The sequence below is a fragment of the Schistocerca nitens genome, chromosome 1 (assembly GCF_023898315.1).
Source record: "Schistocerca nitens isolate TAMUIC-IGC-003100 chromosome 1, iqSchNite1.1, whole genome shotgun sequence".
In the NCBI taxonomy this organism is placed as follows: Eukaryota; Metazoa; Arthropoda; class Insecta; order Orthoptera; family Acrididae; genus Schistocerca; species Schistocerca nitens.
Genome location: NC_064614.1, coordinates 1160253584 through 1160325672, shown reverse-complemented (window position 1 = coordinate 1160325672; position 72089 = coordinate 1160253584).

Genomic DNA, 72089 nt, shown 5'->3' with positions numbered 1-72089 from the left:
CAGGTCAGTCCATACATCGAATATCCTGTCAAGAGCTCCTCCAACTACGCTCTTCGGACTGATCGCGCATTGTCATCCATAAAAATGAAGTCAGGGCAGGTGCACCCTGGGGAAGGAGTACAGTGACGCCATAATGTTGCCCGGTGAGTGTACCGTCTTCCAAAGTTAGTAAGTCAGTACCCTCACACAACATTAATGCTCCCCGAATCAAAACACTTGTATCACCAAAACGATTATGTTCCCACATGTGGGATTACGTGATTACTCAGCCTGTATCTGCTTTCGTCCAAGAAGAGCACATGACCCCATTCTTCGGTAGTCTAGTTCCTAAACTACTGACGGCCTCTCAGGCGTATTGTTGCCGACGGGACACCACCATGTAGTCTTCGAGACAATGTGAAGCGTGAGATTGCCTGCCCTGCAGTCCTGTTCGATGTGCTTGCAACTACACCCGCTATATGACGTCGGTCCCTTCTAGTCTGATTCACAATTAATTTCCACCTGTTAATTAACATATTATATTACTTTATCTATCGCGTCCTTAGTTTTTCCATTTCCATTCTTGTCAGTTTGCGGAGATCGGTCAGTGGGTCGCGCTGCCGTGTATGCGACACGAATTCTGTTCCCGGTCCTGTCTGGAATATTTTCCTCTCTCTGAGGACGAAATGGTTGCGCTCAGCCTCATGAAGCGAACTGATTGGGAAACAGGGCTCAAAGTAGGGGAAATAAGACAGTTACTGAATATACAAATGCTGTCCCCCTCCACACTGCATCCAAATAACGTCATTTGGCAGAGAAAGACGCAGCGGGTGGTCAGCGCCGTGTGGTGCCCTCGGTCTTGCCTGAGATGTTACGTCCCCTTGTCCGCTTCTGTCTATTCGTACACGGGGTCAAATTATCTCCGTATGTCTGTGCATACACTCTAATTTGTTTAATTTTCTTTCCTGTGGACATACTATGAGATTTCAATTGTATGCTGTAATTCTTGACCCGCATTGGGATATGAGCCCTAGTTTTTCGCAGAGTTGGCTTCTGTCAGATGCAAACCACTTTTCTTGAAGCGTCTTCGTAGCAGTATGTTGAGGACTTTTGCGACGCCCTCAGGTTGCCTAAACAAATAGGTTCAGCATCTTTGAATGCTGCCCTTCACAACGTAGCGTCTCGCAGATTTCTGTGCTCGAGTATGTTTCTCGCAAAGAGGAGGAAGTATTCCATCCGCACAGTGATGAATCTGGGATTTTACATTTCCTGCACACTCCCATGAAATAAACATGTTTATAGCGCCTCAAGAGGAATACATTCGTCGTTCTATAAAATGTATAATAGTGCAGAGTGTATCAAAAACAGTCATCTCATTCCTCAACACTAATTATTCTACATTAATGAAGACGGAGTCGCTGGATTTTAATTTAAGTATAGGAGTACAAAGCTTTATTTTCATAAGAAACATCCTATTTGATAAGGGTTTGTCTTTTACACGCATGTACATTCAAACTTGAAGTGATATTTAAATTTACGTTAAGGGTATAAATTTTCATTTTACCTTAACAAATATTCAGTGTGCCCTCCACAGGACGCTAGACAAACATACAGAGATAGTCAAACTCTTCCCATAGAGTCTTCATCTAAAGTTATTGGCTTTTCTCCCGTTGCAACAGATATTAGTGGTCCGCCTAATGTTGCTGGATGTGGACGCACTAAGAGTCTTTCACAAATCATCAAATAAAAATTCACTTACGTTGAATGTGATCTTGGAGGCCAGTGGTGTGTGAGTTTCGCACGCTGTAAAGGTAGATACATCTTTGAGGCTACTCACTGTTTACAAATTGTCCTGCACACAGATGTAGTACCTGCAGCTGTTGAAACTCAGAAGGTACTTGGTCGCTGTGTTGCCGCCGTCTCGACAACCACTTCAAGCGGCAGCTTAAAACTGGCGCCAGAGCGGGTTTTCAGTAAGAATTTATAGCTAGTTTCTGGCTTCATTTACTCAGAAGATATTTTATTGTGACAGCAGATTAACTTTTCTGATACACCTTGTATTAATTCGAAATATATTCTCTGAGTACGAATTCTTTTGACATCATCTGTGTTAGGTATAAATGTACTACCTTTAGTGACATACGGGTAGACTATCAGGGACACAGCACCTCGTCTTCCTGTTGCTAATAAGGCGAGTACACCGTTCGTTTGCTACAAATTTTTACGAGCAGGAGAGACTTATTTACAGATACCTGTGTAGTTACTAGAGTATTTGTGTGAGTCTTGTGTGTTCGAGCCCTTACTAGGTACTAGCTTTTATTTTAATAACAGCGTAACGTACAGTGCCGCCGTTGTTATCGACCTTCGTGTTGGATAGGCTTTTGTTTGTTTTGGTTAGTGTAGCTTAGTGTCGTTTATATAGTTAGTGAGAGAGCAATTCCAGTTCTTGCTGCTAATAAGCCGAGTACACCGTTCGTTTGTTACATATCTTTACGAGCTTCAAATAGGACCGATTGCAGTAATGGACAGGAACTGTGAGTGCTGTGTACAGATGCGAGCTGAGTTGGCGGCCCGTCGCTCACAGCTTCAGGCTGCGTTGGCTTCTGTCACAAATCTTGAGGCTGCTGCCAGGGGGAGTCACTGTGGGGGTCGGACACGGGGATGCTCACCATCCGCCGCATTGTCGACGGAACCGACTGTGGTTCTTTGGTGCAGAGCCGAGTGGAGGGTCTGAATCAGAGGCTCAGGCGGTTCTGTGACCGTGTAGGTTGAGATTCCTTAACCTGCAGGTTTCCGGGTTTCTCTTAATAGGTCACGAGTCCTCTACACGGGTAGCGGGGACTGTGTGGACAGGGACTGGGCGGTTTTTTAGCTTAGAGGGTCTCAGGGAACCACAGAAAGGGCGTCTGTCTAAAAGCGGACAGGAAAAACATATTAATTTAGTTGTAGAAACGATAGGTAATGTAGATGTAAATTGTCGTAGCTGTACTGGGAAAGAACCAGAGCTCCAAGCCCTAACAAAAAGCACTGGCGGTCAAATAGTTATAGGTACAGAAAGCTGGCTAAAACCGGAAATAAGTTAAGCCGAATTTTTTTCAAATGATCTAACAGTGTTCAGAAAGTATAGGTTAAATATAGTTGATGGTGGAGTGTTTATTCCTGTTAGAAGTAGTTTTGCTTGTAGTGAAATTGAAGTATATAGTTCTTGCGAAATAGTGTGGGTAGAGGTTACACGTGACAATCGGACTAAACTATCAATAGGATCGTTTTATAACCTCCTCCTCACCCCCCCCCCCCCCCTGCTCAGAAGACATAGTTGTTTAACAGTTCAAAGAAAACTTGAGTCTCACTTTAAATAGGTACCCCACTCATACAGCTATAGTCGGTGGTGACTTCAATTTATCTTCGATATGCTGGAAAAATAATACGTTTAAAGCCGGCGGCAGGCATAAAAAGTCATCCGAAATTGTGCCGAGGGCTTTGTCACAAGGGAACCTCCCCATCGCACCCCCCCCCCCCCCCCTCAGATTTAGTTATAAGTTGGCACAGTGGATAGGCCTTGAAAAACTGAACACAGATCAATCGAGAAAACAGGAAGAAGTTGTGTGAAACTATGAAAAAAAGCAAAATATACAAACTCAGTAGTCCATGTGTAAGATAAGCAACATAAAGGATAGTCGAGCTAAGGGTCGCCGTGGTCCCGGGGTTAGCCTGAGCAGCTGCGGAACGAGAGGTCCTTGGTTCAAGTCTTCTCTCGAGTGAAAAGTTTACTTTCTTTATTTTCGCATAGTTATGATCTGTCCGTTCGTTCATTGACGTCTCTGTTCACTGTAATAAGTTTAGTGTCTGTGTTTTGCGACCGCACCGCAAAACCGTGCGATTAGTAGACGAAAGGACGTGCCTCTCCAATGGGAACCGAAAACATTTGATCGCAAGGTCATAGATCAACCGATTCCTCACAGGAAAACACGTCTGATATATTCTATAAGCCACTGGTGACGGCATGTGCGTCACATGACAGGAATATGTTGTCGACCCACCTAACTTGTACACTTGGCGAATGAGTAAAAGGATTCTTCTACCTTGCTCGATTTAGGTTTTCTTGTGGATGTGATAATCACTCCCAAAAAGTGATGAAAACGTAAGAGTTTGTCACGTAAACTGAAAATAAAAAATTAAACTTTTCACTCGAGGGAAAACTTGAACCAAGGACCTCTCGTTCCACAGCTGCTCACGCTAACCACGGGACCACGGCACTCCCGAGCTCACACTCCCCTTGATGTTGCCTATATTGTCCATGGACTACTTAGTTTGTATATTTTGCTTATTTTTTCATAGTTCCACACAACTTCTTCCTGTTTTCTCGATTGATCTGTGTTCAGTTTTTCAAGGCCTATCCACTGTGCCAACTTATAACTAAATTTGAGGGGGGTGCGATTTGGGATGTTCCCTTGTCAGAAAACTATTATGAACAATTAGTTCATGAGCCCACTCGAAGCGTAAATGGGTGCGAAGGCATACTTGACCTCATAGCAACAAATAATCCTGGACAAATAGTGAGTATTGTAACAAATACAGCGATCAGCGACCAGAAGGCAGTGGCTGGGCTAAATACCGGAACACATACAATGATCAAAAAGAAAGACAAAGTATATCTATTTAAAGAATCTGATAAAAATTATCTTAAGTCGTTTTAAGAGACAGTCTTCACTCCTTCCGGTAAGCGTAGAAAATTTGCGGACTGATTTCAAAAAGATAGTATCGACAATAGTAGGGAGATATATACCATACAAATTAATAAGTGACGGTACTGATACCCCATGGTACACGGGTCAGATCGCTGTTGCAGCAGCAACGAAAAAAAGCATGCCTAATTTAAAACAAAAGCAAAATCCCCCAAGAAGGGTAAAGTTTTGCAGAAGTACGAAATATAGCGCCTACTTCAATGCGAGATGCTTTTATAATTTCCATAACGAAACTCTGCCTCAAAACGTGGCAGAAAATCCAGAGATGCTGGTCATACATAAAGCACACCAGTGGCAAGACGCAATCAATACCTTCACTCCACAATAACAACGGTGAAGTCACTGATGACAGTGCCACATAAGCAGAGTTACTAAACATGGTTCTGCCGAAACTTCTTCACCAAAGAAGACGAGTAAATATTCCGGAGTTCCAATCAAGATGAGAAACATAGAAGTAGATGTCGTCGGTGTCGCAAAGCAACCTAAATCACTTAATAAATGCAAGGCTTCTGGTCCAGATTGTATATCAGTCAGGTTCCTCTCAGAATATGTTGATACAATAGCTCCATATTTAGCAGTTGCTCAAGTCACACCAATACCCAAAAATGGGAGGTAGGAGTAATCCGTTGAATTACAGGCCCATATCACTAACGTCGATTTGCAGTAGAGTTTTGTAACATATACTGTATACAAACATTATGAAGTACCTCGAAGGAAACGACACGTAGTCAGCACGGAGTCAGATAATATCGTTCTTGCGAAACACAACTAGCTCTTTATACTCATGGAGTAATGAGTGCTATCGACAGGGGATGTCAAATTGATTCCATATTTTTATAGACCGGCAATGGCAAGGAAATCGTTTCTGAAGAAGAGAAATTTGTTAACATCGAGTATAGATTTAAGTGTCAGGAAGTCGTTTCTGAAAGTATTTGTATGGAGTGTAGCCATGTATGAAAGTGAAACATGGACAATAACTAGTATGGACAAGAAGAGAATAGAAGCTTTCGAAATGTGGTGCTACAGAAGAATGCTGAAGATAAGGTGGGTAGATCACGTAACTAATGAGGAGGTATTGAATAGGATTGGGGAGAAGAGAAGTTTGTGGCACAACTTGACTAGAAGAGGGGATCGGTTGGTAGGACATGTTTTGAGGCATCAAGGGATCACAAATTTAGCATTGGAGGGCAGCGTGGAGGGTAAAAATCGTAGAAGGAGACCAAGAGATGAATAAGCAGATTCAGAAGGATGTAGGTTGCAGTAGGTACTGGGAGATGAAGAAGCTTGCACAGGATAGAGTAGCATGGAGAGCTGCATCAAACCAGTCTCATGACTGAAGACCACAACACAACAACACGTTTTTATATTTCCAGAAGACTTTCGACACCGTTCCTCACAAGCGTCTTATAACCAAACTGCATGCCTATGGAATATCGCCCCAGCTGTGTAACTGGATTCGTCATTTCCTGCCAGGAAGGTCACAGTTCGTAGTAATAATCGATGAGTCATCGAGTGAAACAGAAGTAATATCCGGAGTTCATAACGCGATGCACCTCCCAGAAGGTCCCCTCGTCAGAGAAGCACTTGCAGCCCACGTCTTCAGTTATTTGGTGGGTGTGTTCCAATTCCTGTCTTCCTCTGCAGTTTTATCCCTCTACAGTTCCCCCTAGTACCATGGATGTGATTCCCTCGTGTCTTAACAGATGTACTATCATCCTGTCCCTTTTCCTAATCAGTGTTTTCCACAAATCCCTTTCCTCTCCGAGTCTGTGCACAACCTCCTCAATCCCTATCAGTCCACCCAATTTTCAACATTCGTCTGTAGCACCACATCTCAAATGCTTTTCCCGCAGTCCATGTTTCACTACCATACAAAGCTGTACTCCAGGCGTACGTTCTTAGAAATTTCTTCCTCATATTCAGACCAATGTTCGATACCAGTCGACTTCACTTGGCTAGGAATGCCCTGATTACTATCATTTGAAATTTCGTTGTCACACTTAACACCTCCAGGAAGTCAACACTCGTTTTCAGTTGTTCTATCTGTAGCACTGTTAAGTGTGAAAATGAAATTTCAGATGGCAATAAACAGACGAAGAACAGTAGTAACAAAGGGACAAGAACACGCGTAAATTAGCATCCACGAAATATGCCACTGAAGATATCTTGCAAACAATAAAGGCGAATCGAGTACGCCTCAAGAATAGTGTTTTATTCAGTTGTGATTAGACGACACCACAGTAATGATTACCATCATACCATGACACACTGACGGAAAATAAATTCCCAATACTAAGGAGGAGTTTTGTGAGATAACGAACGTTACTGGTCGTCTTTATACATTGGGAAGATGACGTCTATTCAAATTTTGCCGCCAGTCGCGTAAGGCGTCTATGAGGAGGCAAACCAGGTTTGCTTTAAATACGCGTTGTTACAGTCTTGAGTGTTAGTTACGAATTGACGTTCGTCAAGAATGCTTTTAAGACGACGAAGACGCCATTATGAATAACTCGCTGAGATTGAACAGGGTCGTGTAATAGGACTATAAGAGGTCCTTTCGCGATGTTGCCGAGTGTATTTGTAGGAATATAGACACAGTACATGAATGCTGGCAACCGTGGTCATGGGAAGGTACCGTCGTAACAAGACCAGGTTCGGGACGACCAGTTGGCACTGCCGAGAGGGAACACCGTCGTGTTTGGCTAACAGCTGTGGCGCATCGTACTGCGTCTGCAGCAGCGATTCGAGCTGCAGGTGTCACCATCATAACACAGAGGTTACAGATCTATTATTCAAGGACAACACCGAGCAGAAGCCAAGTTGCGTGCATTCTGTTGACGGGGAATCACCACTGCTTGTGACTTCAGTGGTATCAAGCGAGGGTTCATCGGAGGACGGAGTGGAGGTCTGTCGTGTTTTCTGATGAAAGCTAGTTCTGCCTCGGTGCCAGCGATGGCCGCTTGGTGGTTGGAGGAGGCCAAATGAGCGTATGCAGCCAACCTGTCTGCGGCCTATACACACTGAACCTACATCTGCCATTATGTTATGGGGTGCAATTCCGTAATTGCAGCGGGAGCACGTTCGTGGTTACTCGACGCACCCTGACTGATGATTCGACCTGTTGTTCTGCCATTCGTGAACAGCGTTCTAGCGGGTGTTTTGCAACAGAGAAACATACCGATGTTGTAACTCAACATGGTCTACTTGTTCCCTTCGCCCGCTCGATCATCAGATCTGACTTCAATCAGGCACGTCCCTATATTGATCGACCAAGTGGAACAGACATGGAACTCCAGCCCACAAGCTGACATCTGGTAACTGTACTACACAATGATGCACATTTGTATACTTGCCTTCAACCTTCTGGCTGTTACTACAGTCATTAATGAACCAGTATTTCAGGTACTGCAATGGCTCTTCTCGAGCTCTTATGATCTTGCGTTGTTAATCACTAAAAAATATCATCTAGTACACTGCATTCCCAAAATTGCATTGCTTTAATTAACTATTTCTTGGCGTTCGGATTTTTTTTCCGTCAGTGTATACAGGGTGGTCCATTGATAGTGACCGGGCCAAATATCTCAAGAAATAGTTGAAATGGCTCTGAGCACTATGGAACTTCTAAGGTCATCAGTCCCTTAGAACTTAGAACTACTTAAACCTAACTAACCTAAGGATATCACACACATCCATGCCCGAGGCAGGATTCGAACCTGCGACCGTAGCGGTCGCGCGGTTCCAGACTGTAGCGCCTAGAACCGCTCGGCCACACATGCCGGCCCCAAATATCTCACAAAATAAGCATCAAACGAAAAAACTACAAAGAACGAAACTCGTCTAGCTTGAAGAGGGAAACCAGATGGCGCTATCGTTGGCCCGCTAGATGGCGCTGTGTAGGTCAAACGGATATCGACAGGAAACCCCATTTTTATTACATATTCGTGTAGTACGTAAAGAAATATGAATGTTATAGTTGGACCACTTTTTTCGCTTTGTGATAGATGGCGCTGTAATAGTCACAAACGTATAAGTACGTGGTATCACGTAACATTCCGCCAGTGCGGACGGTATTTGCTTCGTCATACATTACCCGTGTTAAAATGGACCGTTTACCAATTGCGGAAAAGGTCGATATCGTGTTGATATATGGCTCTTGTGATCAAAATGCCCGACTGGTGTGTACTATGTATGTTGGTCGGTATCCTGGACGACATCATCCAAGTGTCCGGACCGTTCGCCGCATAGTTACGTTATTTAAGGGAACAGGAAGTGTTCAGCCACGTGTGAAACGTTGAACACGACCTGCAACAAATGATGATGCCCAAGTAGGTGTTTTAGTTGCTGTCGCGGCCAATCCGCAAATCAGTAGCAGACAACTTGTGCGAGAATCTGGAGTCTCATAAACGTCGGTGTTGAGAATGTTACATCGATTGCACCCGTACCATATTTCTATGTACCAGGAATTGCATGGCGACGACTTGGAACGTCGTGTACAGTTCTGCCACTGGGCACAAGAGAAATTACGGGACGATGACAGATTTTTTTGCACGCGTTCTATTTAGCGACGAAGCGTCATTCACTAATAGCGGTAACGTAAACCGGAATAATATGCACTATTGAGTAACGAAAAATCCACGATGGCTGCGACAAGTGGAACATAAGCGACCTTGGCGGGTTAATGTATGGTGCAGCATTATGGGAGGAAGGATAATTATTCCCCATTTTATCGATGGCATTCTAAATGGTGCAGTGTATGCTGATTTCCTACGTAATGTTCTACCTGTGTTACTACAAGATGTTTCACTGCATGAGAGCATGGCGATGTACTTCCAACATGATGGATGTCCAGTACATAGCTCGCGTGCGGTTGAAGCGGTATTGAATAGCGTATTTCATGACAGGTGGATTGGTCGTCGAAGCACCATACCATGGCCCGCACGTTCACCGGATCTGACGTCCCCGGATTTATTACTGTGGGGAAAGTTGAAGGATATTTGCTATCGTGCTCCACCGACAACGCCTGACCACATGCGTCAGCGCATTGTCAATGCATGTGCGAACATTACGGAAGGCGATCTACTCGCTGTTGAGAGGAATGTCGTTACACGTATTGCCAAATGCATTGAGGTTGAGGGACATCATTTGGAGCAATTATTGCATTCATGTGGTATATACAGGTAATCACGCTGTAACAGCATGCGTTCTCAGAAATGATAAGTTCACAAAGGTACATGTATCACATTGGAACAACCGAAATAAAATGTTAAAACGTACCTACGTTCTGTATTTTAATTTAAAAAACCTACCTGTTATCAACTGTTCTTCTAAAATTGTGAGCCATATGTTTGTGACTATTCTAGCGCCATTTATCACGAAGCGAAATAAGTGATCCAACTAAGACATTCATATTTCTTTACGTACTACACGAATATGTAATAAAAAATGGGGGTTCCTATTTTAAAAAACGCAGTTGATATCCGTTTGACCTATGGCAGTGCCATCTAGTGGTCCAACCATAACGCTATCTGGTTTCCCGCTTCAAGCTAGACGAGTTTCGTTCTTTGTAGTTCTTACGTTCGATGCTTATTTCGTGAGGTATTTGGCCCGGTCACGATCAATGGACCACCCTGTATACGCAATGAGGGCGGTAGCACCACAAAGGCTGAAAATGTCGACACATTCACGTTTCATGTCCTTTGGAACCAGGGCCAAATAATAGGCACGAAATGATAGAATCTCCTGTAGTTAATGAAACCCGTCTTCTACCAGTCGACACAAAGGTGTAGATAATGAAGGTACTTGAGGAAGATGACGTTCGAAGTCGTCGCTAGCAATTCCTGGAGCATAGAAATATGGTACGGGTGCAATCGATGTTGGCGTAGCATTCTAAACACCGACGTTTTTGAGATTCTCGATTCTCGCGCAGTTTTTCTGCTACTAACGTGCGGAATACCCGCGACAGCAGCTAAAACACCTACGTGGGCATCACCATTTGTTGTGGCTGAACACTTCCTGTTCCGTTAAATAACGTAACTGTCTTCTGCAGACCACCTGTTTCGTTGCAGTTCGTGGAGCGCGTGTTTGGAGATGGGGCGGGGGGGGGCGGATGGAGGTGGAATGCCACGTGCGCCCTGTCCAGTCGGGTCAGGGACCCAGGGGAATTCCAGAAGATGGCTTTGCTGTGGACAATGGAGCTCTGCTGGTAAAGCCGGTGTGCGGCTCCAGCGGGGAGGGGACGTCGCTGGAGAAATGAGGTAGCGAGTCTCCTGCGTTCCGGAGGGAAGAGCTGCAGGGCGCGGCCAACTCCAGGAAAAATTCTGTAGCGCTGCGCGTCGCATCGATTGATCGATTTGCTCCGATATTCATCTGCTGTTATCTAAAATAACTTTAGTGATGAAGTTACAAAAGTTTTAAAATACAGCGTTTTTCAAAACAGCATTTAATTACACGTAATTGCACAGTCAACTAATATTTCTCAAACTGAACATAGCGCGGCGTGTGCTTTTTTAGTCTTCATGCGACCCATGGATATCGGGAAACGCAAGGTAATTTACGCATCCTGTCAAAACCGCTTGGATCACACCAGTCATCCGGAAACTATGCCTTTTCAGCGTCTGATTCAGAAGGAACCAAATTTCACCTGTAGATTCATTGACTTGAGCTTTCAAATATATCGTAACTGATGAGCTTTAATTTGATGCAATTAAGTACCAACGTGCAATTCCGTGTTCGGTTACGGAGATGAAAAACAAGGAAAGGGGCAGTCCTTCAGTGTACTAGAAGTAATTCTTGGAAATACGGCCGTAAAATGGACTTAGAAACGTCAGAAGTCTCCTTAGATGTGCAATAGACGAAATGGTCGCTGACAATTTGAGAACCATTTGCACGAAACTTCACAACTACAAAATTTGCAAAAATGGGTTATATATGTATTTGTATACTTCTAAATGAGACGAATCAATTACAATACACAGATGTTATAAAAACTGGTATTTGTTTAATCTTTCACATTACTGTGAAATTTTTATAAGCTCGACATACGAAAAAACGAGTATTGCCAGTGTGAATATCGATGCTCGTGGTAAGCAGCTAACTACCTGCCAATTAGAGGCTACAGCTCTTTGCTTCCTGATACGGTACTTCATACCTTTAAAAAAGAATTGAGAAAAATTGAAACCATAACCTTACCATCGCACCATCAAGAGGTTCTGAGGCACCATGGTACCCGTGTGGTTGTGGGCAGGAACTCAGATATTTACGACTTCAAGATCGCTCCTAAGAGATTAGTAAAAGAGAAACTACCATTCAAATTGTCTGAAGTTAGAGTCCTTATCTATAAAGAAAATATACAAATGTAGTAGCATGTGCAAAGTCCTCTACAACAATTGTTTAACTGAAAAAAGAAACTAACATAGAAAGCTTCAAAGACATTCGTCAGTCAGCTGCAGAAAAACCTAGAAACCACGTAATTGCGAAAAAATCTGACGATATAAAAAAATAAAATAAATTTTAAATATGTCATCAGAAGAAGGCCAGGAGTGCTATAGAAACACCATGGAGTGTTGCAATGAACAGGACCATCAGAGTAATGAAGTACCGCACCTTAAGGAACCAGTTTATTAAATTATTATTTCTTCAGTGGGTTAGAATGTTGCTGATATAAAATAATTAATTTGTAGATGTCCAGTTTTGGGAAAATTTCCTGATTTGTACGCGTTTTTTATTGGCAACTGAAAGCTAACAGAAAAGTTTTCCCACCACTGTGTTGTGTATGTAGTGTTTTCATGTGAAATATAGTTTTGTAAGGCATCAACAATGGATGCTGTTTAAGTAATTCAACAAAAAGCTTTTCCTGAAAATTTTGGTTATCATGAATGTTGATTTTCGTGAAAACGGCTCTAATTTATTCTGTTTCTTGACATACATTTCATGTTATGGCTGTGATTTTTCACATATCCTTTTGTTCCGACTCTAATTTTTTATCCAGTTTCATCAATGGAGCTACAAGAAATTCTGTATACGATTCCTTTAAGTTTTTGTGAGAGTTGATACTGACTTCATATAATCCGCAACTAAATTGCTATACTACCAGTCGACACAAAGGTGTAGATAATGAAGGTACTTGAGGAAGATGACGCTAGAGAAAGAAATCGATTACAGTGTTAAAGGCGAAAATGTCACTAGCAAGCAAAGGGAGCTAGCGCCCTTTCCAACAACTCAAAATACAAAAGTCTGCTAGCAGAAGAAACACGAGAAGAAAAAAACCTTATGAGAGTCTGCTGCCATCCGTAGACAACTTGTTTGAGAACCAGCAGCTTGTTGCGCTAACCGGTCGCATTCCAGTTAGCAGAACTCGAACATAAACAGCGCTAAGACGTTCGGAATAACAAGAAAGTGAGAGCTACCGTCCTGTGAACAGAATCCGCAGGGGCGTTTCTCATTTACATACCAGAATCTCGGCTGATAGGAACAAAGGAAATGAAACAGACGAGAAACGGCGAGGCGGAACCAGTAAGGGAATATGGTCGTAGAAACAGAACGCGTAATTACTGCAGAAGTAACGACTCCCTCTCAAGGAAGTCCTTGAGGTTAGTTAAGAGCAATAGAACCTTCACGGTGTCGAGAAATAATCGGTCGTTAAATATTATGCTCGGTGCATTTATATTGACTATATATTCTCGTGTTATTACAAAAATAGCAATGTTGTGTTACCTTCCAACATTCTGAGTCGTGAACTATCTTAATAATTTAAAGAGGCAGATATTTTGTAACTTTTATGCTTACGAGAGCTGCCCACATTTTCAGAACAACGATACAAGTAGTATGGCAGAAAGTAGTTACTGTATATGCCAGATCGTCCTAACTATACAACTTTCTCCTCTGCACGACGTGAAAAAGCTTGACCCCCAAAAGACAAAGATACTGATCAAATGTCTGGTCCTACTCTGAATTTTGACCTAACGGAAGCTTGTCTGTAACACATCAATGTGTTTACATCTACATCTACATTTATACTCCGCAAGCCACCAAACGGTGTGTGGCGGAGGGCACTTTACGTGCCACTGTCATTACCTCCCTTTCGTGTTCCAGTCGCGTATGGTTCGCGGGAAGAACGACTGCCGGAAAGCCTCCATGCGCTCTCGAATCTCTCTGATTTTACATTCGTGATCTCCTCGGGAGGTATACGTAGGCGGAAGCAATATACTCCATCCAGAAACGCACCCTCTCGAAACCTGGACAGCAAACTACACCGCGATGCAGAGGGCCTCTCTTGCAGAGTCTGCCACTTGAGTTTGCTAAACATCTCAGTAACGCAATCACGCTTACCAAATAACCCTGTGACGAAACGCGCCGCTCTTCTTTGGATCTTCTCTATCTTCTCTGTCAACCCGACCTGGTACGGATCCCACACTGATGAGCAATACTCACGTATAGGTCGAACGAGTGTTTTGTAAGCCACCTCCTTTGTGGATGGACCACATTTTCTAAGAACTCTCCCAATGAATCTCAACCTGCCACCCGCCTTACCAACAATTAATTTTATATGATCATTCCACTTCAAATCGTTCCGCACGCATACTCCCAGATATTTTACAGAAGTAACTGCTACCAGTGTTTGTTCCGCTATCATATAATCATACAATAAAGGATCTTTCTTTCTATGTATTCGCAATACATTGCATTTGTCTATGTAAAGAGTCAGTTGCCACTCCCTGCACCAAGTGCCTATCCGCTGCAGATCTTCCTTTATTTCGCTGCAATTTTCTAATGCTGCAATTTCTCTGTATACTACAGCATCATCCGCGAAAAGCCGTATGGAACTTCCGACGCTATCTACTAGGTCATTTACATATATTTTATGAAAAGCAATGGTCCCTTAACTCTCCCCTGTGGCACGCCAGAGGTTACTTTAACGTCTGTAGACCTCTCTCCATTGAGAACAACATGCTGTGTTCTGTTTGCTAAAAACTCTTCAATCCAGTCACACAGCTGGTCTGATATTCCGTAGGCTCTTACTTTTTTTATCAGGCGACAGTACGGAACTCTATCGAACGCCTTCCGGAAGTCAAGGAAAATGGCATGTACATGGGAGCCTGTATCTAATGTTTTCTGGGTCTCATGAACAAATAAAGCGAGTTGGGTCTCACACGATCGCTGTTTCCGGAATCCATGTTGATTCCTACAGAGTAGATTCTGGGTTCCAAGAAACGACATGATACGCGAGCAAGAAACATGTTCTAAAATTCTACAACAGATCGATGTCAGAGATATAGGTCTATAGTTTTGCGCATCTGCTAGACGTCCCTTCTTGAAGACTGGGACTACCTGTGCTCTTTTCCAATCAGAACCCTGCGTAACTACCTTTTCAGTACGAGTCGCTCAGGAAGAGAGTGAAATTCTGAATGGTACCGACAGAAGTGTGGGGCCATGCCGCCTCCAGTGCCATGCTCAGCTGCGCTAGGTTTCTCGATTGATGACCCATGGCGCTGTCAATCCTATCAAGATGCTCCCACCGATTGTCGATTGTGTTTACATCGGGAGTGTTTGGTGGTCAGGGGAGTACAGCAAACTCATTCTGTTGTTCTTAGAACCACGCGTGAACACTGTGAGATTCGTGAGACGTTGCGTTCTACTGCTGGTACATGCCACTGTACCGAGGAAAAAGAAATTACATGTAGTGTTGGACATGGTAGAGTAGATACATAGGTGTGTTGATCCATTGTGCCTTACGGAATGCCACGAAAACATTCCCCGGATCATAACGCTTCCTCCTCGTTGCACGTTGCTTGCCTTCAGACATTCCACGCCATACGCGCCAAAAGCCATCTGCCTGTCGGAGCGTAAAACGTGATTTGCATGGAAAGGCCACTCAATGGACGCCCGGCTGCGGTACTGTCGTGCATATTCCAGCATGCTTTGCCGATGAACGGCAGTCAGCACGGGTGCATGAACCAGGCGCCTCCTACAGGATCCAAATGCAGCAACTTCCGCTGAACAGTTGTTGAGGAGACACTTTTGGAAGCCCGAGCGCTCTCTAAATAGAGATGGGGCCCCTCCACGCCCGTACTAACGTGGTGACCAGACCAAAAGTTCTACTGTCACCTCCATCAACATGTTAGTTGTAACTGGATCGCAGGATGCTGGGCTATGATGTTATCCGTGCGTCTGGGTAAGACTACGCATTAACACGGTCCATCAGGCGATAGATAGTCGATGAAACGCGAGTGAGGGTAGCAATTTGAAGAGCAGAGAGAAAAAAGTGCCAAGGCTCGTGCCGTGGGAAAAAAACCTCTGCGACAGTGGGATGGGTAGTAAGAGCAGTAGTGGCTTACTAGCTGCGACAGTTCATGCAAGGTTGGATTTGTTAGTATGGGTATCATACATCATTACCGTGGCAAGCGATGGCGATGTATCCCAGTTGCTGCAGCCGCTACATTCCTGGAACAATCAAGGTCGTTATATAGTAGTGGGAGATCGGCCATAGATCATCTCACTGTGTGTGGGGGGGGGGGGGTGTGTGGAGCTTGTCTGCATACAGTGTACGGTACGGCTTCCCTGCGTGGTGCCAGTTATTCGGCAGTGTGTTCCAGCTGGATATCCAGTAATAGCGTCTGATTAACAGGGGCTCGCCTGTACCGTTGTGTTTGCGTGTTCTTGGCCATAGATGTTAGGTTCTTACAAGTATGTCTTTTGGTCTTTTATGTTTCCATCTATGGTTGTGGTCATAGTTCCCCAGATTCAGAATAAACGGGTTCTGTGAATGTCTGGAGTTTCTGTATATTCTTGTGGTGAGTTTGTGGATTACCTCCGTAACAGTCTGAAGTCGGTATTCCCGGTGAAGGTCCGCGATGCGTGTGTATCGTGGAGCATTGCTTATGATTTTGAGTACTTTGTTTTGTATGAGCTGCAGACGGCGCAGGCGTGTAGGCGCAGCGTATCCCCAGGCAGGAGCTGCGTACGTCATCAGGGGTCGAATAACTGTCATTTACATGGACCTCGACACCCTTCTGTTCAGTGTGCTACGCCTGTTGAGCATAGGGTACAGCTGTTTGAGCCTCGCGCTTGCTCGGTTGGTCATGTGTTGTATGTGGTCCCCCCCAGAGTAATTTCCAGTAAAGCCAGACATCGAGGTATTTGACTTTCTCACGGAAACGTATTGGGCGTGCATGTAGAGTTATTGGTCTGCAGTATCGGTGTTTGCGCAGTTGCTTCGGTCTTCTAGTGAACAGAACGGCTTCGCACTTGTCGACGTTTACTCTAACACGCAATTTCTCCAACCAAGGCTCAGACACTCTGAGTGGAGTCTCAACACTTACACGTCTATTCTCCCGTACACATCTCCGCCGCTATCGTTCATCACGGTCATCTAGGGCCCCTCGTCCACCCCAGTTGCCTTGGCGCCAGTTTTGGATAGCACTATTTTGCAACGCACGGAATACTTTAATGAAGACGGCATGCGAACGGTTTGCAGTTTCGAAAATGCTTTCTTTCTGGTTCGAAAGCCAATGATCATACCCAGTTTGACGTCAATAAATCGTTCCGTTTCCGCATTACAATGAGTGCACTGTTTACCCGTTACCCAACCCCTAGCCCAACGCCGACACGCTTCATACCCTCCACTGCTAGTTCTGCTACCTGTCGTCTGCGATTGGTTATTCCATGTTGGCGTAAAACATAGGCGATGGTCACATGAATGTGACTGGACCGTGTATAATGTGTGTGCCCGTTAGGGATGGAGGTTGGTGGATCAGGATGTGTGAAAAGCATCTAAAGAGAAGGTTTTGTTTACACGCCAACAACGTTTACTACAGGCTCGTTTACACGCCGTCCGCAGCACGTGGTCTAGTGGCTAGCGTTGCTATCTATGGATCACGGGGTCCTGGGTTCAATTCCCGGCCCGGTTGGAGATTTTCTGTAGTGTCGGCAGACTTGCCAACACTACGCACACTAATTGAAAGAGGCGGCCAAGATGCACGCGCTAACTCACGAAGGATGGCGTGAGGTCTGAAACAAGATACGTAATGAATGCTATAAAGAAAAGTACGTAGCTTCTTGAATACTTAACTTTAATCCATCCTTTGTATACATCGTTCTTGATGAGACATCTGGAGATTGTGGCGATACAAGTGAGACTCTTTAGATACAAGCTATCTAAGGCTAATGGCGCCTTGCTAGGTCGTAGACATGGACTTAGCTGAAGGCTATTCTGTCTCTCGGCAAATGAGAGAAAGGCTTCGTCAGTGTAGTCGGTAGCAACGTCGTCGTACAACTGGGGCGAGTGCTAGTCAGTCTCTCGAGACCTGCCGTGTGGTGGCGCTCGATCTGCGATCACTGCCAGTGGCGACACGCGAGTCCGACATGTACTAATGGACCGCGGCCGATTTAAAGCTACCACCTAGCAAGTGTGGTGTCTGGCGGTGACACCACATTTTCTCTGTCCGGGGACCGGGTGTTTGTGTTGTCCTCATCATTTCATCATCATCATCATCATCCTCATTCGTGACAGTGGCTAGACTGGACTGCGAAAAAACTGGGACTTTATACGGGCGCTGATGAGCGCCCCACAAACCAAACATCACCGTTTCCACGTCAGGTAAGTGGTACCTGTGTGGCTCTGCGCATGATATTGTTTACAGATTAATAATAGAGAAGCTATCATTGAAAATGTCTGAAGCCAGAGTTAAAATTCATATAAAGAACGAAGGCAGTGCCATCTGCAAAGTCGAAAGAATATATTTTTCTCTCTTCGATGATTGTTGAAGTGGAAAAAACTGAGTTAGTTTCAAGAGCATTGATCAGTCAACTGCAATAAAACTGAGAAACCGTTTGAATGTCAAAATATATGACGATGTTAAGAAACTAACGAAATTTTTTGGTACATCATCAGAAGCCCGACAGTTCAATGCGAAGGTCCTAGAGTGTTGCGATGAACATAACAGCGAAAATATTGGAGTACAGTTGGAACTTTTATGTTTAAACTTGGTAAATGGAAACAGTGTATGCCAAAACTTCTCGCTAGCAACGTGAAAGCTTGTAAGTTCCGATTCGGGGCTCCCCATGTATTCTGATGTAGAATAGCCTTAGCTACAGTGTTCACGAATACGAACGTTAACTATGTAAATTACTTGCAATGTGTGTGATGCCAATTAATACAAACACAATCTGATTGTTTGTAGAAGAAATTAAATACATGGCTACACCCTCTCTCCCCCAGCCACAACACACAAAGCTAAACAATACTTATCGAAACTGACCTGTTAGAAAATCTCAGTACCGTACTGATTCATATGAAAATTTTGCAAATCGAAAAGATTCCTAATTTCACCTCAAAACCTTCGTTTAGGCCCTACAATTATTTTTTACCTTGCTTTGCTCAGTCTGCGTACCCCATGAATATGATCTGCTGAACTTCATGACCCTAAAATAAATCACTGTACAGCTATTTGCTTTATCTTTTTCAAACGAGAATTTTGTTGTCTTTCCAATAATTCAACTAGGTGTCCACGCAATAGTGCAAGGCGTGACACGCCGTGGTAGAAGGATGGAGGGCTGATGCACAGCAGCGATGGCATAATAGTGGCTGTTGGGATAGAAAGGGATTGGATTAGAGAGGGGGGTATTGACTCCAGTAGTTTTTGGGACAGAGAAAGAAAAGCACATGGGGAAGAAATGTAGTAAGGAAATATCGGGAGAGGAAGGCATGGTAAGGTGGACTGTATAGGGAGGACCTACGGCTGGTAGGATGAGTAAATGTCGGGCAGCGTTCATGATCTAGGGCGTGGGGGGGGGGAGGGGGGGGGCTGATGAGATGTGTTGGAGACTTAGGGCACACCTGCAGTGGAATGGAAGGAGTGAAAGCCGGCCGACGTGGCCGTGCGGTTAAAGGCGCTGCAGTCTGGAACCGCAAGACCGCTACGGTCGCAGGTTCGAATCCTGCCTCGGGCATGGATGTTTGTGATGTCCTTAGGTTAGTTAGGTTTAACTAGTTCTAGGGGACTAATGACCTCAGCAGTTGAGTCCCATAGTGCTCAGAGCCATTGAAGGAGTGAAAGTCGCTGTTGTCAATGGTTAAAAGATGGGACACCTCCACGCCCGCACCAACGTGGTGACCAAACCAAAAGTTCTACTGTCACCCCCGTAAAACATGTTAGTTATCTAGTAAGTGGATCACAGGATGCTGGGCTGTGATGTCCGTGCGTCTGGGTAGGACTACGCATTAACACGGTCCATCAGGTGATAGATAGTGGACGAAACGCGAGTGAGGGTGGCGATTTGAAGAGCAGAGGGAAAAAAGTGCCATGGCTCGTGCCGTGGGAAAAAAAACCTCTGCGACAGTGGGATGGGTAGTAAGAGCAGTAGTGGCTTACTAGCTGCGATAGCTCACGCAAGGTTGGATTTGTTAGTATAGGTATCATGCATCATTACCCTGACAAGCGATGGCGATGTGTCCCAGTTGCTGCGGCTGTTGTCAATGGTGATAAAGGACGAGCGATAAAGGAGATAGGATGCAATAAGGTGGACATAGTTACTTGGAAGTGCGTAATTCTGGACTTGGAAAAGAAGACTGGAATGCCACACACGGTCGTATTCTTTCTCTAGGTCCAGGGAAACCAAAATAGCGGATTAGTTTTATGTCATGTGGTGTGACTTGTGTATTTAATTCTGTTTGTGGTATTTTGTCCAAGTACTGGTAGCTGGGAGCCAGATGTGCAGCAGCAGCGTTAGTACATGTGTGGAAGGTAGGGAAGAGAGAGTAATCAAAGTGAGAGACATCATACATGGAAAATGATGTGTCGGCAGCGGGGCCAACACCTTGTAGATCGAAGTGGCTGAAAGTGCACGCTAAACTAACGCAGACGGGCGTGAAGTACTGGAACATGAGACTTATTAATGAATAAGAAGAAAAGTACGTAGCTGGAATAATATACTTAACTTTATTCTCTTGTTGGAATACATCTCTTGAATAGTAGTAAGCTATAAGCACTGATACAAATGGCGCCTTGCTAGGTAGTAGCTATGGAATAAGCTGAAGGCTATTCTATCAGTCTCTCGGCAAATGAGAGGAAGACTTGGTAGGTCTGGTCGCAAGCTATGTCGTCCGTACAACTGGGGCGAGGTCTAGTCCGTGTATTGTGACCTGCCATGTGGTGGCGCTAGGATGGCGATTACACAGTGGCGACACGCGGGTCCGACATGTACTACAGGACCGCGGCCGATTTAAGTTACCACCTTGCAAGTGTGGTGTCTAGCGGTGACACCACATTCCTCCCCCGCAAATCGGCGAACGGTCGTGAGATAAGGCTTCCGCCCGCCGTGGGGAGGACCCCATGTTGACGTATGCGATGAGGTGGGGAGCCTAACAACAGACGAGGCTGTGCCACCCGCACCCGGCCATTCGGTCCGAGGGGAGCTAGGAAACGCCTGCAAACCTAGTCCAGGGTGCACGTCAACATGCGGTGTATGCGCACGTAATGAGAAAAAAGGGTCGACCTCCATGTGGTCGGAGCACCCGACGGGCGAATACGACATCTGGTCCGGAGCGGGCAAGATGTCCATGGCGGAGGACGGCTGGTCACGGGAAGCAAGCGGCGGCGCGTGACCCAGGGAGGCGCCAGGCGGTTGCAGCGACGCGTCCACTGCGGGCGGCGCCGGCGGCGGCTGCGGCGGCGGCGCGACGCCATGGGGCAAAATGGAAGGCAGCGTCGGCAACACCTGGGGATGAGGCGAGCCAGTAGATGGGTCCCCAAGGCGCTGACCTGACGGCTCCGTCGCTGAAAGCAGACGGGGAGCGGCAGAACCCAGGCGACGACAGAGGCGCAGCTGATTGAGATGCCGACGCACCTCACCAGAGGCCCCCAATACCAAATACATCGCGCGGCCGAGGCAGCGAAGAATGCGCCCTGCGAGCCAACGCCGTGAACCGCGATAGTTGCGATAATAGACAACGTCGCCAGGAGCAAAAACAGGAGTCTGCCGCTGCACAGGAACCTGATGTGGCGGATGCAGCAAAGACATCAGGGTGCGATGAGATCGACCATGGAGCAATTCAGCCGGCGAGCGACCATCGCGGGGCTGAGAGCGATACGATGACAAAAAGAGTAACAAAGCGTCCTCCCGAGAATGCGATTCTTTCAATTTCAACATCTGTGACTTGAAAGTCCGGACCAATCGTTCCGCGGCACCGTTGGACTGAGGCGAAAACGGCGCGGATGTCAGATGTTGAATACCATTGGCCTTGCAGAATGACTGAAAGTCTGCGGACATGAATTGTGGGCCATTGTCGGAAACAATAGTCTGCGGAAGACCTTCAAGGCAAAAGATGGCAGACAAGGCTTGGATTGTGGCAGAAGACGTCGTGGAAGACATCCGGACAACAAAAGGAAAATTACTGAAAGCATCGACCACAACTAACCATCGAGCATTCCAGAATGGACCAGCAAAATCGATGTGCAAGCGTTGCCAAGGGGAAGTGGCGTTCGGCCATGCAAAGAATTTACGCGGCGGTGCGGATTGTTGTTCGGCACACGCCACGCAAGAGGAGCACATATTCGTAATCGCAGTATCGATTCCGAACCAAGTACAGTGCTGACGAGCAAGTTGTTTCGTACGCACTATACCCCAATGTCCTTGGTGAAGAAGCTTTAAGACAGAGGACTGCAACGAACGTGGGACCACGACTCGGGATTGATCATTATCGGAACGCAACAACAAAACACCACGTCGTACAAAAAGTCTCTCCTTGTGAGCAAAAAAACGGCGAACCAAAGGATCCTCGATCCGTGACTTTGACAAGGGCCATTGCGTAGCAACAAAACGCAAAACAGTAGCAAGGATAGGGTCAGCAGCTGTGGCCGTAGCGACACGACGAAAATCAATCGGAAACGATGCGACCACGTCATCGGCTTCCGAATCAATGAACATGCAAGCAAGTTCGGAAGAATCGAATGCCTTATCCTCAGCAACAGGCAAACGGGACAACGCATCAGCGTTGCCGTGCTTAGCAGTGGACCGATACAAAATATCGTAGCGGTACTGCGAGAGAAAAAGTGACCAGCGAATGAATTTCTGCGCTGTACGTGGAGGTACAGGCTTGTGCGGATGAAAAAGCGATGTCAACGGTTTGTGGTCTGTGATGATGGTAAAGTGACGACCATACAAGAAGTCATGGAACTTGGTAACACCAAACACGAGAGCTAAAGCTTCTTTCTCTATCTGTGAATAATTTCTTTGCGCAGATGAGAGCAATTTGGACGCAAAGGCAATAGGGCGATCATGCGAGCCATCGTTGTGCGCAAGCACAGCACCGATCCCGAAATCCGATGCATCTACCATTAACAAAAGTGGTTTTCGGGGATCGAATGGCGTAAGGCACGTATGTGAAAGTAACGCCGATTTCAACTGGCGAAAGGCGCGTTCGCATTCCGTCGTCCAGACGAACGGAACACCTTTACGGCGTAAGCGATGAAGCGGAGCTGAAATGGAAGAAGCATTGCGCAAAAATTTATGATAATAATTTATTTTACCCAACACACTCTGTAGCTGTTTCAAATTCTGCGGAGCAGGTAAGTCCTGTATGGCACGGAGGTGCTCTGGACTCGGATGTATACCTTGGGCATTTATGACATGCCCCAGGTAGGGTAAGTCCCGAGCAAAGAACACACATTTGTCCTTTCTCAAGCGAAGACCATTCTGACGCAATACCTGAAATAATGTTCGGAGATTTTGCAAATGTTCGGCTTCTGTCTGCCCTGAGATCACAATATCGTCCAGATAGTTCGCAGCAGTAGGGACCGACGCACACACAGTTTGTAAATATTGCTGAAACAATGCAGGGGCGAATGCACACCCGAACGGCAGTCTTTTGAAGCGATACAAGCCAAGATGCGTGTTTACCACCAAGACGCGCTGGGAGTCTTCGTCCACAGGTAGTTGCAAGTACGCATCTGCTAGGTCCAATTTTGAAAAATATTTTCCCGGGCACAGTTTGTCAAAAAGATCTTCCGGGCGGGGCAAAGGAAAAGTAGCAGTCACAAGTTGTGGATTCACAGTGGCCTTGAAGTCCACACAAAGTCTCAATTTTCCGGAAGGTTTTGGCAAAATTACTAAGGGTGAGGCCCAGAGAGAAGCCTGCACACGTTCAATTACACCTTGAGATTCTAACTCGGCCAATGTTCTTGCGACCTCATCACGCAATGCGTGGGGAACATTGCGCGCTCTGAAAAATTTCGGTTGCGCGTTGTCTTTCAATTCCAAATGTGCAGCATAGTTCTTAGCGCAACCAAGGCCCGGTGCAAAAATGTCTGCAAATTCTTCACAAAGACTAGAAACACTGGCGGAAGGCACAGTCTGATTCACTGATAGGACCTGATTTACTATAGACAAATTAAACAATTGAAACAAATCTAAGCCAAACAAGTTCACTGCACTAGAAGAACGAAGAACGTAAAATGATACAAGTTTTGTTTGTCCCTTGTATGTTGCAAGAAGGCGGCACTGTCCTAACACAGGTATATGCTGTCCTGAGTAACTATGTAACTTAACATTTGCGGCACGCAATGGCGGCTGGCCCAGTTGTTTGTACGTGTCGTGATTGAGCAATGAAACTGCAGCTCCGGTATCGAGCTGGAATGGGATCACTTTGCCTTCAAAGGCTAAGTCCACAAAAAGTTTATTGTCCTGCTGACGACAAGAGCGACTGTCACGTGCAAATTGAACTGATACAGGTACAGAAGCACTTGCGACTTTACGGGATTTCCTGCGACGTCGACACACACTTGGGGTGGGACGAACACAGTCACTGTTAGCTAAAGTGTCACTGGACGGGTGGGAATGAACGACATTAATGTCCATGGGCGAAGGTCCACGAGCCTGATTGTCCTGGGTTCGATTCCGGCGCGAAGCAAAAGGCCTGGAATTATTGCGATTGTCTGATCTAAGCTTTTTCTGGCAAACACTTTGTACATGTCCTTTCTTTTGACAGGAAAAGCAAATAGCTTGGCGTGACGGGCAATTTTCACGCGAATGTCTAGTTGCACACCGCGGGCATGATTTCACTGCAGTTGCTTGCTTACGCGGCGCACGTGTTTGCGAGCGAGGCTGCGACGGGCGCGAGGGCCGCTTAGCGTCCCGTGCAGCGGGCCCGGCGGGCTGATTAATGTGACACACTGCTGGCGAAGTTTCAAATGAGTCCTGAGCAAAGTCAAGTGTGTCTTGCCTATCCAATATGTCTATCACTTGTTGAAGGGAGGGATTTACGAGTTTCAAAATCTGTTCCCGTATGCGAACATCAGAAACGTTCTGTGCTATTGCATCACGCACCATTGTATCGGAATATGGGAGGCCACATTCACAGGCAAACGCGCAGTCTCTAGTAAGGCCTTGCAAAGTTGCAACCCACTCCCTATTAGTCTGACCGGCCGTACGTTTTGTACGAAAGAACGTATACCGTTTTGCAACTACATTTACTGTTTCTTTGAAATAGGCATCTAAAGCCGACAAAATTTCCTCGTAGGTCAGAGTTGCTACGTCGCGTCGGGGAAACAATTTCACTATCACACGGTAGGTAGACACACCGACACAAGAAAGCAAAAACGGCTGCCGCTCTTTACCTTGAATTCTGTATGCTGCGAGATGAAACTGGAACTGGCTGGCCCACTCAGTCCAGGTTTCGCACGTGGCCTCAAAGGGCCTAAATGGCGGTGCGACAGCGTTGTGTGGCTGCGGTAGCGATGAAGCGGCGGCTGCCGCATCGGTTTGCAGCGCACGTTGACCCTGGACGAGCTGTCCTAGGGCTTCCAATAACGCCTGCGTCTGCTGATTCTGCAAGCGAAAAAATTCGGACAGTACCTCTGGAGATTGCGGCGAAGCCATGACACAAGCAAATCAGAGCACAAAAAGGGAAAAAGAACAAATCAGTCCAAAGCAGAAAAAACACTTTCTCTCGTCGCCATGTGATGTGTCGGCAGCGGGGCCAACACCTTGTAGATCGAAGTGGCTGAAAGTGCACGCTAAACTAACGCAGACGGGCGTGAAGTACTGGAACATGAGACTTATTAATGAATAAGAAGAAAAGTACGTAGCTGGAATAATATACTTAACTTTATTCTCTTGTTGGAATACATCTCTTGAATAGTAGTAAGCTATAAGCACTGATACAAATGGCGCCTTGCTAGGTAGTAGCTATGGAATAAGCTGAAGGCTATTCTATCAGTCTCTCGGCAAATGAGAGGAAGACTTGGTAGGTCTGGTCGCAAGCTATGTCGTCCGTACAACTGGGGCGAGGTCTAGTCCGTGTATTGTGACCTGCCATGTGGTGGCGCTAGGATGGCGATTACACAGTGGCGACACGCGGGTCCGACATGTACTACAGGACCGCGGCCGATTTAAGTTACCACCTTGCAAGTGTGGTGTCTAGCGGTGACACCACAGAAAACATGCTGGGCAGAAAGGATGCAAATTGGTTAGCTTTGCCCTGGTTGTCAGGTAAGTGGTGCTTGTTGTGGAGGAGCGGGTAGTGAAGTACAGGGTTACTCCCAGTCAGTCTATGGTATGCTTTCCAGTACTTGCAGGAGCTAATGGGAACTGTGGCGTTGAGCCTGATGAATGTCTGGCGCAATTTCGGCAATTTCTTTAGTATTTCGTGTTCTTGATGTGTCTGCATCTTTGCTGGAGGCGAATGTGTGTACCAAGGTCACATATCCTTAGGAAGGTCTTGTACAGGTGATGGGGTTCTCGAGGAAGGACTAGGGTTTGTTTGGGAGAGGGGAGGGTGGAGTAGGACGATGAGAATACGTGGCCTTGTTAGGAATGTGGGCGGATATTGTATCCAAGAATGTCTGTTAAGGAAGGCTATCGCATGAGAGATATCATTGGGTTGCTGGAAGGTTATAGGGTAGCTTCCAATCTGGCTATCTATGGGTGCCCAGTAGGCATTCCAGTCAGCACAGGAATAGTCATGGATAATTTTGGATGGAGAGTGGGGTGGGGTGTATGGGGATGAGGTTGTGTGTAGGAGATGTCGGGGAAAACAAGTAAGTGATCACTTTCAATGGGATGGAGGACTTCTAGAGTGAAGCATCCAAGGAGGTTGGGAGATGCAAGGTTGACATCTGGGGTGGTGAGAAAGGGACAGTGTCACCTTGGAGGGAGTCTGCAAACTGACACCACCTCCAGAGTTCTGTAGGGCATCTACTATGGATATTGAGGTCAGTGACAGTACTACAGATGGAAAATGTACAGTCGATGTTGGTGAGGACATCATAGGGAATAGGATTGTTGGTTGTGATGTGGATAGTAGCTCAGGTAATAATTAGGGTTCTGAAGAATATGTGGTTAGAGGAATATTGTGTTCAGGATGAAGGTATCGACGTTGTGTTTGGACAGAGTATGTATAAAAAGTAGTTTGTTCGTGGATAGGGAGCGGATGTTGTATATGATGTCGTATTGTTGTCACACCATGATGGGACCTTAGTGAGTGTGTTATATGGACAAAGTCAGTTGCTGTCACGCTTTCGTATGAAGCATCTGCACAACGATTGGAGTGCATGGTATCCAATTTTATGGCGCTATACGATAATTTCGTTGATTTGAAAAAAGCGTATGGGGCTATAAAAGGGTGAAATGAATTGCCGAAACTGATTGCTTCCAGAATAAAATAAAATATCTTCAAGTGTACGGCTGTTGATAAAGTTTATTGAATTGAAAAGTACGAGGATTGGAACTTTAATAGTGGCGACTATTTACTTACAGCTTGTACAAAATAGATACTTGTTTCAAAGTTTTGCTGACTTTCAGAGTAGTCACCAGCACTGTGTATAAACCGTTGCCAGCGATGTGGACGTCGTAGGATAATCTTAGCAGTGCCAGTTGAGTTGACAGTTGAGCGGCCCGGTCTATTTCCCGACGAATTTGTAGCAGTTTTGAAGCGAATGCCGTGAAGTGTTTACTTCAGTTTAGAAATCGAGTTGAACTCACGAGAGCTTAAGTCATGGGAGTGCAGTAAGTGGTATAGCACTTAGCAGGCCCATCAGTCACACAAATCAGTAACAGCTTGCACTGTACGTGCATGAGCATTGTTCTGCAAAATGATGGTCAGGTCGTGCTGAAAGAGTCATTACTTGTGTCTCTAAGCTGGTCATAGTTGTGTTCCAAAAATGAATAACATAGAGACAGAAGTGATGACCCAATCTGCAGGACCTGACCATCATTCTGCAGGACTATGCTCAAGCACGTACAGTGCAAGCTGTTACTTATTTCTTTACTGATGGAGCTGCTAAGTGCTTGTATACACACATCAAAAATCACCTCGGTTCCGGAACCTGTACAGAAAATTGGAATAGAGATCAACATAGACATCATTTCCACCCTTTTTATTGCTCATGAGAACACACATTGCATGATGTACCACCATACAGCGAGACCTTCAGAAGTGGTGGTCCGGATTGCTGTACACACCAGTACCTCTAATACCCAGTAGCACGTCCTCTTTCAGTGATGCATGGTTGTGTTCGTCGTGGCATACTATCCACAGGTTCATCAAGACACTGTTGATCCAGATTGTCCCATTCCTCAACGGCAATTCGGCGTAGATCCCTCAGAGTGTTTGGTGGGTTACGTCGTCCATAAACATCCCTTTTCAATGTATCCCAGGCATGTTCGGTAGGGTTCATGTCTGGAGAATATGCTGGCCACTCTAGTCGAACAATGTCGTTATCCTGAAAAAAAAAGTCATTCACAAGATGTGTACGATGGGGGCGCAAATTGCCGTCCATGGAGACAAATACATCGCCAATATGCTGCCGATAAGGTTGCACTATCGGTCGGAGGATGGCGACTTCCATAACCACCATCGACGTACGCCAGCCCCACATAATGCCACCCGAAAACAGCAGGAAACCTCCACCTTGCTGCACTAGCTGGACAGTGTGTCCAAGGCGTTCTGCCTGACCGGGGTGCCTCCAAACACATCTCCAACTACTGTCCGGTTGAAGGCATATGCGACACCCATCGGTGAAGAGAACTTGATGTCAATCCTGAGCAGTCCATTCGGCATGTTGCTGGGCCCATCCATACCGCGCTTCATGGTGTCGTGGTTGCAAAGATGGACCTCGCCATGGGCGTTGAGAGTGAAGTTGCGCATCTTGCAGCCTACTGCGCACAGTTTGAGTCGTAACACAGCGTCCTGTGGCTGCACGAAAAGCGTTATTCAACATGGTGGCATTGCTGTCAGGGTTCCTCCGAACCATTACTCGTAAGTTGCGGTCATCTACTGCCCTTGGGGGGGGGGGGGGGGGGGGGGGCTAAACGAGGCATATCATCGACAGTTCCTGTCTCTCTGTATCTCCTCCATGTCCGAAGAACATCGCTTTGGTTCACTCTGAGACGCCTGGACACTTCCCTTGTTGAGAGCCCTTCCTGACACAAAGTAACAATTCGGACGCGTTAGAACCGCGACATTGACCATCTAGGCATTGTTGACTTACAGACAGTACGAGCCGTGTACCTCCTTCCGGGTGGAATGACTGGAAGTGGTCGGCTGTCGGAACCCCTCCGTCTAATAGGCTCTGCCCAGGCATGGTTGTTTACATCTTTGGGCGGGTTTAGAGACATCTCTGAACAGTCAAAGTGACATTGTCTGTGATACAATATCCCAATCAACATCTATCTTCAGGAGTTATGTCTTTTAATTTCAGAAGAGTTGAACGAGGAGGCACAAACAACTCTTTTCCTGTGCCTGCAAAGAGAAGCTGGCAGATATAACCAGGGTGTCAAAATGACACCATAGGTAGGTAATGTTAAGTTTAAGGCAGTAAATTTGTAGTATTTGGTGATATTTACGCTCGAGCTCGTATATCAATCTGTTACACTGGAATCAGTAGTCTATCGCGTTTATTGTCTAAAATGCTGTTACGGCACACACGGTTCAGATTAGAGAAACGGTGATAGTAAAATCATTATTTTCCCAAGTAATAACAGTACAAATATTCCACTGAGTGGTAGGGTAAATCTCCTACGTGTGTTGAACGGTGTTTGGAAGGCAACAGTTCCTAAATGTTTCACAGCCGAGGTCGCTCAACAGTGGATGCCTGGAAACTAGTCACTCCAAGTGTTCAATCACGCTATACGCTGTGGCAGTCCGATGGAAGGGTTTTAGTTTGGCGAATTACCAGCCGTCATGTGTAGTGCCAACAGTGAAGTACTGAAGTACCACCTCGGTGTTAGGGCGTGGTGGTGTATTTAGTGGATACGGTGTTGTTCCCTTGCTCTGCTTTAGAAACACTAAATATTGAAAGACATGAACACCTTTTGCCATATCGTGTACTGTCACAGTTGAGGAACAGTTCAGAAAGGACGATTGTATCAGCATGACAGGGCACCCTTTCATAAAGCATCATCTGTAAGGCCAAGGACTGTGGACAAAGGCATTCCTACAATTGACTTACTCCGCCCAGAGTTACGACCTGAACCCTAAGGGAAGCGTTAGAAATAAGATAGTCGATTTCTCTCCATACCGCAGCGTCCAGAATCACTACATTGCCTGGTTTCGGCCCTCGAGGATTGATTAGCTGCCATTCCTACACGACAACCACACAACTATTCGAAAGCACGGAGTTATGGACATAATAAGAACGAAGGGTGGATACTTTTCATCAGGTAGTGTATGGCTATTGAGCGGAGGGTTCTGTTTCCATATACCCAGTGCCACTACATTTTCTCCCTTAGTTAGGAGGCAACACACAGTTACGACAGACTGGCAGGGGCAACAAAACTGACAGTTCAGAACGACGCATTAAGGTATTTTGCTCTCAGGCGAACAAGCTCCTTATAAGCCACTTCTTTTGTTCATGAGTTACATTTCCTTAAGATCCTTCCGCTGAATCTGAGTCTGGTATCTGCTTTTCCCATTATTTGTGTTATGTGGTCATTCCACTTAAGGTCGCTCTGGATAGTTATGCTTACATATTTTACGGCAGACGCTATCTCCAGGTGTTCATCATCAATAGTGTAGCTGTACAGTAGTGGATTTCTTTTCTTATGTATGCGCAATATATTACATTTATTTACGTTCAGGGTTAACTGCCAGAGCCTGCACCATTCATCAATCGTTCTGCAAATCGTTACTACCTTCTGGTGTTGTTGCTTTGATACAGACAACTGCATCATCTGCGAACAGCCTTAAAGAGCATCCGAAGCTTTCTACTATATTTATATATATTGTAAACAGCAATGGTCGTATCATACTTCCCTGTGGTACACCGGTTATTTACATCTGTCGATTTTGTTCCGTTAAGAGCGACTTGTTGAGTTCTATCTGCAAGAAAGTGCTGAATCCAATCGCAAGTCTGCTCCGATACTCGGTAGGCTCATATTTTTGTCACTAAACGGCAATGCGGGACGGTGTCAAATGCCTTACTGAAATCAAGTAACAAGGCATCAGCCTGAGCGCCATTGTCCACTGTGCTCTGAATCTCATGGATGAACAGAACGAGCTGAGTTTCGCAGGATCTCTGTTTGCGAAATACATGTTTATTTTTACAGAGGAGATTTTCATTTTCAAAAAACGTCATAATTCTCGAGCATAAAACACGTTCCCTAATTTCACAACAAAGTGACGTCAACTATATAGGTCTATAATTATGTGGACCTGTCTAACGGCCTTTCTTAAAAACGGGAATGACCTGCTCTTTTTTCCAGTCGTTAGGTGCCTTTCGTTGCTCAAGCCATATACGATAAATTACTGCTAGAAGGGGAGCAAGTCATTTCGCATAATCTTCATAGAATCTTATAGGTACCTCGTCTCTCCTGACGGCTTTCCACTAATAAGTAACTGTAGCTGCTTTTCAATTCCGCGATCGGTTATCTCAATATCCACCATTTCGACGTTCGTGCGACAATTGAAAGGAGGGACAATGTTACTACCTTCCGCGGTGAAACAACTTCGGAAGAACGAATTCAGTATTTCGGCCTTCTCTCCGTTATCTTCCGTGTGATCGTTGTGAGAAAAAATAGATGATTTTGACTCATTGAATTTACATACATCCCAAATCCCTTGGGGTGATAACCTCTCTAGATTTTATCGACTTTGTTTACTGCAATAAACACGCCGCCACCATTGGCGACTGTCCTATCCTTACGATAAACGTTTCTATCAGGATTTCGTTGTCATTGACGTATGGTTTCAAGCAACTTTCTGTTCCCAATACTATCTGTGCATTATAACCTTCAGTAAGCGATACTATTCCTGGGTAAAATTTAGATATTTGTGGTGAGGGACAAAAATGCTGAGGTTATCGCTCCCTAAGCTTACACACTACTTAATCTAACTTAAACTAACCTACGCTAAGGACAACACACACAACCATGCCCGAGTGAGGACTCGAATCTCCGATGGGGGTGAGCCGTGTGATCCGTGACAAAGCGCCCCAGACCCCGCAGCCACGACGTGCGGCAGAATTCTGGGACTTTTCCTTGGATGCTCCTGCAGTTTACTAAAGACATATTAATCTTTTCTATTTCTGATCTGCGAGCACCAAGATTCTCTGAGGCCACTATGGCTGATTTATGAGGCAAATCGTCTTTGATCCCAAGGAAGAGGTTCTCTAACCTAAAAGAGCCCCATGTGCACGCCACACGTGATCCGCTACCCTAATAGCCGCTTCCTGCGTGTAGCGCACAGCTGAGCTATTATGGGGAACCCTTCAATTCTGCACCGTATAGCGGAAGTCGAGAAATTCGCATCCGTACCATCGCAGAGTCGTCTGAGCCACTGGTTTAGACCTTCCACTCTGATCCACACCAGAGGACCGCGATCAGCTACAAATAGACAGCTTAACCTGCACCCCGCGCACGTTGTTAGCTGCCTTTATCAAATCAGCCAGCCACCGAAAGGAGCTGAAGATGGCCTCAGAACGCAAGTTTCAGGCGTCATTCGTGCCGACATGCGCCACTACACGCAGCCGGCTGCGCTCGATGGCCACTTGCAGGGCCTGCTCCACATCACGGATGAAACCTCCCGGCAGAGATACCGAACGCACACTGGAATTCTTTCCCGCCTTGCCTGCTGTCTCCCTGAGAAGCTCCATCATCCGCCTAAAGATTGGAGCTCCCAATGGCAAGCATACCCACGCTCTGTACTTCTCCGGACTGGGCAGGAAAATCGACCGTTGGCCCAACAGGAGAGGCCTCCGTGCTGGCTCAATCAGCACTGGGTAGCAACTCGTACCTGCTGCTAAAACGTTGGGGGCCAGCCGAACGGCCAGCTCCCTCTTTCGCCTTCCGCCAACACCGACTCAAAGGAAGGCCTCGGCGCTTGTTGGTGACGTCACGTCAGCTAGGCACGGCGAACGCCAGGTCTATTGCAGGCAGAAACGCCTGGGCGTGCTTATCACTATAAATGTCTTATTTTTGGACAAAATGTTTGGTATTGTTTTGGATTCTGCAGTTTTATTTAGATGAAAGATTTTCTTACTATCGTAAAGCTACAAATGAAGATCATAGTTCTGTATTACTGAATCCTGGCGAAACAAACGTAGATCAATATAAGATGCTTTGCCCCATTGCAAGCTTCGCAAATTTTACATTCAAGTAACTATATTTACTTGATCCATTTTGCTATCGAAACTTGCCCCAACCCCCTTACAATTAACTCGTTTCTTTTATTTATTTATTTATTTTCGTTTGACATCGACACTGGAAATGTGAACTAATTTACATGTGTAAATTTCCAACTGTTGCCAGTCATTAGATTACAGCCGTTTTCAACGAAAGGAATTCTAAACAGGAAACTAAATAGCTTTATACATCGAAAATACTGCTGAGCTTAAACTTTTTTAAACATGCACATTAGAAAAGATTAATATTCCCCTCTTGCAACTGAAAGGAGAAACTTTATAAGATAATAATTTATTTGATAAAACAAGTATCTCTTTTGCCTCTTCTTCTGTCCCCCACCCCCTACCCCAACGTGTACAATCGCAAGATATTTCATTAACATTCAGTGCTCCCCACCCCATAGTCAACCAAGATACCTAAAGAAGAGCACCAATATGTTCACAGTTTCTTGTAAAAGCAAACCAGTACAAACGTAACTTCCTCAGATTTATAAATAAGGTAAAGAAGCACGAATTCTGTTGCTGCTGGACCATGAAGTTGTTTTTGTATGTCAATCCTTAAAACCGGTGGAAATTTAAGTTCAGGAATATACTATTTGTTAAGAAATGCAATGATTTGCACAATTAATTCATCATCAATAAACACTTCCGGGCTAAGTTGCCGTGGTCGATCTGTAAAACTTCTTCTACCTAACGTTTCGTTCTCAACTACGGAGAACATCTTCGGAGGTGAGTCAACGACTGGCTGCTAGGAGCTGGGGCCGCCGCTTATATGGATATCGTAGAGGGCGCCACCGCACGTCACGTGACGTGCGGTGGCGCCCTCTACGATATCCATATAAGCGGCGGCCCCAGCTCCTAGCAGCCAGTCGTTGACTCACCTCCGAAGATGTTCTCCGTAGTTGAGAACGAAACGTTAGGTAGAAGAAGTTTTACAGATCGACCACGGCAACTTAGCCCGGAAGTGTTTATTGATGAAGACGCCGGCCGTGAAAGCCTACATGGAATGCACAATTAATTGATTGCAGAAATCTCTCAGAAGAATGTGTGTTGGTAAACTACCGCCAATAGTTTCATATTTTCCTGTGTCAGAGAGGGAGACACCACCATTATGAGTACGCCTGCAACATACGTGCCTAGCTGACGTGACGTCACGAACAAGCGCCGAGGCCTTCCTTTGAGTCGGTGTTGCTTCCGCCCAGTAACACGCGAACCGACCACTGTCTGCCACCCGCTCAGAAGCTGCAGCGACGTCCAAGTCACCAGGGGATTCCAGTGGCACCAAAGGTGTCGCAGGTCTCTTCATTGGCACCCAGACGTCAACGCAACTTGGAGCATTGTAGCCATGGCAGCTTCCAGCTGTTGACGGACAGCAGCCAACTCTCCTTCGCTCACAACAAGCACAGTCCCTAGTCATATCGTACTGTGTATAAAATAGATATAAGGTCTCGAATGGCGCTACTAAGTTTGAAATGTATACAAAATGTACCAAAAGAAAATAAAGTAACACAAAAATTGCTGTGCAGATTTCTCACTATTTTTAACATGTGACGAAACGATAGAGCGGTCAAAAACTGATCTTGTGTGATATTCGTTTCATTGACATGTAGCAACATAGAGAGTAAAACACGAAGAATAAATAATATTCTATCAGCGAATGAATAGCGCTGCTGCTTAGTGCAAGCAGACATCGTTGGACAGGGCGGTGTTTTCACTGCTGGAGCACCGGTACTGCTGACACATTTAGTTTTTCTGTCCCTGTTTGCACACACGGATAGAACAAATATCGCCCTTGACTAATTTGCGACTCTTCTAGCGAATGGATAAATAAAATTCCACCTTAAAAATAATTTAGTGTTTAGCGAGAAACAAATCGACGCTTTACGGTGAGACTGGGCTTCTCATGAAAAACGTGATAATCAATATTTATTTGGGCTGACTCCAGCCACAGGTTGCTAATATCTGCTGAAAAGTATGAGAATATGCTCTTGACGATGCTTCGAAGACACATCATGTATATAAACAAGGGGTTAAAAATATTTCATATTTTGAGAGGTGATAGCATGGAACAAAAAAGAGAGTAATGTCCTATAAATATCAACCATACCTTAAGAAGTATAAGCACTTACTCATATTCGCTACTGTGAAACACGTCTCTTCTCGTGCGACTACCATGCTCTCGATATTGGATGAAACCGACGAAACCGACGAAAGAAGTAAACTGGCAAACATGTGGTCTAAAATGCATACCTTAAGAGCTATCAGCAATTGTTCAGTACCGAAGGTGAACAAGTGCTCATGGCATTTTAGAACATATGGACTTTTTTTCTTGTTTTGGCCCATAGTACCGCCTCCGGAGATAGGGAATACTTTTTTAACACCGTGGATATACATGGGTAACAAATTTTGTTGGAGATAAAAGAAAGAGGAAGTTTCCACAAAAAACTTACAAAAATCCAAATTTTCCAGAAACACATTTCATTGAATGACTTGAACCGTATACGTTGCTGATGTCTTTACAAAATTATATTTCACAGGTATAACCTAGATATGTAACACAACGATGGAAAAACAATTCCATGAGCTTTCAACTGCAAATAAAAAAGTGTAAAAATTATGTATGTTTTCCAAAACTAAACCTCTACACATTGGTTATTTTCTAACGTACTAGTTTATTTTGTTATTTATTTATTCATACGAATTTGCTAACTAAGGACTGCGTTACAAATTCTATTTCATATTCACTCTTTTCTTTCTCTTCTCTCGGGCTGCTCTTTTGCCTGCTGCCATTTTTGAAAGATGTTCAGCTGTTAGTTTCCTGTTGGTGTTCGGTTTTGGAGCCTCCTGAAAAACATCGAATTCAGTTATTGCCTTTCTGTACTTGTCCCTATTCATTGCGTCCATTTCTGTAAGTCCAAGTTCACCGAGATCTTTCTTTATTCCTTGCAACCAAGAGTTGGGTGTTTTCCTCTGTTGAAATATATTGAAGATTTTCTTCGTTAATCTCTATCATCCATTCTCACCGGATGACGAAAGAACATCAGCCTTCTCTTTCTCATTTCCGTTGTGACTGGTTTAATAAACTGGTAGATCTTACCATTGCTCATCTTTACCCATTTTTCACCAGTTCTTCCTTAGAATTACTCTTTCCTTTTTCTCGAGCTCATCTATTAGTCCTTTTTGAGGGAGAGTGTTTCTGCTGCATACTGAACTTCTGTTCTCGTCACTGTATTCTAGTGTAATAACTTTGCATTTTGAGATAGGCATTTTTTGTTGTGCAACTTATGTGTTAAAATGTGTGTCCTCCTAATTTTAGCTACTGGAAGTTTTACAACTTTTTTTTCTATACTAGTATCCTTTATTGTTTCTCCCAAATATTTAAAGTTGACCTTTTCGATACATCCAACAATTGCGTGCAATTATTTTATTTCCTTATATTTGTAAGATATGAATTTAGTTTTTTCTTGTGATATCTATAAACCAAACTTAATTGCATCCTTTGCTAAGATTTCTATTTGTTTAATTTCATCTGCTATATTTGTGGACAGGAGAACAATATCATCTGCAAAAGCTAGTGCATGTATCGTAAGACCTTTATCTGATCATCCAAAAGTTTATTTTAACCTACATAAAGAAATAATTTAATAAATTCGTTCATTACGGTAGTTTGAAAGGTGCATATATTGTAAAAAAGGCACTGTATTTGATGTTTTTGCCACTGTAAACGTTTTTGGACGCCTGAACACGTCTTACATATACCATTAAATTTCGGGCATGCAGCCGCGGAATTAAAATTTCCTCCACTGTTATTTCGGCCCCGTATCGTCCGGTCATCCTTAAAGTGAATCACAAGACTGACGACAAGATGCCATGCGTGGCCTTATATGCTCCACCGCGGCTGTACTGAGCATGAGGGTCACAGATGCTGGTCGGCGACAAAGAAATACGTTTACACATGCGCCGCCTTCACTTATAGATGTATGATGGTCGGCGGTGACACCTTGACGATTTCTCTGCAGTTTAATTACCCCAAGAGCCGGATTCCATGCTTTGTCCAAATTAAAACCATTATTTCTGTTTATTAAATTATTAGCTAATTTAATTTCTATAGCTTCCTTGAAGACAGATTCCAAAAAGGAAGAGGTTGACGTTAAAATCTTCACATCACTGTAATTAATGGAACGCCCTGTATCAATACAATGGTCGGCCAAAGCTAACCGTAAGCGTGTGTATCTTCGTTGCTCCAGACATCTCTCATGAACGGTGCGTGCTGTTTGACCTATGTACGATTTCGCACAATTTCCGCAGGGAATCTGATACACACCCGCTTTACGAAGCTGTAAATCGTCCTTCACAGAGCCGAGTAAAGCTGCAATCTTCGTGGGGGGCCGGAAGACCATTTTAACACAGTGTTCTCAAGAATACAGCCTATCTTCGAGGAAAGAGCACCCACATAGGGCACAAACGCACTAATCTGAAGGAATATACAGACGAGTGTGTGTATTTTGATGTGTGTATTATGACTAGGTTCTTACACCATAAAGTTCTGAATGAGCTAATTTAATTTGGTTAATTCTGATATTTAGTGTATTTTAATAATATATTCAGTAAATATGATCTGTACTTAAAAGTTCAAGATGGAATCAACTAATACCTTTTCTAATGCCATGTCTAAGCAGGCTTCTTTAAAACATTTACTAAAGTAATTATTGAAAAATTTATTTTAATTGTGGACTTTCACTTACCATAGAGATTGGTTTATCACTAGTTTAAATGAACTGATAAGTAATCAACTTCATACTTTCAAACATACTCAAGTTTCAGAAACTGTGAATACGTCCTTAAGATCGTAATTTTTACGAAAGCTATTATTTTCAATGAATGAAAAAGTATTGAGGATAGAGCATTATTCGGCATGAGTAAGCAAATTCAGGTCACTATTAAGAAAGAACAATATTATGCACACTTTCACTAATATGACTGCTACTTCTCATCGTATTTACAACTACTTAACAAACCGAAATTCTGACCTGGTATTGGACAATAATCTCACACAGTTTGCTCACGTCCCTGATAAATTATTAAACACTGACCAACATGACGCTTTCCAGAGCTAATTTTCCAACGGCAGCCAAGGCCCCTCACAAAACTTCGCAGTGTCCAGAAATTCTTGCATCCACGACTTGATTGTTTCAGAGGCGACCTATTAGCGTGCAAGAAGACGTCACATATCGAAATACTGTTTAGCATGAATATAATTTTACATCAGGGGCCACTGACAAACCACCCACAGACTTCAAAGCGTCGCTACGTTCTGTCTTCCTTCTATTGTTGCGCACATCACCACGGGCTCGCCAAGCGAATCGTCCGATCGCATTGCTTAATTTTGTGGCTAACTTTTTACTTTTCATGAACCCATTAGTTGCCAATTTTTTCTTTATTTTACATATATTTCTGGGTTGCCTGGTTGGCACAGACTCGGAAAAGGAGTGTAAAATAATAAAAAAATTAAACAACCTTCAACTAAATGTTATATTTTATTCGATCCCCAAATGGGGATAATATATTCTTTTATTACTTGTTCCAGACAGCAAAGCATTCCATATGAACTCCATGATGCACACATAACACTGACTCCTTGCACTTTTCTCGCAAATTCCACATTTTCTTTCTTTCCACAGTGTCGTGCGTTCAATAATTTGGCTGGTTCGGCAAGTCCTGAGTTCAACTGAAACACGTGAAGTGGAAGTCATCGCGTGTGGTGAGCGTCCTGTCCTTTTTGGGTCAGAAGTAGCGGATGATTGAGCACGAGATAGCAGTGGAATAGTTCCAATTTTGAGGCATTAGATGACGCGAACGGTTCATCACCCACCGTTTGAATCTGAATGTCACTGGGTTTTCGCAAATAAATTGGTTTGGATAATGTTGTCCGCATTATCGAACCATTTACTCACCGGTGGCGTGGCTGACATAAAACTTGACATTTCACGAATTTCTAATCCAGAAAGTCCATCACGGGAAGAATTTTGAAAAGTGGATCTCTTTCGTCAGCTGAGCTTCTGTTCCGATGTGTGTTAGCAGTTAAATGCAGGTAGCACTTTATTTCCAGGTATATGTTGCTTCTCACAGACTGTTGTATGCATTTGATCTCAAGGTCCCCATTAAGTGAAAATAAAATAACACTTAGAAGTAAAAAAATCAATAAACGTCTTCTAAAATCATTACAGAACATGCCGGTGCACATATGATTGGAGTTACTTACAGAATTATATAACTTATAATATTTGCAAAATATTCAATCCTCGTAACTCTGAGAAACTCTGAGAAACTCTGAGAAACTCTGAGAAACCTTACTTCTTCATAGAAATAATCCTGTACAGTTCACTCGTTTAAAACAACTGACTAACAATGATTGCACAAGAGTGACAAATGTCTAGACAATAATTCAGAATTGTAGCAACTGCTGCCATCGTAATTGTTGTTGTTGTTCAGTCTTGAGACTGGTTTGATGCAGCTCTCCATGCTACCCTATCCTGTGCAAGCTTCTTCATCTCCCAGTACCTACTGCAGCCTACATCCTTCTGAATCTGCTTAGTGTATTCATCTCTTGGTCTCCCTCTACGATTTTTACCCTCCACGCTGCCCTCCAGTACTAAATTGGTGACCCCTTGATGCCTCAGAACATGTCCTACCAACCGATCCCTTCTTCTGGTGAAGTTGTGCCACAAACTCCTCCCCAATTCTATTCAGTACCTCTTCATTAGTTATGTGATCTACACATCTAATGTTCAGCATTCGAAACCTTCAATTCTCTTCTTGTCTAAACTATTTATCGTTCATGTTTCACTTCCATACATGGCTACACTCCATACAAATACTTTCAGAAACCACTTCCTGACACTTAAATCTATACTCGATGTTAACAAATTTCTCTTCTTCAGAATAGCTTTAAAATTTCCGTTACAAAGACAAATCACCAAATGGGGATCATGACAGTTAATGCGTTAGTCACCACTTAAGTCTTTGGAGTAGTGCATCGTTTAAAATCATAGAAGTTATTACATCCTTTTATTTTTTCAAAGATATGTACATATAAAAAGTAAGTCATTTTATAAATTACAAAAAAATCTTCATTTCCAGCATATACACATGGAGATTAATCGATCGACAGTTACAATGGTATTGAAAAATTTATTATTTAATGTGTTTAGATATACTTGTTCCTTTACAGACTCTTTCCAAGATGTTATGCCCTGAAGCCAATATAGTGGAGATTCGGTAGCAAAAGTACAAATAATGATGACTTGAAAGAATTTATGTAATTATAGCTTTCAACCTATATAACGCTAATAGTGGAAATTGGTAACAATCTGTGAATATCACCTACCTACCTAATATAGATGCAATCTTTGTTTTGGTTCTCAAGAGCTAATATTGTAGGTTTTGTTGCATATTCTCCATGAAGTAGCAGAATAACGACCGTGTAGCTAAACATTGTGCTGAAATGCGTCTCATTACATCCAGTGTCATCTCACGCTTCGTTTCGCTAAATTTATTTGCAAGCAGGCGAAGTAATGAGACGTAAAGATCGTCGCCGTCGATTTTGTACAGTGCACCGAGCTTATTCAGACGATTAGCGTCACGAAAACTGAAGAGCGTAATAGATGCCCGCAGTGAATGAGACAGCAACCTCCCCCCCCCCATTCCCTCCCCCCCCTCCCTCCAACCGGTGCTGTCGCCTCCGTTAGCGTCCGCCTACAGGCTGTCGGGCTAAATTTAGAAAGAGCCTCGCTGAGTAATTCAATGAAGAGCGCGCCGCGGGGCGATCAATCTCCGACGTCACGCCACGTCTGCCGTGAATACGGCCAATCAGGCGCGCCACAATCGCCTCGGCTGGAGCGGACCCAGCAGAAACCTGGCACGGCACGGGGATCCTTCACGCTACCAATTACAGCCGCTTCGGCAGCGGACGAAATTAATCAGTTGGTCCCTGCCTGCAGTCGAATGAAATTGATACTTCTAGTGCGAAACTTTAAAAGAAAAAGAAGGAAGTAAAATTGCTGAAGTCATCTTGAAAGGAGAGCAATCAGAGTTCAGAAGGATCTGCACCGATAACATAATTAACTTGACGCGAATTATTGAAAATAAAAAGGGACTACAATAGAGAAACACATATAATTTTTAGCGACTCCGTTATGGCTTTCAGCTCTGTTAACAGAGGCAATCTCTTCCACAGGGCCGACCAGAGTGGCCGTGCGGTTCTAGGCGCTTCAGTCTGGAGCCGAGCGCCCGCTACGGTCGCAGGTTCGAATCCTGCCTCGGGCATGGATATGTGTGATGTGCTTAGGTTAGTTAGGTTTAATTACTTCTAAGTTCTAGGCGACTGATGACCTCAGAAGTTAAGTCGCATAGTGCTCAGAGCCATTTGAACCATTTTTTTTTCTTCCACAGATTTGTCAACATTTAAAGGAACTAAACATTTAAAGGAAGTAATAAGAAGTAGGCTTGAAGGTTCAAATATATTCTCCCCAGGCAAGAGTAATGAGAACACAGTATTAGCCGACGTGTAAGACAAGGGTACAATCTATCATTCGTCTTTAATACATTGAAACTAATTTAGGAACAGACATATTTTATGGAGGTGGTGTTGTACAGTTAAATGAATGTTATGAACTGCATTATGCAATAATACACAAGTGTAACAGTATGTTTGATAAGGTACGATCGGTTAGGGTACAGGATCAGACTGTCATCGGATCGAAAAACCATTTGCATAATTGGAATAACTGTAATCAGATGTTCATTGTTCCATCACTGACGTAGCTGTAAATACGTAATTTTATTCCATTTAACCTCATAGACTTTTTTTGTGGTTTTGTTTGTTAGACGATTTTGGAAAGGACTTCCACAATAATCCATTAATTGCGTTACCTGACTCGCTGTACTGATTTCCCTCATTTCCCTGTACAGTTGCATTGGCTCCCCAACCCACCCCCTCGCCGCTTGTTTTCCTCCTTACCAAAAAGACGATTACTTCATGCCTCAGGATGAGTCGTATAAATCGATCCATTTCTTTATGAACGTTCTGTCATAAATACCTTTACATTACAGTTCGATACAGCAGCTCAGCATTATCCAACTTATCTAATATTCAGTATTCTTCTGCAGCAACATATTTCAAAAGCTTCTTACCTGAACTGCTTACGGCCCGTGTTCCATACAATTCTGAGGTGCAGACAAATACCTCCAATCAATACTTCCTAACACTTAAATATATATTTGATGTTGACAAATTTCTCCTTCTGAGTAAGGCATTTCTCGCTAATGCCTCTTTACATTTTATATCCTCTGTGATTCTGTCATTGCATTTATTTTCGTGTCAAATTAGGGACTCGTCTACTACTATAACAAGTAAAATCACTCTTTTTACATTCGCAGGCTTTCCACGACCGTATCGACACAGGAGGATTGCTCTGTGTTACGACAATTTGGTAAACTATAAACAATAATTGAGTAGAATTGTATGCCCGTTACCAGCCTTCCTCTTTACTGGCAGTCGAAACAACTCGCAACGCGAAGAAAAACTTTTTTTTCCCAAAATCGCATCTCATTAACTGGAACACATTCTGGATTATTAGTCAACAGTATGACGTGCTGTCACAATGTTTCAATTATACCTTCGCAAAAATCAAGGTGTTGGCATGAAAATTAGTGACAGCATTGGCCCATGTCTACGTCTTCACCCGTCGATGAGACACATTTGTTTGTAACGATCGCTTGTCGGAGACATAGCTTTAGGAAGTCTGCAGTTTGGAAGCTTAGCACACTTTCCACCACGGTAAGATGAGGACTTCGTGGTCGTTCTGAGAAAGCGGACACGAAATGGTTTCTGGATTTGAGGAACCAAGGAGATGTCACTGGGTTTCACGTTGCGCATCTTAATGCGGATGACCTTGAACGGGACTTAGTCGCTGGCGAGGCTGCCGCAACGACGCGATCTCTAGTATTTACTTAGATCGCGTTGCGCTATCATTCACTTCCGGTTGCGCAATAGGCGCTGATAACGGACTGTTTGCGACCGTTGCCGTTAATTTTTTTGGAGCAGCCGCACGTGCAGCAGCATGTTAGGGTGATGTTTTAGAGCTATATTGTCTATAATACAGCATACAGTGACCATTGATCTTTATTTTACAATTGCCATTCCCTACTTTGGCCCATATAAACAAGTACCCGTCAGCGTTCAACTTCTTCTTTCTTCTGGTAGACAATACAAATGGCATGTTGGGAACTTTCGACAAAATTCCAGTTGTTTCAGAAATACTCCAAGTTTTCCATGCCAGAATATTAGCATCTGGAAAAGCTTCAAGGCCACCATAATCAGCGTGATTGCCCCAAACAACAGCCAAGGTCAACCATGTCGAACCACCAAACACAGCCTGTACATCACAGGTAAAGTTCAGGTGCAAACCACGAAAAACATTCGGGCCTCCAATCAACTGCTGTTTGGCGAGGCTTGTTTGTTATGTACGTTGCGCATCTTAATGCGGGTGACCTTGAACGGGACTTAGTCGCTGGCGAGGCTGCCGCAACGACGCAATCTCTAGTATTTACTTATATCGCGTTGCGCTATAATTCATTTCCGGTTGCGCAATGGGGAGCGGGTGGGGGAGGGAGGGGGATGGAGGGAGGGTGAGGGGGGAGGGAAACGTTGATTGCCCAAAGAGGCACCGTGTATGACTTAGTCCTGGGCAAAATGAGATGGGTCATTATCGAATCGTAGTACCTTCTTGGACAGCCTCTAGTAATGTCGTTACTGCCATACCGTGGCAGTCCAAAAAACCACTGAGCACCCACTTGGCAGATGATGCAAGGATCTTCAGCTTATTCGGGGGTTGTGGATCTGAGCCGTGTCAAAGTGTCGATCTTGCTAGATGAAGGTTGTCTATTTGAGATTCAAGTTATGCAACTGGTCTACATAATCGATATCTGTGTTTTGTAGAGGGGTGCAGAGGGAGGTGAGTTGAAGAGGTGAGTTTAGGATAGAGCGGCGAGCACCAGCGTGGTGTGGCTGTCTGCAGGTAACCGTGGTCACCAAGAGATGGCGCACCGAACCGAGCAGTACGCTGCCTCTGGAAACAACTGACGCACGCAGCGAGGAGAGCAGTGGGCTGTGCAGCTGGCAGCGAGGCGGGCGGCCCGGGGACAGGTGTTGTACGGGGTGCTGGTTGTACCCGTTAGATGCTGTTCGACCATGCGTGGTTGGGAAGGCATAGGCCAGGATGGACGAACGTGCAGCTGATGTCCGACTACGTGCTAAGATAGACGGTACGCGACTCTGGGGAATTGGCAGATTTAATAATCAGTGAAGCGACGTTTCCGCGACGTGACTTTGCTTGCGAACATAATTAAAGTGTATTACAGTTCTATTCAATACAGGTAGAACCTGACTGTCAAGAAGATAGTACACTTGCTCTACTGCAGCTGATGACTGTAATTTGACAAACAATTTTCAGCTGCCTTATCTTGGTAACGTAAAAAAAAGCACCCCGTCTTCAGGCCACAAGTGGCCCATCGGGACCATCCGACCGCCGTGTCATCCTGAGCTCAGGATGCGGATAGTTGGGACGTGTGGTCAGCACACCGGTTTTCTTTGACCGGAGCCGCTACTATTCGGTCAGGTAGCTCCTCAGTTGGCATAATGAGGCTGAGTGCACCCTAAGAAATGACAACAGCGGATGGCGGCCCGGATGGTCACCCATCCAAGTGCCGGCCACGCCCGACAGCGCTTAAGTTCGGTGATCTGACGGGAACTGGGGTATCCACTGCGGCAAGGCCGTTGCCCCCTTGTTAACGTAAAGTCTGAGAGAAAGAGTACCGCCTGGCGTTATGAAAAACAGGCCGATCAAAGGGACTGGATAGTGCTTTTAACTATCAGATACAAGTTAAAGGCTGAGTGTATATTTTACACAGTTTGTAAATGGGTATATAAGCTTGGTAATCACAAGCAAAATTTTATAAATATTCTTAGAGCGTAGTTGCTCAAAACTGAGTGTGATTTGCAAAAGCTTAGAAAGAGAGTTAACAGCGCATGAACGCTTTTATTTTTTGAAGTTGCAATTTTCATTGATTGATGTTCTACCTGAAACTGAGAAGAGTATTTATTTCTATAGACCATATTTTCCAGAATTACTCTTTTTGCTAAGAATTAAGTAATATGACAGCAAATAGTGCAATTGCACAGCAATGATTGATTCTCGTTTGAGCTACTTATGTCAAGTAAAAATTTTCACTATTTCCCTATTTCCGTGTCATTCAACTTCCACATTTTTCCACTGCTCGCTTTGCTCCTTTGCCTCGGCGTCGGTCATGCAGCCAACACAGCCATTAGTCAGCTTAAGAATTCATCTGCGTCGACCCGACGCAGTTACAACATTCACACTGCTGCCATGGTTCGGTGGGTTTTTGAGCTTTTTAAGTGGGTGTGGTCAGTCATGGAACCCAGTGGGCGGTTTTGTTATGCCCACAAATATAATGCAAGATCTTTAAAACTGTCCCTTTACTGATTTTCTCTTCTTTCACTATCGCCTCGATTATTGATCGCCGGGTTTCTAACACTGATTTTTCCTCTTTAGCCTCCCGTTTCTTCACAGTGAGATCTACAATTTCGTTCTTTCTCATTCAGACTGAAGTAGAAGCGTCTATGCCACCTAACCTTGGTTTTGTGAGTCATATAATGGTTCGCTGTTGCCATATACTACCACTAACGTGGCGTCGTTTTCTTCCTTCAGATGCAGAATATGAATTACCACATGGTACTCTGGAAAAATGTAGGAACACGTGAGGCAGTACTGACCCTACGACGTCTCTTTGAAGATATGTTAAGGAAAGACAAACCTACGTTTATAGCATTTGTTGACTTAAAGAAAGTTTTTGGCAATGTTGACTGGGATACTCTCTTTGTGATTCTGAAGATATCAGAGGTACAATGCAGGCAGAGAAATGGCCCTGTACAACTTATGCAGAAGCCTGACGACAATTCTAAGAGTCGATGGACATGAGGGGGAAGCAGCGGCTGAGATGGGGCGTGAGTCAGCGTTTAGACTGTCTCTAATGTTATCAATCTGTACATTGATCAAGTAGTAAAGGAAACAAAAGAAATTCAAGTAGGAATTAAAGTTCAGGGAGAATAAATAGAAACTTCGAGGTTTACCGATGACATTGTAATACTGTCAGCGACAGCAAAGAACTTCGAGGATCAGCGGAATGGAATGGGTACCGTCGCGAATGGAGGATATAGGATGAACATCAACAAAAGCAAAACAAGGATAATGAAATGCAGCCGAATTAAATCAGGTGTTCCTGTGGGAATTAAATTAGGAAACGGGACGCTAAAGGTAGTAGATGAGTGTCGCTGTTTGTATAATAACTGATGATGGCCTAAGTACAGAGCGTGTAAAATGAAGACTGTCAATGGCAAGAAACGCGTTTCTCTAAAAGAACATCGAATATAGGTTTAAGTGTTAGGAAGACTTTTCTGAAGGTATTTGTCTGGAGTGTAGCCATGCATGGAAGTGAAAAGTGGACGATAAACAGTTTTGACAAGAAGAGCTGAGAGGCTTTTGAAATGTGATCCTACAGAAGCATGTTGAAGAGTAGATGGGTATATGGCATAACTAAAGAGGAGGTACTCAACAGAACTGGGATGACAGGAAATTTGTAGCACAACTTGCCTAAAAGAAGGAATCGCTTGATGCGAGGCAATTTAGGACATCCAGGTTTCACCAGTTTAATATTCGAGGGAAGTGTGGAGATAAAAATCGTAGTGGGAGACCAAGAGATGAATACAGTAAGCATATTCAGAAGGATGTAGGTTGCAGTAGTTACTAGGGGATGAAAACGCTTGGGCAGGGTATAGTAACTTGGAGAGCTACAGCAAAACCAATTCCGAACTGAAGGCCATGACAGCAACAATTCCTGCTTATCAACAGTCTCCGCCATTTTTTTATTTATTTCTTTTTAATTTTTTTTTTTTTTTTTGCACAAGAATTTCAAAGTGTTGGGTACTATTTCGAGTACAGTGGTAAGGGGAGGTGAGCCACAGATTGATACAGCATCTGTCTTCATGGGAAGCTGGGCAAGAGCAGAAATGATTAGCTAACATGTAAATACCATAAGCAGACGTTTTACTTAACTCGTAGCACAAAGCATTGTAAACTAACTTTACGAAAGAACAAATAGCAATAAAGGCCGGGTATTACAAGAAAAAATTATAGAGGGTCGTGCAATGTAAGGTTGCCGCTACTAATGCATGAGGAAACTGTCCCAGGCTGACTAAGACTAAATACTGTCAAAGACTGCGACTCAGAGTGGGCGTGGCAGCGGGCGCGCATCATGGGATCCACCCGGCTCCTGCGAGACAGCTATCAGCGTTTGTCGAAAACCGTGTGCTTCTGTTACCAAGTGTGAGACGCTGTTGAGGGTGATAACGATCTGTGATACTGCAGAAAGGTTACCAGGAGTGCAGACACGTACCTGAAAGTAAACAAAACATTTATTATTTATTTATTTTATTTATTCCTTCAGGACTTAAATACACAAAATAATTAAAATGCAACACGATAAATAAAAGTACAGGACATTAATACAAGATACTGAAAGTGCTACAGCAAGACACATATGCTTTTTTGTATTAAATGGACAATAAGATCCATAATTCCGTAGTTTTGATGGCCTTATTACTTGCTGCCTAAAGATCGTCTGTGGTGCAAGTATCAGGAACGTTTCTGCAGACCAGGATATGTTGCGTGTCCTGTAGGTCACCACATACACATAATTCCTCCTCAGTGGTGTAGCCCCACTTCCTGAGGTTTGCCTTGCATCTTGACACTCCTGTTTTCAGTTGGTTTAGAATAGTGGTTCCCAATCTGGGGGTAATTATCCCCTGAGGGGTAAAATGAAATTTTCTGAAGGGTAAAAACTAAACGATTCGATTCAGTTTCAGTCATGAAACTAAAAGTTTTTCAAAAGAACATTACTGTTGTCACAAGTTTGTAACATTGAAATATTTATTATATAATTTATCAATACTGTAATTACTTTTCCTCAGTTAGTAGCATTAATGCGATGGAGGTTACAGGTTCCTCACATTGTCCACCCACTACACACATATGTTATCCTTTGTCCCGTACATCGCTGATGATAGAAATGAGACAAGATAACGGGGTCACGGGTTCAATTCCTAGCCGGGTTGGGGATTTTCCCTGTTCGGGGACTGGGTGTTCGTGTTGTCCTAACCATTTTGTCATCATCATCATTCGTGACAGTGGCTAGATTGGACTGTGTAAGAATTGGACTTTGAACAGGCGCTGCTGACCACGTAGTTGAAAGCCCCACAAACCAAACATCATCATCATTATCAAAAGTGTGACACACGTAACAAGTGCTATAAATATCTCAAGAAAAGTCTTCTCCAAGTTATAGATAGTACCTGCAGTATACCAGAAACTGCTTCATAACTCACTCCGAAACAGATCGCTGATGACCTAGTTGTTTACCGCCCTCTGCCATAAGTCACCATCATCGAAACAGATAAATGAATTAATTGACATCACTACACACAGTAACTACATAAGGGCTACTGTAGTGCTGCACTCAGTGTTATTAATATTGTAAGTATTATTACTGTTACTATTAGTGGCTGTGGTCACACACAAAACATTAACAGCCTGCAGTCTTTCAATGACTCTCAGTTCAGAAGCAAGGAGTGCAGCAATTAAGTGAACTACAAACAGTAAGCATAGTGCACATATTTTAACTTGGTTTATTGTTAATGGGGTTGCAGTGTGCTGGTAAAGAAAGTGCCGCAATGGAGAGGAGTAGTTCGGGAGAAGTATGTCTTGTAACAAGTCTCTTTCATCAGTGTGGGTAGTTAGCTTTCTTATCTGAGAAGGAGTTGTGGGTATCACTTGCGACGCACGACGAATTCCTTCGTCACTTCTTCTAATACACATACACATAAACATAAACTGAATATCATTCATCTTTCATCATTTTTACCGTAGAGTAACAAGGTGCTAATAACGAGACATAAATAACAAGGTGGGGTAAAAATTTACCCCACGTTTTTCTGAATTATTTGTTTCACAAAAGAGGTACTGGAGTAACATAAAGTAATAACGACACAATAAAATGAAACATTTATTACAAAGTATAGTTATGTTTTATAATATGACAAAGCAAATTATAACTATAATATCAATGCATTTTATTTTGTCGTGGTTTTCATATAAAGAAATATGACACTGTACTTATCTATTGCATTCAGTTACCCTTTGTGCTATAACATTGCAAAACACAATAGAGTAAATCAAAAGGCATAAGAATCATTGAAGGAAATAACATGTAAATTGGTAAAAAGTATTAAGCTAACAAGTACGAAAAAATAGTTCCTCATGTGAAAGGAAACAGAGATTTTATAAATTATTTTCAAAATTTGATGATATTTTGAATATACCAAACATTTTCAAACTAAACTGTTATGGCAAGTTTGACAAATATTTTTCCGATGGTTCTTGCACACTGGTTTCTAACAGACACAGCATTCAAAGGATCTTTTCCGGTCTCCTTTTCGACTGCAAAGAAAGCATCGTCCACTTTTTTTTGAGATCGTTTCTGGTTGTGCTGCTGATCTTGTAATATCGTATGGAATATCGCTCCCATAATCTGTTCCATGGTTTCTCGTTATCCGGTCCTTCATTTCTGCTTCAACCAGCCCGAAAGCCAATGACGAGAAAATTGCTTCGGCTGTTTGTGCCGTCATTATCCTTATACAAGACATGGGCATTTATTCCTGATGCATCTAAAATCCCATACATGTATCGCATTGTCCAGCGCCTGGGTTTTCGTGCTGTGGTCTTGTTGTTGCATAGTAAATCAAATACATCGAGTCCCTCTTTGTTATCGTTGTAGCAAAGTACTATGTTCGATTTCTTTGCCTTCTCATCTATTTCACCTATCTCATGCATCTTTGACAAAAGAATAACGTTCTTATTTTTCTTTGGAATGTATGACTCCAACATTTTTTCTCTCCTGTCAATGAATGCAGATGAAGAAAGCTGGCCTATTCTGGGTTTGAAACAGGGATTCAGGTATTTCTGGTTTATTCTTGCGTAAGGTGCCAACCATTGTCAACTTTTTGTCAGCCAATTTGTCGGTTACTTCACACGAAGCAAACCAGTTGTCCATTGTAATGTTCCGGTTAGTTCCATATACAGGTCCACATAATTTCATCACATAACATGTAGGAACTGAAACACATTTGTCCCTAGTCCCTTTCCCAAAATATGGAAATCCTGCATAAAAATGTCTTCGCGTCATATAATGAAGTTATCCGTAGCCTATATTTGTCCGGCTTGCTTGGCAGATACGTTTTGAATGGGCATCTGCCTCGGAAGCTAAGGAGTGTCTCGTCACTGGTTAGGAGGGCAGAGGGTGTACAATTGTTGACTGTGTTCGACAAACATACACCATAAATCACGAAATGCAGCGAACTTGTCTGGCGTTCTTCTTTGCAATCTGGTATGTTGGTCATCAAATCTTAGATTATTGATCAAAAACTCGAATCGGGTTTTCGTCATAATTCTTCGGAAAAATAGGGGCCCGTATACCACAGACCACGCATCAGTACAATTCAGATGCGCATATTTTAGAGCTCCACTCATAAAAAGTATACCAAATAAAGTTTTTATTTCGTTTTGGTTGGTATCTCCAATATACCACTGCGGTGATGTGAATTTTTCCCTTGAACGAGCAATTTTTTGGTTTGTGTACGTAACTATTAATGAATCCAGGTCACTAGTAAACAACGGTTCAAATAATTTTATTGTCTTGCGTAGTGCACCACGTGCATGTACCACTATATTCTTTGCTGGCTTTCTCGACGCTTTTTTGTGGAAGAGATGTGTGTTCCAACAATACCCATTTCTGCCATATAAAATTTTCCTTACTTGGCTATCTCCTTCGTCTGATGAATGAACCTCAAATGGCGGTACATCGAATTCGTCATCCTCCTGGTCGTCTGTGATATGACCGTCTTCAGGTTCACTCACATCTTCGTCTGATTCACAGTAATATACGTTTTCAGCCTCTTGACGCTCAAATTCTCTTATTATTTCCTCTGGAGTTCTAACAGTTCATGAGAAGACATTTTCTACTCCTGCAAAAGAAAGTACCACCTATTTTATAAACAAAAAAATTTAACGTAAATAACAAGATGGTGTGATTTTTTACCCCTAACGCAAAATTTCACACTTTACCTGTTAAAGGAGCATGGAAAATAAAGCCTGAGAGATTATAGCCTCCTCAACGTGAACAACAATACTGACTGGAAAGGTAAACAATGACTCCCGTCCGAGAAACCAGTGGTACCAATATAGGATAAAAAATTATATCGACTGGGGTAATTTTTTACCACACCTTGTTATTCTAGGGATGAAAACACAAGTGTTCCAAGAAAAGTCCTTCACTCTACAGTTTACTTATGCGCTAAAGTTCGTGATAATGTGCCTTCATTCAACAGTTTACTTATGCGCTAAAGTTGGTGATAATGTAGGAGAGGGGCTTATGCAACAGATGACAGGTGGAAGGGAGAGGGCGGGGGTTATAGCTAATGTGTGATGCACTCAGGGGTAATGGTCTAAGAAAGGGTGGGGACAACTTTAGAGCCTTGCACGTCGCATACGTCAGATGAAATCTGCCGGCAGGTTCCTCTTTGATGTTCTTCCTGTTCCTTTCAGTTAATGAATGCAGCCATAGCTCTGTTCGACGAGTTCCAGATGATGACGGAATTGCTGATATCTGCATCAAACTCATTCTTGACCTCAGCCTAGATGTTTGTGCTTCACGTCGTTTTAGTAGCACAGTACATGCAATAAGACCGTTGGGCAATGACACAAATGGCTCTGACCACTATGGGACTCAACTTCTGTGGTCATCAGTCCCCTAGAACTTAGAACTACTTAAACCTAACTAACCTACGGACATCACACACATCCATGCCCGAGGCAGGATTCGAACCTGCGACCGTAGCGGCCTCGCGGTTCCAGACTGTAGCGCCTAGTAACGCACGGCCACTCCGGCCGGCGGCAATGACACACACAGTGGTTACGGTTACTACAAGCCACACCACAAGTTGGGTAACGGGGCCAAATTTCTAGTAGTTTACTGTCGAGTTGTGATTTTCACATACAAATGTTTTATTTATTTCATGTCTTACAGAAACTAGCAGTACAGCAATAAACAACCTTTTAAACACGCCGCTAACGGCAATCAAATAATTTATACCAATACAACAGTTTAAAATTAAAAAAAAAAAAAAGAGAACACAGAAGGTAGCAGTACGGCAATCAACAACCGTTCGAAACACGCCGCTAATGGCAATCAAGTAATTTACAGCAATGCAACAATTTAAAAATTTCTTTTAAAAACTGCAATCAAGTCATTTATAGTACTACAACAGTTTAAAATTTAAAAAAAAAAAACATAGAAACTAACAGTGCGGCAATAACAGCCTTTCAAAACACGCCGCTAACAGAAATAAAGTAATTTTAAACAAAAGTGTCCTGGAATACCATTAGAACATAACAGATATGACGGACCCGTGTAAGGGTCACAAATCACCCACGCAGGGATGCTCAGGCTAGGCAGAATACTGACCAATTTAAATACGCCGGTAAACACAATTGCCACTCTCAGGCTGATCACTGCACCGACTTTTAGCCAGCGGAAACTTGTAATAAGATGGCTTAACTTGCTGACAAAATTAGAGCTAACCTCGTGCAAGGAAACAATACACCCCACAGTCCTGAATGAGCGACTATATGATCAACCAACAAGAAGCATGAATTTACTCATAACACACGACAGAATAGCGAAACAATTAAACTGCCCAAAACTACACCTACCATCGGGCAGTAACGAGAGGAGGAGGAAAGATCACTGTCTTCAATTACAACGGTGCCGGGGATAGAAAACCCGGTCGCCGGAAGCCACAAGGCAGAAGAGACACTGGTTACGCAAACTTATTACATAATGATTAAACCTTCCACTACTTTAACTTGCAATTATGCTCGAACAGGCAGTACACGACCTCCGATGGCAAGGATCCACACATCCGACACAGTCACGCGACAACACGCTATGTCACCGGAGTTCAGGTCTTCTCTGCAACGTTGACGGGTATTGACCGCTCATTCATGTTAGGTGTCTCCTTTTTAAATTCCAGTGTTGAAACGGAGGACTTAAAGAAGCTTGTTGACGTCCCACCAAGGTGAAATGAACAGCAACTACTCGTGGGGCGATTCTGTACACAACCAACCTGCGGGGAGCTCTTCCGTCAACTCCACCCGCTCGTTACACACAACCGACATACATCACGTGGCGACTCGGTACAACCGACCACGCCTGGTCCGCGCTGGCGAGCCACACTCCCTCTCGTGTCCACCGTCTCCACGACGCTACTTCCGCGCCACCACACGAAGTTACCACCGGTCAAAGATCTCACTTCCTCCCTAGCAGTTTCCCGGAAGCAAAACGCAGATATCGATAGCAGAGGAAAAGACAACCAAGAAGCCACTTAATGACAGACAACATATCAAACAAACATGTCAGGGGAAGGAAAGGAAAACCAGTGCAACTTAAACACCAGGTAGGTGTAGCACGAGTCGATATACGGGTCAGGCAAGTTATGTGGTTTTCTGGAGTAGTGTTCGCAGCGGCGGGAGAGCGGACCCGGTAGCGTAAGGGGAATTACCGAGACGCCGCACAGTAGGGAAGGCGCGGCCAGAGACGAGACTCGACCGCGGGCGTTAAACCCGCACAACAAGCGAGCGCGTGGGCGAGGCGGTCCGCGTGTCGTGCTCGCCGCCGCGGCGCGCTTATTATTGCGGCAGGTAGTTTACGTCTCTCGGGGCAGTGAAATACGAGTGGAGCAGGCCCGTAGCCGCGCGCTCTGTAATTACGCAGGCACACGCGGACGCCGGCCCTGTCGGCTTCCTCTTACCGAGGGCCGCGGAACCGAAGAATGGAACCGAGTCGAGTCGTTCCGCTCCGCCCGCTAGCCATCGCGATACTGCGCTTTTATTGCGGCGACCGTTACCTGTCCTTGCATTAAGCGCAGTAATGTTTGTCCAGGAGGACTTGCTGGCGAGACGGTGCTCGACGAAAGTGGCTCGCGGAACAGCGCAACGGTCTGGTGACGTCAAATCACAGGATATGTTACCGAGCGTGACCGATCGGTAAGTCGGGGGCAGGGAGCGCCGACGCAATACGTCCTCCGTTGCCGAGGTAGCCAACGCACTACAGTCAGAGAAAACGGGATCGTACCCACTGATGCATAAAACTTTTGCAGTTGGACCTGTATTGACTAGACTAGATGGGCAAAACGGGCTTTCCATGCCAGGAGAGCCTGTTAGTATCAAATATAGCCCTTAATTTGAGAAACAAATTTCTGAGAATGTACCTTTGAATCACAGGGTTGTATGGTAGTTGAAACCTTCCCGTCTCCTCTATATCTTTTTTTTTTCATAACTTTCCCTTGACAAAATCCTATGAAACCTATCCTTAGGATTTCTAACTCTTGCTTAATGAAATCTTCCCTTTGAAATTTATTCTCTTTCTCAATCTTTGCATACACATTTAATTGCTGCTTATTAAAAGTGATTTTCTGATTATTTCGACGAAACATAGAACGTGTCGTCGTGGCTCTCAGTCGTTATCTGCAATAACCCAAAACTGTTCCTTACCTTTTTTACTGTTACTGGATCGCCATCTGACTGCTACATCGAACTGCGACATGAATATACTTACTCTGGTTTACTATACTCTCTTAGCTGCTGGTGGGCTGTCATAATAAGTGGCTGTATTTATTACCAAAGCTGACGTTATTCTTTAATAGCAAAGCTGACGTTATTCTTTAATTAATTTGACTGAAGTTACGTAATTCATAGTTACACTTTTCTTGACAACAGTAAAATTTATGCAAAGTTTTACGTTGATGGTTTTTGGGATGGATTATAATCAGTAATGCAACACTGCTGGCTAAAGTTAATTATATTCTGAAAACGCTTCAAATATTTACTGTTGGTAATGGAATGATTTTTACGTTCCAATGGGACTTACTTTTTACAATAATCTTACAACTAGCATTGCGCAAACATACCTTCAGAAGTCTTGAGTTTCGCAAAGAAAATAATTCAATAATATTAGTTCCTCTTATGATAATAGTTAGGTGATGTCTCTGTACATCGTTTTAAAATCTCTTGTAAATCATAGCTGGTGGCTGGCAGGCACACCGCTCCTCTCAACCTCTCGCTTCAGACCTGCTACCAACTCGCTTCACATCTCTCTTACTACTAACTTCCTATGAACGGTAAAGTGCGGGCTCTCCCTCCAACAATGCTTTGCAGTGCAGACAATCCCTGCTACCATTGCAAAATGTATCAATACGCCGTCTTTCCCGCTCTTTTCTTAAAATGTATCCATACGCGGTCTCTCCCGCCCTTTTTAAAATATATCAATTTGCGGTCCCTCTTGCCAACAATACTTTGGTGGAGACATTCCCTGCTACCACAATTATTTCCAACATGACAAATATTAATTATTCCTATTTAATCCTATCAATAAAATATAAACATCTTTCATAAATTGTGGTTTGACAATAGACAATAGAAATGTACACATCTTACATAGTTAAACATGCACTGCAGGGAAGCGAAGTAATCGTGTGGCATCGATGGCTGGGAGGTCGCATTTGATGAAGTTCGGCCGCCAGGGGCAGGTCCTATTTCAGATTGCGCCACACCGAGCGACCTGCGCGTCGATGATGATGAGATGATGATAACACAACGCCGCGTGGGATTAGCCGAGCGGTCTGAGGCGCTGCAGTCATGGACTGTGCGGCTGGTACCGGCGGAGGTTCGAGTCCTCCCTCAGGCATGGGTGTGTGTGTTTCTCCTTAGGATAATTTAGTTTAAGTAGTGTATAAGCGTAGGGTCTGGTGACCTTAGCGGTTAAGTCCCATAAGATTTCACACACATTTGAACATTTGATAACACAACACCCTTGCCTCAACAGGAGATTGATGAGATCATTCACATCATGTCCCGTCGTTTTCAGGCCTGTATTGGAGCCAGACGTGGCCACACCCCATGCCGAACACATCAACCAGGTGTCAGGATTTCTGTGCAAATCCGATAAGATGGAAAGAACAAAGAACGTTTTTGTTTACCATCATGCATGTTTCAGTTGATTCCATTCTGTATTTTTTATTTTGTTTCCACTTTACTATCATTTGTTTGTACTGTTTTGTAGCAGAATACACCTTTTTTTTTTTTTTGGTCATCAGTCTACTGACTGGTTTGATGCGGCCCGCCACGAATTCCTTTCCTGTGCTAACCTCTTCATCTCAGAGTAGCACTTGCAACCTACGTCCTCAATTATTTGCTTGACGTATTCCAATCTCTTCCCGTCTCCAGCCATCCTGATTTACGTTTTCCGTGATTTCCCTAAATCGTTTCAGGCAAATGCCGGGATGGTTCCTTTGAAAGGGCACGGCCGATTTCCTTCCCAATCCTTCCCTAACCCGAGCTTGCGCTCCGTCTCTAATGACCTCGTTGTCGATGGGACGTTAAACACTAACCACCACCACCACCACTATTCCAATCTCTGTCTTCCTCTACAGCTTTTGCCCTCTACAGCTCCGTCTAGTACCATGGAAGTCATTCCCTCATGTCTTAGCAGATGTCATATCAACCTGTCCCTTCTCCTTATCAGTGTTTTCCACATATTCCTTTCCTCTTCGATTCTGCGTAGAACCTCCACATTCCTTAACTTATCAGTCCACCTAATTTTCAACATTCGTCTATAGCACCACATCTCAAATGCTTCGATTCTCTTCTGTTCCGGTTTTCCCACAGTCCATGTTTCACTACCATACAATGCTGTACTCCAGACGTACATCCTCAGAAATTTCTTCCTCAAATTAAGGCCGGTATTTGATATTAATAGACTTCTCTTGGCCAGAAATGCCTTTTTTTCCATAGCGAGTCTGCTTTTGATGTCCTCCTTGCTCCGTCCGTCATTGGTTATTTTACTACCTAGGTAGCAGAATTCCTTAACTTCATTGACTTCGTGACCATCAATCCTGATGTTAAGTTTCTCGCTGTTCTCATTCCTACTACTTCTCATTACCTTCGTCTTTCTCCGATTTACTCTCAAACCATACTGTGTACTCATTAGACTGTTCATTCCGTTCAGCAGATCATTTAATTCTTCTTCACTTTCACTCAGGATAGCAATGTCATCAGCGAATCGTATCATTGATATCCTTCCACTTTGTATTTTAATTCCACTCCTGAACCTTTCTTTTTTTTCCATCATTGCTTCCTCGATGTACAAATTGAAGAGTAGGGGCGAAAGGCTACAGCCTTGTCTTACACCCTTCTTCATACGAGCACTTCGTTCTTGATCGTCCACTCTTATTATTCCCTCTTGGTTGTTGTACATATTGTATATGACCCGTCTCTCCTTATAGCTTACCCCTACTTTTTTCAGAATCTCGAACAGCTTGCACCATTTTATATTGTCGAACGCTTTTTCCAGGTCGACAAATCCTATGAAAGTGTCTTGATTTTTCTTTAGCCTTGCTTACATTATTAGCCGTAACGTCACAATTGCCTCTCTCGTGCCTTTACTTTTCCTAAAGCCAAACTGATCGTCACCTAGCGCATTCTCAATTTTCTTTTCCATTCTTCTGTATATTATTCTTGTAAGCAGCTTCGATGCATGAGCTGTTAAGCTGATTGTGCGATAATTTTCGCACTTGTCAGCTCTTGCCGTCTTCGGAATTGTGTGGATGATGCTTTTCCGAAAGTCAGTAGGTAAGTCACCATATTCATATATTCTACACACCAACGTGAATAGTCGTTTTGTTGCCACTTCCCCCAATGATATTAGAAATTCTGATGGAATGTTATCTATCCCTTCTGCCTTATTTGACCGTAAGTCCTCCAAAGCTCTTTTAAATTCCGATTCTAATACTGGATCCGCTATCTCTTCTACATCGACTCCTGTTTCTTCTTCTATCACATCAGACAAATCTTCACCCTCATAGAGACTTTCAGTGTATTCTTTCCACCTATCTGATCTCTTCTCTGCATTTAACAGTGGAATTCCCATTGCACTCTTAATGTTACCACCGTTGCTTTTAATGTCACCAAAGGTTGTTTTGACTTTCCTGTATGCTGAGTCTGTCCTTCCGACAATCATATCTTTTTCGATGTCTTCACATTTTCCCTGCAGCCATTTCGTCTTAGCTTCCCTGCACTTTCTATTTATTTCATTCCTCAGCGACTTGTATTTCTGTATTCCTGATTTTCCCGGAACATGTTTGTACTTCCTCCTTTCATCAATCAACGGAAGTATTTCTTCTGTTACCCATGGTTTCTTCGCAGCTACCTTCTTTGTACCTATGTTTTCCTTCCCAGCTTCTGTGATGGCCCTTTTTAGACATGTCCATTCCTCTTCAACTGTACTGCCTACTGCGCTATTCCTTATTGCTGTATCTATAGCGTTAGAGAACTTGAAACGTATCTCGTCATTCCTTAGTACTTCCGTATCCCACTCCTTTGCGTATTGATTCTTCCTGACTAATGTCTTGAACTTCAGCCTACTGTTCATCACTACTATATTGTGATCTGAGTCTATATCTGCTCCTGGGTACGGCTTACAATCCAGCATCTGATTTCGGAATCTCTATCTGACCATGATGTAATCTAATTGAAATCTTCCCGTATCTTCCGGCCTTTTCCAAGTATTCCTCCTCCTCTTGTGATTTTTGAACAGGTTATTCGCTATTAATAGCTGGAACTTGTTACAGAACTCAATTAGTCTTTCTCCTCTTTCATTCCTCGTCCCTAGCCCATATTCTCCTGTAACCTTTTCTTCTACTCCTTCCCTTACAACTGCATTCCAGTCGCCCATGACTATTAGATTTTCGTCCCCCTTTACATACTGCATTTCCCTTTCAATATCCTCATACACTTTCTCTGTCTGTTCATCTTCAGCTTGCGACGACGGCATGTATACCTGAACTATCGTTGTCGGTGTTGTTCTGCTGTCGATTCTGATTAGAACAACCTGGTCACTGAACTGTTCACAGTAACACACCCTCTGCCCTACCTTCCTATTCATAACGAATCGTACACCTGTTATACCATTTTCTGCTGCTGTTGATATTACCCGATACTCATCTGACCAGAAATCCTTGTCTTCCTTCCACTTCACTTCACTGACCCCTACTATATCTAGATTGAGCCTTTGCATTTCCCTTTTCAGATTTTCTAGTTTCCCTACCACGTTCAGGCTTCTGAGATTCCCCCACCCCGACTCGTAGAACGTTATCCTTTCGTTGATTATTCAATCTTTTTCTCATGGTAACCTCCCCCTTGGCAGTCCCCTCCCGGAGATCCGAATGGGAGATTATTCCGGAATCTTTTGCCAACGGAGAGATCATCATGACACTTCTTCAATTACAGGCCACATGTCCTGTGGATACACGTTACGTGTCTTTAATGCAGTGGTTTCCATTGCCTTCTGCATCCTCATGTCGTTGATCATTGCTGATTCTTCCGCCTTTAGGGGCAATTTCCCACCCCTAGGACAAGAGAGTGCCCTGAACCTCTATCCGCTCCTCCGCCCTTTTTGACAAGGCCGTTGGCAGAATGAGGCTGACTTCTTATGCGGGAAGACTTCGGCCGCCAATGCTGACTATTTATCAAAATTTAGGCAGTGGCGGGGATCGAACCCGGGACCGTTTGTTGTTTTAGTGCTTTACAGCAGTGTGGGTGTACAGCACACCAAAGTAATTAAATAATACTGAAAACGTGTTTTGTTTGTTACATATGTCGTTGAAAAATACGAAGTGTGAAACGAAGTCAAATGCATTTACACATATCCATCCAAATATGGTGCATACACGGTTTTCTCCTCTTGCCACCCACGCAGCATCGTATGAAGAAGGCGGAAGCGTGCAGCCAGGCCGAGCAGTATGGTTTGTGAGCGAGGCCGCGGCTCAGTAGCCGAATTCTTAGCTGCCCCTGATTTATACTATACAGGGTCAAATATCTCACGAAATAAGCACAAAACTAAACAACTACAAAGAATGAAACTCGTCTAGTTTGAAGGGGGAAACCAAATGGCGCTATGGTTGGCCCGCTAGGTGGCGCTGCCATAGTTCAAATGGATATAAGCTACTTTTTTTGTTTTAAATAGGAACCCCCATTTTTATTACATATTCGTGTAGTACGTTAAGAAATATGAATATTTCAGTTGGACCACCTTTTTCGCTTTGTGACAGATGCCGCTGTAATAGTCACAAACATATGGCTCAAAATTTTAGACGAACAGTTGGTAACAGGTACATTTTTTTAAATTAAAATGCAGAACGTAGGTTATTTAGAACATTTTATTTCGGTTGTTCCAATGTGATACATGTACCTTTGTGAACTTATCATTTCTGAGAACGCATGCTGTTACAGCGTGATTACCTGTAAATGCCACATTAATTCAATAAATGCTCAAAATGATGTCCATCAACGTCAATACATTTGGTAACACGTGTAACGACATTTTCCTCAACAGTGAGCGAGAGAAATTACAGTGACTGAAATAAAATGAGTAAAGATATCTTCTAAATGGAATTACATGCTATCAAACAAATAGCATCGAACAAAGCCTATCCTTCTACCTTAGTGAATTCCACAATGCACAAAAAGCAGAAACAGCAGGCGCAGTCGTTTCTTTACTCTTTCCTTGACTCACCACTTCAAGAACGCAATGGTGCACATTACCATACCTAGCAAAAGTCTCAGAAAGCTCATATTCAGGAACGTAAAAACATCACTCACTGCGCAAAACACTGTTGAACACTTTTTTCCTAATGGTAAAGACAGCACTCCATCCTTGGAAAAGAGTAGAATATGTAAAACTACTTGTAACTGTGGCAAATTCTATGTACGAGACTTCTAACTGCAGATACTACTCATAATACCATCCAGGCCATGTTATAAATTACTCCTCTTACTCACATGCACCATTTTCCTTTATTTCTGATACTGTAATTTATCTCGTTGTGATAAAAAAATTTTACTTTGTTTAATCACAGCTGCTTCGCTCATCTACTTAATATCACTATTGTATATTATCTGTTCTTATTTAGGGCCTATTAAAGGCAAGATTATTTTCTTCAGCCATATCTTTGGAATATGTCACTAAGGTTTATTGTCCAATTATTTTCTTCTAGGTACAACTATTGTAATTTGTCTACAGTTCGTTAATTGATATGTCACATAGTTTAATCCTAGTTCAGTAACCTTACATTTTCATCTATGGAAACAGAGATGCTCTGTAGGTGCACTAATTCAAAATCTTTGATCAGATAAAATTTTACTTCACTGAATACTTGCCTTTTTTAACTGATGAAGGCATAATAACCGAAAACCAGTTCGTGTAACGAATAAGAAATATTATAGAATATCGCACCACTGTTATGTGTGTTTCATTCATAATGTATAAAATATTCTATCAGTGAACAGTGAATCACTGTAAATAGCAAATTCAGTTTCATTTTACGTCTTCCAGACAAAACAAATAATTTTATTTTTCATTTTTGTTATAGGCAGTAAATAGAAAAAAAAAATATCTTCTTGTAGAAAAACTTATTATCCCATGTTTAATGTCCCTTCTGATCCTGTTTCCGTAATATCTGTGGAAGTTCTACATCGTTTTATCTGTAGTCGCGAGACTCAGTTTTCACCTGACAGTGGCCAAAGAAGCAAAAACTGGTTCGTGATCAAATAAAGGTTATTTTGCAGACCACCAGCAAAGTGTTTTCTACTTAATATTATTACCATGTTCCGTCAAGCACCAGCAGAAATTCAAATAATATTGTAAGTATGATTACGTGTAGTGATAGCAAAGCAATATTTTTCGAGAAAAGTAGATTGCTTTCCTGTTTTGCGAAATGTGACATGGAAACAACAAATGAACCATTCTCTGTATCAGCTTCAAAATACAAACAACATATTTCACACATAGTAGGCTGAAAAAACTGTAACATAGAAACTGAACCCTTTGATAAGATGTGATTCTTATTGTTTCAGGTAAGCCACAATGGATGATGATGAACGTCGCCTCCAAGCATGTAAACAGTTGCAACCACACGGTTGGAGCTCGTGGTAAGTCAGTCACATCAATATACATTAAAAAATTGCTTACGTACAAGTCCATCAATGGCTGAAAACTGATTAAATATGCAAACAAAAAGATATAGTTTTATAAATAGGTTTTTCAGATTTCGCTTCTAGTCAAAATTCTTTGTTAACTTGATTATATTATTTAATACTCGAGCATATTTCGATCATCAATCTATAACGAAAATGTGATTACGTTTAATACGGATACACATAGATTTTAATATTGTAGTTTCCTGCTTGGCATCAGCCCGGGAACATGCGGAGAAAGAGAACTATAGTTATACGCCATATGCGAAATTGGTTTTTTCTTTCTTCGCTGGTCTGTTCTTAACACAAAAAATTTATCACTCAGTCTGTTGATCATAAATGGCTGTCTTTTTGTGACGTATTCATTTTCACGCATATCCGTGTGTGTACGGATTTGTTACTGTCCTCTGTTTAAAAACTTGTGAAGAACACATACAAATGTCGTTTGCTTTACTCAATACCACTATGCAGAAAAATGTTTAAGGCGGACAGTACAAAGGTTGGTTCGACGTCAGTGTCGATGTGCCGACCCAGGTATTAGTAGACAAAATGTGTTACGAGAAGAGAGAATGTAAAAACCATTTTACAATATTAAAGAGAACACATAATTACTCCAAAACTTGATTGCTACAGACACTGGACATACAGGTATATATAGACTACTGATCCTGTAGAATATTACTAATCTGATAGTAATGACTTAAGCTGGTGCAAGATTGAGTTCTGAAATCTGTGATTTCGTCCAGCATTTTTATTTTTATTTTTAGCTGTGAATGAATATTTCTATTTCCTGAAGATGTCCATTTCGTAATTCTATCTCAAAGGTACGTAGAACGTAATATAACACTGTATCTCGATGTGTTTATGTTCAAATGTTCAAATGTGTGTGAAATCTTATGGGACTTAACTGCTAAGGTCATCAGTCCCTAAGCTTACACATTACTTAGCCTAAATTATCTTAAGGACAAACACACACACCCATGACCGAGGGATGACTCGAACCTCTGCCGGGATCAGCGACACAGTCCATGACTGCAGGGCCCAGACCGCTCGGCTAATCCCGCGCGGCTCGATGTGTTTAGCTTCAGATGATTTGTTAATTGTGACACAGTCAATATACTCTTGGAAACATATTTTGAAACTTATGCTCGTTTGGCCTAAGCAATACCAGTCTCAACAAATGTATGACTTGCTCAGTTTCTCCGTTGAGTGATGCGTTAGTTAGTTCCGTAAATCATATGATCAAATTGTCTGAAAATATTAGTTTGGAGTGTTGTCATGTACAGCAGTGGAACGAGGACTACAAAAATTTCAGATAATACGAGAACAGAAGCTTGCGTGATGTGATGCTTTAGAAGAGTGCTGAAATTTAGGTGGATAGATAGGATAAGTATTGAAGGGAAGAAGAGAAAATATGGCACAACTTGACTGTAAGAAGGGGTTAACTGATAACACATATGTTGAGAAGTCAAGGAAGATTGAGTTTCGCACATATCATTCTCATAATTCAACAGAAGCTCAGGGCTTGTCTTGCAGGCAATGGAGAAACCTGACATTACGAAGACAGTCACTTAGTCAGACTCTGAATCCCACGGCAGGATGACGCCATATGATCGGACGCAGATTACTGTATTATTCGTGGTGAAAGCCGTATTCTTCAGTGTGGCCTTGTAAGAAGGAGAATGACGTAAACGTAGCGCATCCGCGAGTCGTGATGGGCGCAGCAGAATGTGAAATGTCAAAGTGATTAAAAGATATAATGGGTAAATAGTTGAGTACATTGAATGTGTAAAGTGCTTACGTTATACACTTAAGAAATTGCGACCCATGCAGAAGCTGAATAATGTGATCCTGTGTGCCGCAACTATGCCTAATGCTTTCTGGGAATAACCCTCGCCAGCGGTGGCGCAGATTAATACAAACCGTAGATCAGTTCTTGTTGACCACTCGTTATGCCAGAAAAATATGATGAGCCAGAAGTTGTTCCATAAAAGAGGCTGTACTTGTACATCTGGTCGGGCCGTGGTGGCCGAGCGGTTCTGGGCATTTCAGTCCGGAACCGCGCGACTGCTACGGTCGCAGGTTCGAATCCTGCCTCGGGCATTGATGTGTGTGATGTCCTTAGGTTAATTAGGTTTCAGTAGTTCTAAGTTCTAGGGGACTGATGACCTCAGATGTTAAGTCCCATAGTGCTCAGAGCCATTTGGTTTGTACATTTGGAAGAGCGCCGGTTAATCAAGAGCAAACTTCGATACTGTCGCTCAGTAAAATATGCAAGGCTTTGTAGTTCCGGCATTAATCTTACAGCCAAGGAAAACCTTCCAAAAATCGTGGTAGTAATTGGAGGATGGGAACTTTTTAAATTCAGTTCAGGGTTGATTTACTCTAGACAAAAAATGTTAAGGTTAATGTATGTGTAAGTGAAAAATCGGTTACCTGCTCGACCTGTGCAGTGCACCTACACGGACATGAATCCGAATATGAAGGAATGGAAGGTGATGAAAATGGTGTGGAAGAAGTACTATAGAGAGAAGAATTTTGACAGTTCATTGAAAGAGCTAAGTGGAGACAAGATGCCTACATAGAGGTGAACGCGTCGTTGGGGAGTAATGAAAACATTTTAACACTGCACCGAAGACTGCTAATTTCTTCGTATCACACATACGGTTGCTGCTTCAACCCCGGAATGAAATGGGCTGAGAACTGTCAGACACACTTTAAAAAGTGTATTCAGGCAGAAAGGGAGTACTTTGAAAATAATAATGTAAACATTGACATGGGGTAATAAATATCTGTGTAAAAATATCTCAGTCTTTGTTAATCAGTCCTTGTATAACGTGACTTGTGACTTAGCGTTCGGCACCGAGGGAATGCTTCCTCAAAGCACGGACCAATCTGACCGCCTGGCATTTGGCTTTTGCAGGTGTCAAAGTCCCTTCCATGAATTCACCAAAAGAATTCCCCCTGTCACCTACTACAGTCTGCATATTTACGTGAACATACAATTCAGTATGAAAACTATGGCAGATATATTTGTCTTCTGAGAATCTCTCATGATATTGATGATGCTTCTGATTTATTATTCCATCCCAGTTGCAATTTTTTTAATTATATTTCTTGTTTCGACCACTCAAGATCACCTTCGGATCTAAATAGTTGCGTCAGCAACCCATTTTTGTGCTCAGAGCTACAGAGTACTCTGGTTCGTGGATCTGAGTGGACAATACATGATAATGACGCAACTAGTTAGAACGGAAAGTCGGTTAAGGTAGCCGCGAGGTATTTTTTTTTTAAAAACACGTGCACTTTATTTGGGACTAATTACAAATAAGGTTGACAATAACGAACTATTATCAATTCTATTAAGACACAATGTCTAATAAAAAATTCTTAAGCAAGTTGCACTCACGGCTGAAGGCCTTATTGACCATAAATTCAAATAATTTGTCAGCTGAATGCCCAAATAGTAATAACTCAAAAACACTTTGACGGCTCAAGGCCTGGATAGCAAATTCCTAAAAACAGTTAAACATCCCGAAGAGATACTAAAATATTTAAAAAAACACAAAGTGATCTAAATTTCACTTTTAAGAGACAATATCTAATTAAACATTCTTAAGACAAGTTGCATTCACGTCTGAAGGTCTTATTAACAGGAAATTCAAATTACTTTTCCGCAACAGGCCCCAATAGTAATAACTCAAAATAATAATTTTTTTAAAAAAAGAGACAATCATCACAATCTGATCAAAGCAAGAGAAGAGTGGACCTCAGACAGTGCTCCAAGGATCGGCCTAGGAAAGTCGCTCAACTTCGTAAGCGATGAGACAGACAGCCAAGAGTTGTATTCACTTAACCGGATGGCAACTCAAGCTAGTGACAGTTTAAACACAGACCAACACTCTTGCAAAATCTTCCTAACATCTGGTAACCGACACAACAATGGAATAACCCAGGAAAGGCGGAACCGGCGGACAACACTGCGTCTTGAGCATCCAGCGTTTAGAACATCCAGAAAGAGAAGGAACCACTAAGACCAAGGTAGTCCAAAGAACAAAATATCCGAACCACAGTCAAGGAGGCTTTCGAACTACACGCCTTACTGGACAGCAGCGGCAAGGCGAGGAAAGTTACACTGCCGTGAAAATATGCTAACCTCCAGGGCAGGTAACTGGGGCGTTATCGGCCACTAGGCTGTAAAATATCGCTGGTTGAACTTCATCAATAAACACAAGGAATTAAATGATTAATTAAGAAGTGGAGGATGGCTTATTAATTTCGCCAACTCCAAACACTCTACTCGTTGCTCTTCGTCTCAGCGACCCTGCGAACAGCAATGCGCAAACAAACGGCGTGATCTCAAAATAGTGCAGGTTTCACTACTGGGTTAATATTCACTCAACTCAAACGTCCTGGGTCCGGTGGAGAACGAGGTTGTCGCCCTCGGAACAACAGCTCCTCGATCCGGCAGTGCCTGCGTGCTGCCAGCGGTCCCGGCATGTCCTAGCGCTGCCAGATCTCACTGCTGCTCCATCCCAACCGAACTCTCGATACAACCGCCCCCGAAAACGCATGACATCCTTCCAAAGATAGTACCATGGTAGTAGATATCAATAACCGCTGCTGATTGCACTCACGGACAGACAATGCTACCAATCGTAGTGGCGCCAGTAAACATAAGAAGAAAACGAGACGCCACTATCCCTACTACACGATGACAACCTACCAACGGCACCAACGCGTGCCACAGCACGGCACAAACTGCAGTGTGCATCGGCAGACGGTGAGTGCATGTCTGCTATGTTTCTTCGATCCGCTGGCGACATTCGGGATCCACCAATAAGGATGAATTAAGTTTCAACGAACTATGGCTCCTCCAGACCTGCTGCTGTGGGAGGGTTAACGTGCATGAATATGCAAGGTAATCCGTAAAAGCAGTTGGCCAACTTTCAGCAGCCAACACTTGATCTCTTTATCCATCAGAAACAGAAATCCGATCCAGCCTGCTCACTGAGTGGCTAGTAGAAAACGTGTAGCTCTCTCACAGCACAAGAATCCATTAGGGCCCTCTCTCGTCAGAAGGTGTGCAATGCGTGGTTTGGTCCTTCGGCGTGAGAACACAGTTAAAATCTCCTCCTACCAAGATGTGGTCATATCCCCCAAGGAGTAGGGGCGCAATCTCCTCCGAGTAGAATTGCGCACGTGAGTATCGATCGTAAGATCCGGAGGGTGCGTAGAGGTTGACAATACGAATGCCATTCACGGTCATCGGCAAACCCCGAGCCTACACGTGACACTTTTATGTGAAATACGTAATAAAATGAAACACCTGTAACCGTCGTTTTGATATTATTTTATTGGATTGCAACCCGTTTGGATGACATCATTTTCAGGCCTTACGAGGGGCAGTACGTATACAATTTGAGTTCAGCCCCTCAGCGTCAGTTAAGTCCGGAAGATGGTGTATTGTGTCAGCGAAACTGTTTTCATTGTAATAAGATATGAATACGACGGTTGCAGGTGCTATTACGCGCATATAGTACTGATGTACAGAAGATTGTGAAATTCGTATGAACTAAATCGCGGTCTGGTGAAAGGAATACAAGGTGAGTCAAGAAGGACTTTACAAATTTTGAATGGTGTAGAAATTTACTAACTGATAGAATTGATAGATATGTTTTTTGTAGCAAACAACGTCAAATTTCATATAAAAGAGTCAGGTGGTTCGATGTGGCTCAGTAACGGCTCCTCAGGCTGTCGGACTGGCCGTGAGGGGGCAATCGTAAGGCCACCTCGCTCCCCAGACTTGACACCACTGGATTTCCTTCTCTGGGATGTCGTTGAAGACCGTGTGTATGTTCCTTCTATACCAAACAATTTAACCGAACTGAAATATCGAATCTATCCTGACGTTGCAGAAGTTACACCCAATTTTCTGCAACAAGTGTGGGAATAAATTGATTTCCTGTAAAATATTTACCGCACCACAAACGGTAGTTACATCGAACCAAAATGACACGTGACATTTTCATGTGAAACTTGAGGTGAGTTGCTTAAAAACTGACACATTTTACCGATTCTGTAAGCAATCTCACTAAATTTCTACACTACTGGCTATTAAAATTGCTACACCACGAAAATGACGTGCTACAGACGCGAAATTTAACCGACAGGAAGCAGATGCTGAGATATGCAAATGATTAGCTTTTCAGAGCATTCACTCAAGGTTGGAGCCGGTGGCGACACCTACAACGTGCTGACATGAGGAAAGTTTCCAACCGATTTCTCATACAAAAACAGCAGTTGACCAGCGTTGCCTGGTGAAACGTTGTTGTGATGTCTCGTGAAACAAGGAGAAATGCGTACCATCAAGTTCCGACTTTGATAAAGGTCGGAATGTAGCCTATCGCGATTGCGGTTTATCGTATCGCGACATTGCTGCTCTCGTTGGTCGAGATCCAATGACTGTTTGCAGAATATGGAATCGGTGGTTTCAGGAGGGTAATACGGAACGCCGTGCTGGATCCCAACGGCCTCGTATCACTAGCAGTCCAGATGACAGGCATCTTATCCGCATGGCTGTAACGGATCTTGCGCCCACGTCTCCATCCCTGAGTCAACAGATGGGGACGTTTGCAAGACAACAACCATCTGCACGAACAGTTCGACGACGTTTGCAGCATCATGGACTATCAGCTCGGAGACCATGGCTGCGGTTACACTTGATGCTGCATCACAGACAGGAGCGCCTGCGAAAGTGTACTGAACGACGAACCTGGGTGCACGAATGGCAAAACGTCATTTTTTCGGATGAATCCGGGTTCTGTTTACAGTATCATGATGGTCGCATCCGTGTTTGGCGACATCGCGGTGAACGCACATTGGAAGCGTGAATTCTTCACCGCCATACTGGCGTAACACCCGACGTGATGCTATGGGGTGCCATTGGTTACACGTCTCGGTCACCTCTTGTTCGCACTGACGGCACTTTGAACAGCTGACGTTACGTTTCAGATGTGTTACGACCCGTGACTCTACCCTTCATTCGATCCCTGCGAAACCCTACATTTCAGCTGGATAATGCACGTCCGCATGTTACAGGTCCTGTACGGGCCTTTCAGGATACAGAAAATGTTCGACTGTTGCCCTGGCCAGCACATTCACCAGATCTCTCACCAATTGAAAACGTCTGGTCAATGGTGGGCGAGCAACTGGCTCGTCACAATACGCCAGTCACTACTCTTGATGAACTGCGGTATCGTATTGAAGCTGCATGGGCAGCTGTACCTGTACACGCCATCCAAGCTCTGTTTGACTCAATGCCCAGGCGTATCAAGGCCGTTATTACGGCCAGAGGTGGTTGTTCTGGGTACTGATTTCTCCGGATCTATGCACCCAAATTGCGTGAAAATGTAATCAGATGTCAGTTCTAGTATAATATATTTATCCAATGAATGGCCGTTTATCATCTGCGTTTCTTATTGGCGTAGCAATTTTAATGGCAAGTAGGGTATATCATTCGAAAGTTGTAAAGACCTTTTTGCTCACGCCGTATAGGCCGTCCAAGGAAGAAAAAATGGAGTAACAACGGCAAGGTAGACTGAGGGGTACCGAAGTTGCCCACTTCACTATCGCGGAATTTCTGCGGAAATCTGATAACAAAGAGGTGACGGTACGCGAAGTATCGTCGTTCCAAACCTGGACTGTGTTCTATGAGAGACATGGGTGTTGCAGCACTTGGGTGCAACCGTGGCGGAGAGTGCATTGTCGTGTGACCGGTGCTGGCGAGGGCGGAGTTCGTCGGCGGCGAGTGCAGCTGCGAATAGCGTTCCCGTGTCCCGGGGCTGCCAGGCCACGCCCGCCCTTGGTGCAGACCGGGGCCCGGGGTTAACGGCATACGGCTCACCAGCGGCTGCCAGCGGCAGATATCATCGCGCCGATTAGCAAGCCGGGCAGCGCGAGGCGCGGCCGGTTCGTGTCCGTGGCATACGGCGAGCGGTCAGCGCTGCGCCCTCTGGCTGTCTACAGGGCATTCGTGACCGTCAGCAGTCGGAGGCGAGTACGGCCTGTGCACAGTGGGCTTTTTTGGTCTTCAGTCTACTGACTGGTTTGATGCGGCCCGCTACGATTCCTTTCCGGTGCTAACCTCTCCATCTCAGAGTAGCAATTGCAACCTACGTCCTCAATTATTTGCTTGACGTATTCCAATCTCTGTCTTCCTCTACAGTTTTTTCCCTCCACAGCTCCCTCTAGTACCATGGAAGTCATTCCCTCATGTCTTAGCAGATGTCCTATCATCCTGTCCTCCTTATCAGTGTTTTCCACATATTCCTTTCCTCTCCGATTCTGCGTAGAACCTCCTCATTCCTTACCTTATCAGTCCACCTAATTTTCAACATTCGTCTATAGCACCACATCTCAAATGCTTCGATTCTCTTCTCTTCCGGTTTTCCCACAGTTTATGTTTCACTACCATACAATGCTGTACTCCAGACGCACATCCTCAGAAATTTCTTTCTCAAATTAAGGCCGTTATTTGATATTAGTAGACTTCTCTTGGCCAGAAATGCCTTTTTTTGCCATAGCGAGTCTGCTTTTGATGTCCTCCTTGCTCCGTCCGTCATTGGTTATTTTACTACCTAGGTAGCAGAATTCCTTAACTTCATTAACTTCGTGACCATCAATCCTGATGTTAAGTTTCTCGCTGTTCTCATTTCTACTACTTCTCATTACTTTCGTCTTTCTCCGATTTACTCTCAAACCATACTGTGTACTCATTAGACTGTTCATTCCGTTCAGCAGATCATTTAATTCTTCTTCACTTTCACCCAGGGTAGCAATGTCATCAGCGAATCGTATCATTGATATCCTTTCACCTTGTGTTTTAATTCCACTCCCGAACATTTCTTTTATTTCCATCATTGCTTCCTCGATGTACAGATTGAAGAGTAGGGGCGAAAGGCTACAGCCTTGTCTTACACCCTTCTTAATACGAGCACTTCGTTCTTGATCGTCCACTCTTATTATTCCCTCTTGGTTGTTGTACATATTGTATATGACCCGTCTCTCCTACTTTTTTCAGAATCTCGAACAGCTTGCACCATTTTATATTGTCGAACGCTTTTTCCAGGTCGACAAATCCTATGAAAGTGTCTTGATTTTTCTTTAGCCTTGCTTCCATTATTAGCCGTAACGTCAGAATTGCCTCTCTCGTGCCTTTACTTTTCCTAAATCCAAACTGATCGTCACCTAGCGCATTCTCAATTTTCTTCTCCATTCTTCTGTATATTATTCTTGTACGCAGCTTCGATGCATGAGCTGTTAAGCTGATTGTGCGATAATTCTCGCACTTGTCATGTTTTCCTAATGAGTCGTGTCACGGTTCAGCATTTTTGAATTACCCGCGAGATTATTTCACT